Here is a 72,089-nt window from a genome sequence, read left to right as displayed (position 1 = left end):
CTGAAGTCTTAAAAACACGATTATAGGCGAAATGTGTTGACTTCAGAGTAAGGGTTGGGTCTTTGATGATTTTTTTTTTTAAATAGATTTGAGATGACGTAAACTTTTCACCCCAATTTTTTGACACTGAAGTTCCAAAAGGCAGTTACCGACAAACTTTCATGATTACAGGAAAGGGCTCTTTGAATCTCCCCAAGAAACATTCCAAAAGAGAAGTAATAAAAAGCGATGTTTTTAAGCCATTTTCAAGGACTGGGGTGAGGGTTAAAAGGTCTCATCTTAATTTTTTGAAATTATAGTTTTTTCATTTTCAGATTGCATACGGGAGCATCGTCTCAATGTATTAAAAGAGGACTTCGCGCTAAGCACCTCAAACAAAGCGTCGTTTTTAGACGATTTGTATGATATTAAAAGCAGGGTGAAACGAGATTTGAAGAGCACTTTAATGATTTTAACTGAGGGAGGAGGCTTCCGAAGCGTAGAATTTTAAGTATTTTCTTATTTTTTGATCGTCTAGTAAAAGTAAAAAGAAAAAAAAAGGAGAGGTGGGGGTAAAACAAATATGAAGTGTAGTGTGGGGTGTGATTAACTAAGAAATAATCTGTAACTATAGAAAAATTTAATTTTAAGTTTCTTTTGAAAATAAATTAAGACTTTTTCACGACAATCGATATTTTTTCCAATTAAAATTACTTTGTTTCCCTAAGGAGCATTAATTTCTTCTCTTTAATAGCATGGAACATTTTTTTAAAAATGCTCAATCTAGGAAGGGGGTGGGGGAGAGAGAGGAGTCCTGTGCGCGATCCAATTCCGACAACATGCAGAAGTTCAAAAACTGGACCGTCAAATATGTATCATTATTTAAAACGTGGTAAATAATATAAATAAATACCTTTGTGCTGAACAGTAAAGTAACATAAAGTAACAACGTCTAAAAAGCACAAATTCTGCGAATTTGTGCTTTTTAGACGTTGTTACTTTACGTTACTTTAGTGGTATATAATAATTACTTGCTACGCAATTGCAATATCCCACGGCGCCCCTCCCCACGGGAAAAAATAAAAAGGGATAAATTGACAGTAAATACATGCCAATAAACCTTTAATAGATCATGCCAATAAATAAACAGCACAATGAAATGAAATCAAATTTATTAAAGCTGTACATTAAACTAGACAAAAAAAAGGGCACTTCAAAACAAACACCAAATTAACATGTCTTGTATTAAAGACCTCGAAACATAGCTGGATTATCAAATTATTGGAAGAAAAAAACTATTATAGTATTTAATTAATTTAACAATATTTCTTGAGAACAGACAGGATTTTGGAAGTGCTATGCATTACTGACAATTAAAGTGACAGCAAAGCAAAATACTAAAATGGACGAAAAAAATAGAATCGTTATTTTAAAAACATTAACTCATCTTTTTTTTTTAAATAATCATAAAGTAGGAATGCAATTAAAAAATTTTTGTATTGGTGCATATTTTCATGACAGCTTAATGAAAATTACTTTCTCGTGTTGTACAAAAGTTTTAGAAGTCAGATTACTGTTTACCGATGTTTCTCTTCTTGTAGTAACTTATAATAAAAGTTCAGTCTGCATCAAGTCTGTTAAATAACTAAAAATGAAAAAGAATACCAGGACAAAGGTTAGAATTCAATGTGTACCGCCCCCCCCTCCTCTAAATTATTACTACTGCGCACCTTAAATAAACACATTTAAAAGGCTTTTTTTCTTACTTTTAATTCTGCAAACTTAGTGATTATTTTTTTTTTAAATCTATTTGTTCAGCTAACTCATGTTCAATAGCCAATGTAGCTAAACCATTTAACCTATCTTGAAGAGTTGTGGAGCGTAAGAAATTTTTTATTAATTTTAGTTTTGAGAAACTCCTCTCTCCACTTGCCACACTTATTGGCAAAGACAATAAAATTCTCTAACTAATAGCTAAATTTGGTGCGATATCAAGAGTTGAAACTAACGACAAAACTTCAATTGGGCTTTGCCTTTTTCGTAATAAGGCGGAAACTGACACTGTTTCGTATGCTAAGTCCACTGCACTTATGTCTCGTGAATCTCCATCCGTCAACACTAATTCTAAATCTTTGCAGTGTTTAATTAACTCTTCTTTTGGGGTGTCCCTTAAGTCATACACATTGTATAAAACTTTAAAAAAGCTGCTGTGGGTACTCATTAATTCAAACCTACTTTCTAAGGCATTAATTGCCTGATCTATTGTAAAAAAGTAAAACTCTATTTTGAATTTTAATTTCGGATCTTCCACTGGATCATCTCGTGCTTCATACACAAAATGAGTACTTTTTCGTCTTACTCTATGACGAGGTTGTGTCAGCTCAAAATTAGCCGGGATGTCAATCTCTTCAGCCAATTCCGTTGCATCAGAGAGCATTTCCTCGAAAGATGCATCGGACCTCAGATCCTTAAAAAAATCTCCACAGAGTTTTATGAGTTCTATTGCGGATGGAAGGTCATAGTCTATGGTCTGCAATAACTTACTGATTGGATTTATGCCATTTAAAATTTTATACCATATAACTATTGAGCATAGAAATTTAAATTGCTTCAGAGCTTTAAACAATCCTGATGCCTCATCTCTGACAGAGTTGTCGATTTCTATGTTGTCATAGATGCTAAGGCCAAATTTTTCCCAATTTATAAAACACTGGTACGTACTCATTAGTACATCTGATGAAAAAGAACATTTGAGCATTTTTTTTTCGTAATTAGGTTTTCAAATTTGCCAAATTTGAAAGAATTTTCTGAATAAGGAATGGATTAGCGCCCCTGTATTTGATCAAAAAGTATTTATGTTGAAAGGAAATTACTACATCTTTTAAAAGGAATGTTTTCAAGCTGAGAACTTAACATTGCTATTCCTTTTTACATAATTTAACTCGTCAATAACTTTTACCTAAGAATAAAAAATATCCCCGGAAGATTAACAAAATTCAAATCCATACCACGGTAGCATAATGCATCAGTTAATTTGACACGGGATGTTTCTTCAATTTTTGATTTTGTTTCATAAATACAAGTTCAACATGAAAGTAAGATTGTTTTTCAAAGTATAATATTATTCAACTTTAATACAACACAAGAAAGAAAAAACGAAAAATTATTTAAAAACATAAAACTCACTTCAGAAAGATTCCTTTCCTGCATGTGAAATACATATTTATATTCTTTAAATGTTTCCATTGCTCAATGGTGCTGGTTGCAACGATAATTGAGCTAAATTGCAATGAGTAACAAATGATATTCAGTTCTTTAACTACCAAGATACAGAGTAGACTTTCTAGAATCACTTCTTATTTGTTTGAATGTTCCCTGCTTCAAGTGTACGGTAAATTGTCGGGGACACGTGGACTACAATCAACGGAAAGAAAAAATACCATGGAAGATACGGCGCCGCACAATAACTGTTATAAAAGAGAAGTAAAAGTGTGAAGTACCTAACCCTGGTAAAATACAACCCCCGAGTCGGCGAAGCAATTGACAGGAAGAGAGCATGGAATAATCAGGGATGAATAATAGGGCAGTAAAGCACATAGCCTAGGGCCCAGCAGATCCCAGAATCAGGCGAGAGTTCTGGTAATCAGACCCTGACCCCCCACCCATTCAGTCTCGTTTCCCAACCAAAACAGGCAACTGTTGACCATTTGCTGTCGGCGACAGCAATTAAGGTACAATAAACGAAGAGGAAAGAAAACCTTCACGTATTTTTCAGACTCCCAAGCTATTGTGCTCGCAAAATACTCTCATACAAATTTGCTCCTAATGTAAAATGTATTTTAGACATTCGAACCAAAATGCCGCCCCTCAAATTTGCCGCCCCGGACAGGGGTCCGGTTTGTCCGGCGCTAGAGCCGCCCCTGGATATAGACGAAACATTTACAGACTGGGTTAAGTGAAGATCAGAAGAATGGCCTCAGTTTAAGTACTGGAAGATCAGCATGGAGCTAGAATGTATACTTTTAAATCTGGTGCGCACTATTCGTCAAGGAAATTTCTCAGATTTTACTGTCACTCTTGAGAACATATGTCCATGGATGTTTGCTCTTGATAATACAAATTATGTCCGACGGCCTTCAGTATTTCTGTTCAATTTGAAGCAGTTAACCAGAGATGCATCCAGCTATTTTTCAGGAGTTTCATAATTAAAATATATCTGGCTCCAAAACTGAGAGAAAATTTTCCAGGATGGCACACGACCATTTGCATGAGCAAAACAACAAATTAATTTTAAAAATCATCACCTAATCTATCATGTTTAAGTCATGAGGCGTCATTAATACAATGGATGGTTGCTGGACCGGAAGTTGTGCGCAATATTGGGGAGTTTGAAGAAAATCAGAACCTGAAATCTGACGTCATTACTGAAAGCTACATACTAGATACATGAAGATACTAGAAGCTTTTGGATTCGGTATGAAACTCATGTTTCCAGCCTAGTTGAAACATTTGAAGAACACGGGAATCCGGGAATCCTTTCGGAGATGACGATTTAACTACAGTAAACAGCAACAAAGTAATTCTCTCGGAAAAAAAGTGCCATTTCTGTGATGTCAGCGCAAGCCAATTCAATACATTTGTAGAAGATCGCTTAGTGTCAAGAAAATTATCCATACATGATGTTATTAAAAAAAAAACAATCTCCTCTTGATGAGCAGAAATATATTTCTGTTCAGTTTAAAGACAATCAAAACGTTATTGAAGAGGGGCAGCACTCTTCTTGCTAAGCTATATGTTGCCTGCCAAGCAATTCAAATGGATGTAAAATAATTTTTTCTCATGAAAACAGCTCGTGTCCACCTTCTATATCCAACCTTGGCAAATTTAGGAAACCAAGAAAAAAGTCCGACGTAGTTTCTTGTGTCGTCCAATCAACTAGACTGGTTTTGACGGCTATTGCGGAACCAAATTGTTCATTGATGGGGCTGCACTGATTCACATGCTTGTTCCTCAGTCTACTCGAACTGTCCAACAATACTGCGATCAGATTGTGAAGCCGTACATATTAATGAGACTAAAAAGCGTTCATAGGGTAGATTTAGTTTTTGACCGGTATTCAAAAGGAAGTTTGAAAAGCGACACGAGACAATTGAGAGGATCTGGACTAAGAATAAGTATTAAATCCTATGTTTTGATACCGAAGTCATTTACTAAATTTCTTACAAAAGATAAAAATAAAGAGGAGCTTTTCGAATTTTTGGCAGGAAATCTCGTGAAGATGGATCTACCAGATGGGAAGCAGGTTGTATGCTTCTACTAAGACACTGTAATTGCTTCAGTCAAGAACAATTTTGAAACCATGTCTCCCGTATCCCACGAAGAAGTTGATGCGACGCTATTCCTTTATATGCAGCATGCAATAGAATACTCGGGTCATGCAAAGATCACCGTGAAAACAGTTGACAGTGATGATGTAGTGATTGCTATGTTCCGAGTTCCGAAACTGCAAGAGCTATGGGTGGAATAATGAAGTGGAAAATATCTGCGGTATCTTCCCATCCACGTTTTGCACCGTTAAGTTCTACAAGGTGTTCCAGATCTTCTGCCTCTTTCCCATGCCTTTACATGAGCATACGGTGTCTAGTTTTGCCAGCATTGGTAAAACTAGGTACTGTACAGAAAATGTGGATGGCAATTAGAGATGTTGACGAAGTTTTTTGTACTATACTAAAGTATCTGAGAGCATCAATGAAGACGATGAGCATTTCCTACTTATTCAACGTTTCGTAGTTCTGACGTATCATTCATCAAGTTCAGTGGAAACCGTAAATGAGGCTAGGAGAATTTTCTTCACCCAGCAAAACAGACCAGTTGATTGTATTCCACCATCCAGCAACGTTCTTCTTCATCACCTTAAGAGAACAATAATGCAGTGTTTACTATGGATAAAATATCTTCAGAAAATTTTCATCCATATCAGTGGGGTTGGAAAAAAATCGGTGAAGAGTTTGAACCTTTTTTGGTATGCACACCCCGAAATAACAATGGAGAAATTACAGGAACTTATATCATGCAAGTGCAAAGAGATGTCTACATGATGTCGATGCGTCAGATCGGGTCTGAATTGTACACTTTGTAGTTGTGGGGGTCAGTGCAATACGTAAAACGTTCATTAAAAAAACTTATTACAGTTTTTGTTATAACAGGTACTTTTTCTTTGTTATTAAAACATGTAATTTTCGTCTATTTCTCTTATATGTTTAAAATGTAAGCATTTTAACAAAATTGTTTTATTATACGATAGCATTAATAATTAAGTTCTCGATCCATTTTGGGCGGTGACTTTGATTATTTCTGCATTTTAACCTTTCTTTCATTCAATATAAAAGTAAAATACTGACAAAAAGTGTTAAAACATGAAGTACAAATTTAAATTTAATGAAACTGTAAAGGTTTTTTTTATAATGCAGGTATAACAGTAAAAATTTTACTCCAATATTGTAGAATACAGGAAAGTCATTGTTTTACTATCAATTGTCACGTTGATATTGTAATAATTATTGAACTATTTGTCTTCTTTACTAATAATAAAGCTCAAAGTTTGTCTGGATATCTGTCCGGATGTCTCTCTGTGACGAGCATGACACCTAAACCGTTCGGTCTATTTTCCCGAAATTTGGCACAGAATTAATTTGTAGCATGGGGGTGTGCACCTCGAAGCAATTTTTCGAAAATTCGATTTTGTTCTTTTTCTATTTCAATTATAAGAACATTTTCCAGAGCAAATTATCATAACGTGGACGAGTAAATTACAAAATTATCATAACGTAGAACCGTAACATAAAAAAAAAATGTTGAGAAAGCCAGGGCCCATCCAGGGCTGTCGTGCAATTGAGGAAGGAAGAAAGGAACCGTAAAATGGCCGAGCAAATTAACATAGCAAATTGGGGAAAAATTCATCATCCATTGTTTGTAAATATACAAGTGAATGAAATGACTTTTTAATTTTTCTACTACGAGCAAAGCCGTGCGGGTACCGCTAGTAGAAAATAAAACTAAGCACTGTTGAAGAGTTTTTTTAAATGGCTTTCAGATAATGTATTTGAATTTTTCAAAATTATGACCTATTATGTAGTTTTAAGCAGTTAAACCAACGTACTAACCGATACATGGCGGCCATTTTGATGACGTCACCACAGGGGGGTCTCGACCTCCAATCAATTGCCTCCCGACGTTTTTTTTGCTCTCTTATATGAACATAAGTGCTGTACAAAATTTCATACTGGTATCCGGAAGTGAAATGTTTTTGCACAAACTCCACCGACTAGAAAGCAAGTAGAGAAAGGAAAAAGAAGGTTCGTTATTGAAACTAAATTGTTGTTGTCGTAATGCATCGACCGGGGGGGGGGGAGATGGTAAAAACTTGGAATGAGGCGGATTTGATCCAGAGGGCCAACCTTTTTATCTAATTTTGTGTTAGAATGAGCTGGATTTGAGCTATATCCCTTCGTCAGGTTACAAAATATGCAAAAAAGTGGATTTCAGAAAAAGATGGAATGAGCTGGTTTTGAGAGTAAACGCCTCGTCTAATTTGTAGTGAGTTTGTAACTAACTTGCAACTTTGTTTGCAAGTAACAACATAGTTTTTGATGGATAGTTTTTAACAAATCACGTTTTGAAGATAACTGCAAAATGTGTTGTAGTAAATTTGAAGATATTGCTTTTAATCTTATCTAATTAGACCTTGGGGAAAATTACAGGTATGAACTCTTTTCAGTGACTCCTCCCTTCAGTAAGGAGAACAACGCTTTCCTGCCTTATTAGTTGTCACGTGGTCTATTCTTTGCATGGGGTGGGCAGTGGCATTTTAGCGCTGAATCACAAATGGCAGGGACGCGTGTTGTTAATAATGCGTGGGGGAAAAAATAAATAAAAATTAATTTAAATTTTGACATCTGGAATTCATATTATGTTTTTCGCAATCACGTGTGTGTGTGTATGTAGGCGTGTGTGTTTGTGGCTGTGTGCAGGTATGAGTGTTTCTGCTAGGGGGGGGGGGCTGTGTATGTGTGTGTAGGCATATGTGTTTGTGTCTGTGTGCAGGCATGAGTGTATGGGTAGTTGTGTGTTTGTAGGTGCATGTGTAGGTGTCTGTATGTATGCGTGTGTGTGTATGTGTTTCTGTGTAGGTGTATGTATTTGTGTGTGTGTGTACGTGCGTGTATGTATGCATGTAAGTGTAGGATATTGTTTGGTCATAATTCTGAATACGCTTACCCAAGATTTAAAGAAGATTAAATTTATTTTACTTTTATTTTGCTAGTTTATTATGACAGGCATGTAAATATGGGAAATTTAAGATGAATTAAGAAATATAATAAACTCGAAGCATGACATAGTGTTCAAAGCTGTTTTACTAATTTAAAAATAATTATATTCATGCAAGTTCTTAAAAAGATTATCAAAGCTCAAAAATAATTTTAAATAAGAAGTTTAATCTTTTTTATTGATTTTTATACAAAATACCGAGCTGCTCCGCAAAATTTCGAAATGCTCCTCAAAATCACCACAGATACTCCTCAAATTGTTTCTCCTTTGTTGGCAACCCTACTCTTTAATATGAGTAAGATAGCTAATTAGGAAGCATTTTTATGATAGAAGGTATTATTATACTTTCACGATTTAAAGCATGTCTTCGAACCTTGATTATTATAATATAACTGCATTAATTTATGTGTAGTTTTAGAAAACCGTCGGTCGGTGAAGAAAAGTTTCTTTACATATCATGATTAAGAAGATTCAGATTTTTGAAATTAATCAGGACATACCACTAGGGGGGAGAGAAGCAATGCCATTTTCCCGAGAGGTTTTAATATGTGACCGAAAAGTAGATTTTCAGATTTCTTAAAAAAATTAATTTTACATGAGACACCCCCTGTGCCTCCTCCTGAAATATTCTTATCTTATGAATTCATTGCATTTTTTTTTTTAAAGTTTTGAAGTATTATTATTTCTAACAAATGATAAAAAATTCAGACCAATTAAGCAATGTACCAATAAAGCTCTTAGATTGAAAAATAATTTAATGGTGTTTTTTACTTATCAACGACAAATTTTTACAAAACCACAACAAATTTTTGATGTTGTAGAATCTCGTCTTACGTGAGGGATGCGTTCCAAGACCCTTCGCGTAAGTCAAAATTTCGCATTGTGGAAAAGGATGTATATGGACAATGAATTTTTTGATAAACATACCGAATTATTTTAGACCAGGCCCGGATCTACATACCCACAGATCCTGCAATGCAGGAGGAGGGGGGGGGGGGCGCCACTAAAGGGGCCTGGGAGGACCAGGCCATTAAAGGAGCCAAGGGGCGCACGCCACTGAAGGGGCCGGCGTATCTACTGGAGTAGGAATTTAATAGGCAGTTAGGGGCCCTGCTAATTTTTAGTAGGGGGGGGGGACTTTTTCTTTCCATCTTCACAAACATTAGGCCCGTGACACACGAGCGGGAAAACCAGTGGTTCTTCCCACGCTGTATTTTTCCATTATATTTTATCAACTTTTCATATTTGATTGTAACGGATCCGGTGCGGCTTCCAACTTTCTTGAAAGGACGACACAGTTCTTGATTAAAAATACAGGAAATTTATTTACACTATGTACAGGAAAGAGCGTCAACAACTGCTAAATTAATCATCAGCAATTAAACAAGTATCACTCAACGGTTACACACGTATTTACTTCCAAATACGAAAACAACACAGCGAAATGCCTCGCAATAAACAGAGCTAATACACTCTCAGTACAAATTCTCAATCGAAACTGAACTTTTTATCCAGCGTAACGGCTTATATACACACCGAAAAGAGAGCTCTCAAATATTCCACAAGATTCGAAATGCTTCTCGAAAATAGTAGACCGTTATTTTATTTCTTCTTTTTATTCATTCACGAATCTTATCAATGAAAAATAGGGGGACCATATACTTCAACCGAATGTATAGGGGCCGTATATTCATTACGGGAAACTATTTACAGGTTATGTTACTATAATATTACTATTTACAGAATTTGTAACAATATTTATTTTTAGAATGAAAAAAAAAAGAGAGAAAACGGAGTGGGGTAAGTTTCATACACTATCAAAGCGATGTTTTGATCCGGGACGCCCGGAACATAAATTTTTGGGAGGGTGGTAATTCTCAATTTGCTCAATTTTGCCGAGTCTCCAGACAATACTTGCAGAATTTGGAAATTTTTGGAAGGTCACTCAATGACCTCCCATCGGCAAAAGGTTTTGACTATTATGGTGAGGGAACTTCCGCTGTTAGTGATGCTAAAGAGGTGAAAGTCCATTCTCGAAAGCAATATTTACTAGCCAATAACGAGCCTTTATTTACATACCGCTATTCTTTTTTAAATACATTTGTGTTGCAGGCGATGAATTCGCGTTATCTTTAAAACTTGTTACTAGGAAAAAAAAAAAAACGCGTTATAGCCGTTTTGCGAAAGTTGAATTGCATTATAGCGAAACTCCACTATGCTGCCATGCTAAGCGCCAAAGTCGTATCTGCAGCTCAGTTCAAAATGAGAAATTGCCTTTTAAAGTTTCGCGTCTCCAAGTGCTTAATTCAGATGCAACTTTTTTAGATTTTTTTGAAAAATATTTCCTATTGACAAATAAAAATAAAAGATTGCATTTAAGTGAAATATGTGACAAAAAACCACCTAGTGACCGTAACTCAGTTTTGATAAAAAGTGCAGATACGACTTTTGTGCTTAGCACCGGCAGTATACCTTCATAGGTGCTATACTTGCTGTTCGAAACTATGTTCATTAGCTAATTTTAATTGCCTCTTAGTTCCAAAAACTTCGTAAATGAATACAAAATGTTGATCTTGGTTATAATGAGAAGGGACTTTGAAGTTTCTATTTAACATTGTAGTTGTTCCTGGCAACTGAAGACTTATTCTATGTCTTTCTTTTTATGCATTCAGCTTTTTTTTTTTCGTGACAGCGTTACGTTTTTTTACAATGAATGCTGCCCATAAAAGGGTTGAAAACGAGCTGATGTGTGCATCACATGACTTCCTTTTACTCCAATTTAAAGATAATAGTGCCTCGGAGTGCGCAAAGAAACTCTTTAAATATTTTCACCCCAAGTTTGTTGCGAACCGAAGCAAAGAATACGTTTTATACAAATAACTTTTCGCAATATTGGCAGTTTTAATGTGATTCAATTGTTCGCTCTCTAAATATGGCCAAATTGAAACCAGATTAGAAAAAAGAAAGAGCGCCAAATTCGTCGCCAAGTTGGCGACAAAACTTGACGACCAAAACCTTGGCGATATATTGCCAAGTGCTTGCCAAATTATAGCACCGCTTGAGTTTACATTGAAATTAACAATGATTTTTCCCCAAAAAGGTGTAAAAGACCCCCTTTGAAACATCCGAATGCAACCAAAATGGGAGGTGCACAACTAGACCCCACTTGGAGTCTATGTACCAAATTTCAGCTTTCTAGGACATATCGTTCTTGAGTTATGCGAGATACATACGCACATACGGACGTACATACGGACGTCACGAGAAAATTCGTTGTAATTAACTCGGGGATCGTCAAAATGGATTCTTCAGGTGTCTATACGTTTTTAGGCATGTATCCACGCGTGGTCGGGTGTTGTGAAAAAAAAAAACAAAAAAAAAAACAATATTCATTCGGGGGCGAGCAAAATGAAAATTAAGGCCGATTTTTGAGTGAAATTTTTTTCGCGAATACAATGCTTCCTTTTTTGTAAAAGGAAGTAATAATATAGCTCATAAACTTTTACCTGGTGTGGTGAAGTGCCTTGCACCCCAGCAGAATTGGACTCTAGCATTCAAATGCGTTTGTAATGTGGCTTTCTCTGTGTGTGACACTTACGGTACTGTTTCAGTTGTATTTGAAGTAAAGCAAGCATGTAAGTTATCTAACTTTTTTTGACCTAATAAGAATTTGTTAATCGTGACGCATCTACCCTATAAAAAAGGACATTCCCTTACATATTTTTTTCCCCCTTCCAAATACAGCATTGCTTGCAAACAAAATCTTTATATCTTATTGTAACGGATCCGGTGCGACTTCAACTTGCTTGAAATGAAGACACAGTTCTTGAGAACACACAGGAAATTTATTTACACTATGTACAGGAAAGATCGTCTACAACTGCTAAACTAATCATCAGCAATTAAGCAAATATCACACAACACCGTAAACTCAACGGTTACACACGTATTTACTTCCAAATACGAAAAACAACACAGCGAAATGCCTCGCAATAAACAAAGCTAATACACTCTCAGTACAAATTCTCAATCGAAACTAACTCTTTATCATGCGTAACGCTTTTTATACACACCGAAAGAGAACTCTCAAATATTCCACAAGATTCCAAATGCTTCTCGAAAATCGTAGATTGTTATTTTATTTCTTCTTTTTATTCATTCACGAATCTTATCAATGAAAAATAGGGGGTCCATATACTTCAATCGAATGTATAGGGGCTGTATATTCATTACAGGAATCTATTTACAGGTTACGTTACTACAATAATTTTAGATGAAAGATAATTTAATAAACGCCAAATTTATACAAATACAAATACAAATACAAATGTGACGACCAGCAACAGGCTCTGGGCCCAGCTAGGCTGGTCCTAGTCAATTAATTAGTCCCCAATGAAGATCAATGGCCCTCTTAAAGCTATCCACTCCCTTGCTCATTACCGCCTCTTCCGGTAAGCTATTCCAAGTGCCCACGACCCTGCTAAAATAGTAGTTTTTCATTTCCAAGTTAGCCTGAGATTTAAATAGCTTAAAACAATGACCCCTTGTCCTGCTTTCCCTGCAAAAATTTAATCCATTTACATCTTTCATTTTGATAAATTTAAATAACTGAATCATGTCCCCTCTGACTCTCCTTTGCTCCAGGCTATACATGTTAAGCCTATTAAGTCTGGTATCATAATCTAAATCTGAGAGCCCCCTTACTAATTTAGTTACCCTTCTTTGAACCCTTTCCAATACAAAAATATCTTTCTTCAGATAACGCGACCAAAACTGAACAGCATACTCCAAATGAGGTCTTACTAAACTCCTATATAAAGGCAGAAGAACTTTCTTAGATTTGTTTGAAATAGATCTATTGATGAACCCAAGCATTTTGTTGCCTTTGTTACTAGCAATACTGCACTGTTGACTAAACTTGAAGTCCTGATTTATAAAGACACCCAGATCCATAACATTTTTTGCCTGATTTATGACTGAACCCTGTAAACGATATCCCATACGCTTATTTCCATGACCTAAGTGTAGCACTTGACATTTCCCTACATTAACTGCCATACCCCATTTATCTGCCCACTTAGTAATATGATCTAAATCCTCTTGCAGCTGTTTTACTTGCTCTTCATTTTCGACAATCCCCATAACTTTTACATCGTCAGCAAAACAATTCATGCTTCCAGACATATTTTCATTGATGTCATTCATAAATATAATAAACAAAAGAGGCCCTAAAACTGATCCTTGAGGAACCCCACTTAAAACATCACTCCAATTAGAATGATTTCCTCTCACAACTACTCTTTGTTTCCTACCAGTAAGCCAATTTCTAACCCAAAGTAAAGTTTTTCCTCCTATTCCAATGTCAGCTAACTTGCTGAGAATAGCAACATGTGGTACCTTGTCAAAAGCTTTTTGAAAATCAATATAAACAACATCCACACATTTTTTGTTATCTAAAGCTGAGGTAACTTTGTCGTAGAAATGCAATAAATTAGTAGTACAGGATTTACCTTTCCTGAAACCATACTGCAAACTAGTCAACAGACTATTAGTCTCTAAGAACATCATGATCTTAATTTTGATCAAAGTTTCGAAAATCTTACAAATCACCGAAGTCAAACTTACAGGTCTATAATTCCCAGCAATACCTTTAGACCCCTTCTTGAAGAGTGGCGTTATGTTAGCCAGCTTCCAGTCCTCTGGCACCGTCCCCGAGTTATAAGAAGCATTGAAAATATTCAAAATAACATCCACTAATTCCTCTGCACATTCAACTAAAATTTAGCTAGATTACGACAAATTCATCACAAAAATAACTAATATTTACAGAATTTGTAACATTATTATCTGTTTGCTGTGGCTTTACTTTCGAAACATGGCTCTGCTTTCATATTTACATTAGGTAGAGTAGATCAGCTAAAAAATATTAGAAGGTTGAAAAGTTGACTCCACCCTTAAATCTAAGTGAAAAGTGAAGTTGAGTTATATCATTATTTATCTCCAAAGAAAACTAAGTGACTGAATTACTAGTTAACGCTAGCCAAACAACTCATCTTGTTGATGGAGAACAGAAACGCGCCGAATGAATAGACACGTGACTCAAAGAGAGTGAAACAACCCTTTCAGAAATAACTATAATTTACTACCATTTACAAGAGCCAACACAAAAAAGCTCACCAACCCTGTTTCGAAGTTCGCTTTCGGGCCATGTTTTTATTGTTTCAGCTTTTCAGGCCTTATTTTTATTTTTCGTGGGGTCGAAGAGTAAAGTTTAAACGGAGAGAGGCGTCTGGCCGATTTAGCCCTTCTTAACCCACAAGGTGAAAAAAGAAAGAAAGAAAATCAAATGATTTTTCACTTGTAACTCATTCTATAATTGAAGCAATTTGTAAACAAAACCAACGCCTTCGTAATCTAGACAATTCATGAATTCTGCGATTATAGGTTATCCATTCGTTTACGCTTATATTAGTGGTTCTGCCAAAGAGTTCTATAATAGGGTAGAGACTGAATCTGGCAACAGTTCCATGTTCCAGTAAGGGGAAAAATTAGAGTGGCAGAATACAAAACATTGTATTGAGTTCGAGTCGACCAAGATTTTAAATCTGCTTTTCGCCTTTGTCAATGTTTTCAAAATGGTGAAATCTTGTTCATCATATGGTTGCACAAACAGAGCAACTGCACTCAATCAAAGTTTAAAAATTTTTCGATGAGTAATTTAAAAAAAAACTTTATTCATGCTTGTGTTAGTGTTTACAAAAATGAATAATTTTGCATTTGATAAAAATATATTTCAAACTATTATCGAACTCTATGATAACAGATGGCTTGTGAAATATGTGCAATTAACTTTTTATTGGTGATGTGATTTAGTAAATCTGTCCGAAGTTTACGCAAAGGCGACACAGTATTCTTGTTGGATACAACATACAGAAGTAATAAATAGTGCAAATAAATTTGTTTCATGTTATTAAAATTAGAGGATCATCTTACAGACCGTTGTTTTGTTAAAAATAAATGTGACATTGTAAATAAAAAATGATGCATAATAGTTTTTTTTTTTATGAAGCAGAGTTGAGTGATTTAAATCAGTTGATTTAAAAAAAAAATCATTGATTCACAAAAATCGTGATTTTTAAAGATAAAATTTTTAAAAGTTCAAAAGGCTGAGTTTGATGGACATGAAGTTCAGAGTATTTTTTTAAAGAAAAATAATGAACAAACAAGTATTAATTATAAGTAATCTTACTAAAAGAAAAAAAAATCATATTGTTATTAAATAAATTTAATTTAAACCGAAGAAAAATTTAAAAAAATCATAGTAGCGATTAACATTAAAAAAGAAAGAATTTGCGAAGTATATATATGTATGAAACGAGATTACCTTTCAATGAAATTAAAAATGATAAATTAAATTGGATATGTACCTATTAAGAGTTAAGCTTAGAGTGGTTCAAAAAAAAAAAAAACTTTTTTTAGCTAGAGTCCGGGATACACCCCTTTTCTTTGGACTTACTAATAGTATTATGCTGCAAAAGTTTTAGTTTCTTATTCAAGTTTTAAGAGGGTGGTCAATTTAACATTAGTCGTTGCATGGAAAATGTCACAAATTTGGAAACATTTAATTTCCCCAGCTGTGTTTTTGTAAATAAATTTTTTTGCAATGTATATGCATACTACTTTTGTATATTATAATATATAGCATTGTTTTTTTAGCCTACTTTCCCAGTAAAAGTCAGAAAAAGAAGAAAAAAGCATGAAAGAAGGCTTAATGCATCTTAAAAATATCGTGAAAAACAAAAAAAAGTCAAAAATAAATAAAATAATTAAATAAATATTGAAAAATTAAAAATTGGAAAGTAGGGTATTGAGATGGGGAAAAATGTCTGTCGGTCTGTCTGTGTGTCCCACCCTAATAACTTTTGAATGAATGGTCCGATTCGAACAAACTTTTTTTTGTTCGAAAGATCTCGGCGAGTACACCTCATTCCCATATTTCACTTTTTGATTTGAACTATTTTTTGTTCAATTTTGAACAGTTCAAAAAAACTTAACATTAGCGCCTACGGGGAAATTCAAAGCAATTCCGAACTGTGAGGCGAATTTGCTTCAAACAAGCTTTGTAGGAAAAAGTTTTTGATGAAAAACTTGTATATAAAATATCTTTTTGACTTGAACAATTTTCCGTTCAATTTTGAACAGTTCAAATCCCTTAACAATAGTGCCTACGGGGAAACTGAAAGTCAATGAAGATTCCATACTTGAAGGCGGATTTACTTCAAACAAATTTTGTTGGAAATAACTCTTGACGTCAAACTCCAGACTTCGACTCCGAGAATTTAGGGGCACTTGACTCCGACTCCTGTGCCCGACAATTAATCGGACTCCGACTCCCCGACTTTGAGTCTGACTTCGTAGTTTTGGCAAAAAATTATACACGGTGGACAAATGACTGACTCCGATTCTTAAATATTCGACTCCGACTCCTTTATCTCAAAATGAGATTGACTCCGACTCCGCAGCTATGGTTTTAACTGTGAAATAATTATTGTTGATATGACTTGTTTTTATTTTTACGCTAAAGTTTCAATTTAGGTACTCAGTTTTTGGCGAATAACCTCGAAGTCATTTATGTTTCTACATAAAGATATGCGCAGACGATTTTTTTTTTTTGACAAAGAAAATTATTTCTTTAAGTTGACATTTTATTGTTTTTTTTTTTGTTGTTGTTGTTTTGGTAAGTGCATTAATTCATTTAAAAAAATGTTTTTTGGCAACAGGGGAAAAGAAACGATTTTTTTTTATATGATGTATTTATTTTAATGAGCTGATTAATTTTAATTATTATTTTCTCGTTTTGAAAGCTGTTAAAGATTTTTTTTTAATGGAAAAAAGTGTATTAGCTGCTTTGTTTAAAAGTTGCTGCTTGTTTTTTTTTACGCATAAATTTTTTTTAGATGAGTGGGGATTATTTTATTCATAGAAATCAGCTTAAAGTATTTTTAAAATATGTTTGAAAAAAATTGCGATTTTAGCTATTTTTGAGAATATTGATCAGGTACTAGAAAGTAGTATGGGTATACGGGAAAGTAGGCTCATCTAGTTCTAGACAGAACTTCTTATCTGTTCAATGTAATTTTTAACGCCCCTCCCCATACTTACGATGTTTGGGAGAGAGATTTGAGCACCCTCTTTCAGTTGAAATAAGAAGTCAAAATTCTTTCGGTATATTACTATCCACAAGTCTAAAAATATTGAGGAGTGTCCTGTTATCTAGGAGAAATTTTTTTTTACATGTATTTTTGAACCACCCTAGTTAAGCTATTTACTTATTCACTAAAAAATAAACATACAATTTTCCTCAACTTACAGTAAGTCAAAACAGTGAAAAAAAATATGCATGCGTTTTATAAGATAAGAATTCTAAAAAAACAGTCTTCTTTTCAGTCCTTGATGAGTTTTATTAAAATACTAGTTGCGTGCCCGGCGTTGCACGGGCTTCTTATAAAATGAAAGAGATGTCCAAATGATGTTTACTATTACTCTGACATCAGTTTCTAAAGCTCTAATTAGTAAATAAATACGCGTAATGCAAGGTTTGCAAAACACCAGTAGAGCATATTTTTGGCAAAAATCTCTTTAACGTTAATCATAGTTATCAATGATACAAGTTGTGAGTATTTTCAATTAGCACAAAAGATGAAAATACATGCATTATTAACTATAATCTTTGCTCACGTTAAAATGAATTACATCTGATAGACTATATCTGAATATTTATGTACAATTACAATCAGCTTTTTACATAAAATGACACACACTTTTTGGTTGATTACGTGAAACTAAAGCACCAAGACTAAATAAATACCAATAAGCATTAATTTAATACCAAGTCATCAGATTCCAAATTAGCTTCTGTAAAAGTCCTTAAAAACAATCTTTTTTGTTCAACTCGGTTTCACTTAAAGAAATTCAAACAATCTTAATTTAACGTGTTCTTTTAACGATACAAACTGTATCTCAAAAATAGAAAAAGGAAGGGAAAAGAGAATTATTACAATTCGAAAACTCACCCATGTGACGGGAAAAAGTCCAACAAAATAAACATAATTAGTCGCACATCCTAAATGTACCAAAATAGGAGGCCGGTGAATGATAAACGTACACTACAATCAATAAACATAGCTAAAGAAACAACTTTCATATGCTGAAAAGAGTTAAGAATGTTGAATGTAAAAAATAAAAAAAGGACAGACGATAAAATAAAGGCTATCCGAATAGAACAACCAATTTTAAACCAATTCAAAATGAAATTCTAGATGGAAACGTTGTTTTAAGATTTGGAAAGCAGCCAAAAAAATCTCTTTTAAAACAATTATTAGAATTTTACTTGCTCACCCATATGCAAAATGGCAACAGCAAAGGAATAAAAATTCCTGAATAACGTTATGTTAATTAACGTTTTATTTAATATCTCCGCTAATTAAAGTCACACAATTACAAGATTGTTCCTATTGTTTTCTTTGGAAAATTTCGAATTGATCGGTATCTCGTTTGACTCGATTCGCAGCGGTTGTCGAGAAGATCGATCTTCAGACAGACAGACAGACGCGAACAGATTTTAATATTATAGTGGATTTAAAATACAAGAAGCATATGGTTTCCTTTTTTCTTCATGCATTTTATTTCAGCTGTTTTTTTTTTTTTCAAAAAAGGGAAAATAATTCAATGTCCTTTGCTATTTTTATTCTTTCTCAGTTTATGTAATTCCATATTATTTCCTTTTTTTTCTTAGAAAAAGTAAAGGTGTTATTTATTTAGATTGTTAAAAAATGTCGGGAAATACACCGATATGGATATGGGACTTTATATTATAGTAAGATTTTATCAAGCTCTGATGTGTAATTATTTTTTACTGATTTCTGAATTACTCAAATTTAGATTTTATGAATTTTTAACCATATATGGGAAAAGAATAATCTAATTTAACATCTAACTTGGGCATTTTAACTTGTTAATATCAAATACCATATTTAAATAAATTTAAATTTCAAAAATTCTATTTAAATAAAAAAAATTCGATTTAAATAAAAAATCCGAGTTTATATATGTATATGTATATATTTAAAAAAAATTCTGATTTTTATCAACCCTATTATGAAGTAAGATCCAAAAATTTAAACACTATTTTATAATCCGTTTAATAAAATATGCAGATTTTTTGTTGTTCTTGAGTCCTAATTAAAAATTTCCCGATTTATCTGTTGAAAATCATTGTATTCTGTCAGTGCATTATGTTTTAACACATCATTCATTAAAACTTTTTATATAGTTTAACCTCAAATTATTCAACGAAAAAAACCAAAAGATTCCATCGTTATTTCCATTTGAAGTTGCATTTGATTTGAAAAAAAAATCAGTTATTTGACGCAGTAAAAAACATATATCTCGCCGCTTGAATTTCATTACGTTTCATAACGGAACTACCGTTTTTGCCACTCTAATCTCTCTCAAACCGGTCTCCGTGCTTGGTCATGGCGGCCAATGGAAGCAGTATACGAGTCGCTCCTCTACCCGATTATAGAACTCTTTGGGTTCTGCTCTATGATTATCGTCTTTGAAAGAAATACGTCAGAAGAAAATATTTAAATAAGATAGTGATTTAGGGGTATATACAGGCAAACGTTCTGAAATCGTTCTGAAAAGTTAAACTTCCAGCTTATTTCATTATTTGCATGCTTTTAAAAATATATTATTTCAAGAAATACTGTCGATTTGGATTGTTCCTCTCTGTTCGCTATTTACGTATTAATGTAACCTGGGGGGGGGGGAGGCAAAGGTTGCCATAAGTCAAAGCAAGGGTTTCCAGTGAGTGTGATATATTGGACTAGGGCTTAATTTGCATAGAAACTCACGGGAGTTGAGCTCCTGTTCTTCTTTTCAATTTTATGCAAATTTTATCATCGTAGGAGCAGGGTTGGGTTTTGGACTGTCCAAAACTGTCCGTCCGAAAGTGTCTTAAACTGTCCAAAACTATGTTAAAGTTAAAGGGGTGTAATCTAATCAATTCGTATTCACTGCAATATTCGTTATGCATAAATAAAGTTATTAATGAGGTTTAATGAGTATTTGATAATATTTTTCTTCAAAAAAATTAAATTAAAAAAATATTTTACTTAAAAATTTGCCAATAACTATTACATAAAAACTTCTTTATTTAACAGTTGGTAGAGTTATGAAAGGAAATTCACAACATTACCAAGACAACTAATTTCAGTTCCATTCATAACTCAAAGGAATGTTATTAAATGTACAATATTTAGGTGCAAAAATAAAAAAAGGTAATTTTTTAAAATGGTTTTTGCAAATAAGTTTTACATGATGTTTTAACACAAATTATTTTTTAAATCTTATACTAAAAAACAAGAATTTGATTACTAAACACTTATATTTTACACACATGCTTAAATGTCGAAAAATTTTGCTTATGCAAAAAAAACAAAAAAACTCTTGCATACAAATTGAAAATTTTAATGTAATTTCTACTTAACTAGATCAAAATCAGCTGCATAAATAAATTACTTATAATATTTATACCTGAATGTTCACATTGAATAAATATATTTAAGAGCAAAAAAAATAATTTTGACACTTTTTGTTCTGCTTTTGATAATTTCTCACAAAATATAGTTTTTCAAAAAAAAAAAAAAGTTTTGGATATTTTCGGACACAAGGGTTTTGAACAGGATGGTAAAAACCTTGCTAACCCTGCTTTCATTTGCACACATGCATAGACGTATGGAAATTTGGTTACTATTGTCAAAAATAAGTAAACTTATGCATACAAATTGAAATTTTAATCAAGAATTCAACTTTTATGCTACTACATTAAAATTAGCTGCATAAGTAAATTGAATGTTCTCATTGAATAAATGTTCAATATAAAACATTACTTTGATACATTTTATTCTGTTTTTGATGTTTTCTCACAATACAATTTTTCTAAAAATATAGTTTTGATCAGGATGGTAAAAACCAGGGTTTTTACCATGGTTTTTGCCGTAGTTTCCAAAACCTTGTCAACCCTGCTTAGGAAAAATTCAGACTATTTACGTGGAAATATAAGTTGTGGGACTATACTGCCGTGCTAAGCACAAAAGTGGTATCTGCAGCTGAGATCAAAATGATAAATTACTTTTAAAGTTGTGTGCCTCCACCTCCATGTATTTGATTCAGATGAAACTTTTTCAGAATTTTTTAAAAATATTTCCCATCGACAAATGACAATAAAACATTGTACTTGGGTAAAATATGTGGCAAAGAACAACCTGGTGACAATAACTCAATATTGGCAACAAACGCAGATACGACTTTTGTGCTTAGCATGGCAGTATAGGACTCCAGTTCTTCTTTGGATAGAAATTAAGTCCTGTACAGGACTCAAAATGCGTTACCGTTGTTCGGTAATATTTCAAATGTTGGTATCGGAATTAAATTTCCAAAAAAAAAAAAAAAAAGATACAAACAAAAAAAAAAAAAAAAGGTACAAACACGCAGTTGTAAATTAATTGCCTCCAAGAAAGTTCCACGCTAGAATTTAGTTATTTATCGCTTGGCGACCCAATGGCATTTTAGCGTGGCAACGGTAAAATACTTTTATGCGTGTCAAAAAAAAAAAAAAAAAAAAAAAACTTCGAAATTCATGCTGTGTAGAAAATCAAAAAGACCGCAAAAAAATGCGGAGGTCCTATACAAACGTTTGTTTTGTTGCTAGATATAGTTGTAGCATCAGACATTTGAGACATTCAAGTAATTGAGGGTAGTAAAATCCGTACTTGGCAAATAAAACTGGCATTTGTCCAAATTTAAGGGAGGCGACGCGCGCGTGGCAAAAGTATCCAAAATTTCCATCATCAATGTTGAAAATTAATTTCACCTGAGAAATAAAGACAAGTATATATAAAAGGAAGATATCTTTCCATCCAAAAGCTCACTATTTTGCATTGAAAAAAGGGCTCCTTGAAACCCCAAAACACGGGTCTGTCGTAATCTAATTTTGTGTTACAAAAACGTTGATTGTTTGAATGTCCTCTTTTCTTTAGTGAATGATTCCTAGAAAACTCTGAAAAAGGACAGGACATCATCTACTGTCAAGTAAGGACAGTAGGCAATTCTTGATTGCTCAGAAGAAGTAATAAATAAAAATTAAAAAATCAATATTCCCGAATAACGTTTCCATTTTGGATTCCATCCATTTCCATGTGAGGTTCTCTTTTTATCTATTATCCGCGAACCACGAATAGATGTCGAAACGTATAATTAATTACGAGAAAAAAAATCGCTCACCCTGTTCGTAATTGTTTTCTAATCCGCAGCAAATGAGATAAATTTCCCCTTTGCCGTATTTAACCGTTGAATCGTGATTTCATTGCCATCTAATTGCCTCAATTCTTAAAGACGCGTGTTTCCATACTTTTTTTTTTTCCTTTTCTGCGATAATTGTTTATTGCTTACCTGCATTATTTTTCTTTTCTTTCCGCTCAAGATTCTAAGAGCACAGATTACGAATGAGGGCAGTGCAGTTTCATCAGACAGGGAGGTGATTGGAGATTTTATTTATTTAATATTTTATTTCTGCCAAAGAAAATAGAATAACTGAACAGGGAGTTCCAAATTGTTTGAGAATGTTATGCTTTTTGGTCTGTTTTCTAGCAAAACCAAAGAGGAACAAATTTCTTTACTGTCAAAAACAGCCTAATTTTTTTTTTCTTTTTTTTGAGCAATCACGATTGCTTTGACTGTTTTTGGCGTCCTATCATTTTATTTTCCCACCGCCACCCTCCGCACCATCACCGTTGACCGGCTCCTCACGATGCTACTCCTCTAGCGAAACCCGTCTCCAGGTTGCGTCCATGTCCTACACACACACGCATACATACACAACCACACACACACAAACACAAACACACCTACACACACAAACACATACACAAACACACCTACACACACAAACACACCTACACACATACACAAACACACCTACACACACAAACACATACACACACAAACACATACACACACCTACACACACAAACACATACACACACAAACATACACACACCTACACACACAAACATACACACACCTACACACACAAACACATACACACACTTACACACACAAACATACACACACAAACACATACACACAGACACCTACACATACACACACACAAAAACATATACACACAACTACCCACACATTCGTGCCTGCACACAGACACAAAAATATGCCTACACACACATACCCCCTACACCCACACATTCATACACACAACTACTCACACACTTATGCCAGCACACAGACACAAACACACATGCCTACACACACATATACATACCCCTGCACACAAACACACATACCCCCCACACACAAACACACACGCCTACATACACACACTCGTGATTGCGAAAAACGTAATTTGAATTCAAGATGTCAAAATTCAAAAAAAAAATTTTTTTTTGTGACTATGATTTTGTTTGATTAATTAACAACATCATACAATATTTACAGTATCTCTTCGACACTTGGAGTCTATCATTGGAAATTAATCATTAGGAATTACTCCATCAGAACTCCCTTTATATATCTTTTCAACTGGGCAATTCTTTGCGAGGTGGTTAAATGGGCAGCATGTCCTGAACATGTTGTTTAGGGTTTGGGACGGGGGTGGAGCAGACGCATGCACAGAAATGTTGGATGACTTTTTCGGCCCCCCCCCTCCATATTGTTTACCCCTACATTTCTACATATATTTCACACCTCGTTCAGGGCCGGATTAACATCTATTTAAGCCCTAGGCCAACCTTGGAAATTACGCCCCACCTCACATAGCCGAACCCTATCGAAAACGGACCCCCCCCCCCCCCAGCCATTCCCAAAAGCATAGCATCGTCCAGTAGCAAGTGAAGATTTCGCGTTTCCCTCTAGTTTTCAAAATGAGAGATGGGTTTCTTCCTTTGTTTTCCTTCGATGACGTTCAAAAGAGGGTTGATTCGGGGATTCTCTCCCGGGAATATTTTGAAATTGAAGCGTTAGAAATGCAATTTTAGGCCATATAAGGCTTTTTAACGGGAAGCAACCGCATTCGTGTTTCGCCCCGAAAAGTTTTCGAAACTGAAGTCCTATATACGTAATTGTATGTTTTCTTTGATGTTAGAGAAAGGGATGCGTTCGGAGATTCTGTACCCCCTCCCCCCCCCAGGTCGAGATTAGTCTTAAAAATGAAATTTTTGACGACCTTTACTGATGATGCTGGGTAACGGTGGAAGTCGGAACACTCCTGGAATTTTTTTGAAATTGAGATTCGAAAGTGCAATTTAAAACGATCTTTTTTTCCTTTTTACTTTCTTCTATATCTAATATATAGAAGAAAGTATTGGATTCGTGCAAATTTTCGAATTTCGAATTTTGACGGATTCGAACGTTTTGAGGTGTGCTGAGTCCATTTCGACCATTTTTGGAAAATGTCTGTCTGTGTGTGTGTGTGTGTATGTGTGTGTGTATGTATGTATGTATGTGTGTGTGTGTATGTATGTGTGTCACGTCTGTGTGTGACCAGTTTTTTGTGGCCGCTCTACAACAAAAACTACCGCATGAAATCGAACGAAATTTAGTACACATATGTGCCCCTATGTGAACTTGTGCCCATTAGTTTTTGGCGCGAATTCCTCCAAGGGGGGTGAAGCAATGGGACGTTTTTCGAGTTACGCGTGCTTGCTATTCCTCAGGAAGTTACTGGCGGAATCAAACAAAATTTGGTCCATATGTTGGTATTAACAGGAACAGGTGCTGATTCAATTTTGGTGTCAATAACTCAAACGGGGGTTGAGCTGTAGAACGTTTTTTTGTCGTCAATTGTGACTGCTGTATCTCAAGAAATAATGAACGGAATGAAAGAAAAATTTATCGGCAAGTAGCCCTTAGTGGGTATAAGAACTGATTTTATTTTTGTGTCAACAGCTAAAAGGGGGGTAGCGCAATCACCCGTTCTTTTTTTCCATTTTGAGTGCCCTATCTCAAGAAGTAATGCTACGTTCTGGTTGAAATTTGGAATATATGTGAATCCATATGTAAACAGGCTTTGGTTCTATTTTGACGCCGATCGCTCCAAGAGGTGTTGATTTTTTTTTTTTTTGCGAATAAAAATATTTTTATTAATGCAACAATAAGAAAGATAAATCGTAATAGATTGTCGTCTGCGTATTTCTCGTGATTTTAATTGTATGGAAATGATAGGAAATATTATCTCAATGATTTAAAATTTTGAACTGTTGCCATCTTATATTTGTTAACAAATAAAATATTTGTAATTCATTCAAGCAAGGCTTTTAAAATAACTTTCAATTTTCGCTCTTTGCTTTGCTTTTGCAATAATTCAGACATTGGGATAGTCGTCAAGTTTTTGCATGTGTCATTTTGTTTTTGTTGGGAATATTGCTTCCTCGTCAAGCATGGGGAGGGATCAGAAAAAAAAAAAAAAAAAAAAGAAAAATATAGAAGAAAGTTTCGTGATGGCCACAACATACTAGTTTGATGTGGGGTTGATTGGTGACTTGAGCGAGGAAACTTTTCGAAATAAACATTGTAGGACATCTCTTATGACGTCCGGGAATCGGAAGAGGTTTATGCGTTCTTCCCCAGAATGATTTCGACATTGAAGACTTAAATACGCAATTTCAAACCATCTCCGATGACATAACGAGAATGGAAAGGGTTCGGTAACTCTCTTCCGTAGGTGTTTCGAAATGGAAGTCGTAACAAAAATTGTTTGGATGATTTCAATAATGTTGAAGAAGGGCTGAAATCGGGGGCGCTCTCAGGAAAAAATTTCAAAATTGAGGTCCTAAAAACGAAATTTTTGACGATTTTCAATGAGTTGGGAGGAGGGCTGAAATCAGGACCACTCCCCAGGAAACTGTTCGAACTTAAGGTCCTAAAAGCGAAATTTTAGATGATCTGTTATGATGTGAAAGTAAGCTGTTAGAGATATTTCCCCTGAAAAGTATTTGAAATAAAAGCTCTAAATATGCATTGCCTCTAACGCATCATCTGATATTGCTGGGTGACAAGATGAGGTTTGGGGACTCTCCTCCGGAAATTTTTTGAAATTTTAGATCATCTGTTGGGAGGGGGTGGAGTGAGAACGCTCCTGCACAAATGTTTGGAAGTTGAGGTTCTCTAAACGAAATCGTTTGCCATCTTCGATGATGTAAGGTGAGAAAAATAGTTTTTGGGACTCTCCTCAAAATTTTTTCGATATTTAAGTCCTAAATGCGAAATTGAATCGTTGTTCGAAGCGATGTGGTTCGTTGAGTTACACTCGGAAACTTTTTGAAATTGATGTTTCATTAAAAAACAAGTTTAAATAATCTTTGAAGATGATAATGGAAGTGGGTTCATGAAATTTCCTCTGAAGTTTTCTGAAATAAAAGTTATAAAACCGCAATTTTAGGCTACCTTTGTTAACGTAAAAAGATGGGGTTAGGCTCAGAAAACGCCTCTCTCCTCCTATTTTACTTTGTCCGTAATATTATTTTAGTTTAATAAATATATTGTAAAACTTCCTATCCCACTTTTTCTTTTCCAAAAACATTTAACTCTTTTGGTTTTCCTATAAAGGAGTTTTCAAATTTCCCCCTAAAATTTTTTCTCACAGAAAAAAGCTATTGACGTTTTGGGCTCATGTGATATTTAGCAGTGGTATCTTATGTAATTCTTTTCTTTTTTTTTTAAATTTAAAAATCATAGCTCTTGAAATCCTTGATATGCTTTTGTTCTCGATTCATTTTTTACCTTAGGAAGATTTAGAACTGCTGATGTCTCTTCCTTACCATGTTCTAAATCATTCTTTCTCTTTCCGTTTTAATTTTTCTTCTATTTAATACATATTTCGAGACACCCCATGTATTTTTATTCAATGTGTTGTGATCTTCGCGATGAACGTTTGAATAAAAATATTTATAACAGGGTTGCCTACTGCTGCGCAATAATAGCGAAACTCCGCAGCTCCGTAGAGAAGTTATTTTGCTTCGCATTTCCCGTTAGGTCTTAATTCTCACCGGGCTTACCAAGGATTTTAATAAATTTAATTTACTTTACTTATATTTTGCTAGTTTATTATTACGAACGTGTAAATATAGGAAATTAGGGATGCTTGTACTCAATGCATGACACAATGTTTAAAGCAGTTTTATTACTTTATAAACAACTATTTTAAATCTAGTGTCTAAAATGATAAACAAAGCTCAAAAACAATTTGTTTAAGAGGTTTAATTTTTTTTATATTGATTTATACACCAAATACCGAGTTGCTCCGCAAAAATTTAAAATGCTCCTCAAAATCACCACAGATGCTCCTCAAATAGTTTCTCCAATGTTGGCAATCCTGTTATAAAAATAATATGTTAGAAGCAAACCCCAATAATCGATGTAATTACAAACAAAAATATTTAAAATTGTATATAATTTATTATTAATTAGCTGTACCCGACGCGCGTTGCTACGCCAAAAAAAAAAAAGCATCATTATACTGATTTTCATGACAATCGGTTGAACGGGGCAGAAGTTGCTACTCTGCAGTGCCACCTGGTGGCGAGTGGCTTCAATGAGCATATTATGCACCTTCTCCGTGGAAAAATACATATATACAGTGGCTCCCAAAAGTGTTCGTACACCTACGACTTTCAGCGAAATTGGCTCCTATCCATTGGTTAGAATTAATATTTCGGAACAGGTATTTAATTATAAGATCTAAGATCAATTTTTAACAAAACTACGTGAAAAGTTTTCAAAAAATATTAAAACTTAATTTTTTAAAAATAAAAAACCAAAAAGTGCCGGAAATTTTATCTCACAAAAGTCTTCGTACACTTTAAAAAATATCTATATATTATTGAATAATCTAACTTTTTATTAAGTTATTATTTAGTAGAATATCATGCAGTATCAACAACACCTTTTAAACGCCTGGAAATAAATTTCATTCTGTTTTCTTTCTTTTTTTTTTGCGTAATTTCTGAGTAAGTGTTCAACAACACTTTGAGTCTTACTGTTTTTAGCTCTATTTTCGTTCTAAAGCCGTATTTTCGTAATCTAGTCACCAAATATCTCGAAATATGTTGCATTAAGTTCAAATCTGGAGATTGAGGGTTTTTTTTTCCAAACTTTAGGGCAATTTTCGAGATACTAGACACAAACGTTGGATACCGTGTGCTTCTTATCGTTGTCTTGATAAAAAACAAAGTTGTTTCCAATAACCAAATTTTTGGCTAAGATTTCAAAATTGGGTTTTAAAATATTTAAAGGAACATGATGATTCATTATTTCATCAAAAAATTTCAAACTACCAAGTCCTGATGCTGATATGCACCCTCACACTATAACACCTCCACCGTCTTGATTAACTGATCCAACTGAGTTCTTAAGATTAAGTTCCAAATTTTTTCTTCTACTTACAATTATACAACAATTTAACCAAAACTGTTGAATTCCTTTTTATCTGAAAGTAAGACGTAATTGTAAAACGTTTTTAGCTTATTTATCATTGATTTTGCGACGAGAAACGTAAGCTTTCTGTTTTTTTGCTCGACCAAGAAAATTTCAGCGGGAAGAGGTCCCATTTAATCTAGCTAAACAGAGAACTTGGCGAACAATTTTAGGTGAAAATTATATGTAAAATTTTTCATTTAACTCTGCAAAAACAGTTACAGCATTCAAATGTGTATTTTTCATAATTTTTTTAACTTTAAATCTTCGATCACGCTTTGTACACTTTGCCAGTTGACCTTTTCTTACCTTGTTTTCTGTCCGATTCTTTTCTTTAAAGCATTTTATCTAGCACTTTACTATGGAATGGTATAAATTATCTTATTTTGAGACATTTTAAACCAATTTACCGCTACCGTGCGGAAAAAAATCAAATTTCGAATGGTGTTTGTTGTTTTTTACGAATACCAGCCATTTTAAAGTAATAAGCACAATATTAAGGAATAAGTAAACAAAAAATTAAAGCCAAATGACTTTTAAGGGTTAACACAATGCAAAAATATTAAATTAACAGCATATAATACTTTTAATCATGAATTTATTCGAAAATGTTTAAGTGTACGATGACTTTTGTGGCGTAGTATTTCTCTGTCTCTTCGTTTTTTGACCCATTTGAAAAAGAAGATCCGTCAATATTTTTAAAAAACTACTGGGTTGTATTTAGAATGACATAGGAATGATGTGAAAAAATATTGGATTTCAAATTCGAATTCAGTTTTGCGTTATTTTGGTTTTACTAAAAAATATCAAAGTGTACGAACACTTTTGGGAGCCACTGTATATAGCAATTTTCATAATAATCGGTCCAGGTATCAAGTGAAGCCGTGACTATACTCAAATTTTGTACTCACGCAGTTTGCAAAATCAATCAATCGCTAAAAATATCAAACAGAAAAAGTGTTAAATCCCCCCGTTGCATGAAAAGCCATAAAACAATTAAGAAAGAATTTATTTGTTCAAACTCAAGAAAAATGGCAACAGCTCACTTCTTATCAATGAGATCTTTCACGCGAATTAATTTCTGCAGCCGATAATTTTATTCGTATTTATCCAATGGATTATGACTTAAATAGAAATAAAAAAGAAACGATCGATCGGATTTTTTTCAAACTGGTCTATAAACATTCCCAGTACCAAAAATAACAAACTGTGAAAGTTTCAGCCAATTCTGCCGGGTAGTTTTTGAGTTCATGGATGATATACAGACAATCATTCATTTTTATATATATGGATTTGGAATTTGCATGCGATTTATGTGTGTGTAGAGAATTTAAGCAGTTTATGACAAATATTTTGTGCAAAATAGGTGATATGACTGGCAGAGGCGCCGCGATAAAAGATCACGGGAGGTTACTGTGACATCCCCAAACTTTCCTTATTTGACAAAAAAATGTCTGACAGTTGGGGAAAATTCGGAGACAACATTATATTATTATTATTATTTTATGTAAGGATGTCGAACTTCTCTTTTCGTTATATGTTGGTACGTGATGTGAAGTTTTATTCGGTAAATTGACAATTTCTTCCCTCCCAAAAATTTTAACTTTGGGAGCCCCTGATGATTGGCAGTAATTAAATATGAATTAATAAATTATTAATTGAAAAAGCATACTTACTGACGTAATTTAAAGAATCAAGAGAAAAATAGTTTCGGTGACAAGGGTTTTATAACTTAACATTTTCCAGATCATGGTTTTTACTAATTTTTCTGTGTGTGACTTACTTCTAATCAGTTTTTTACTTTGGCAAAGCCAGGGTCGAACTAGCCCCTATCGACCCACAGACCAATGCGCCCTCGAAAGTGCGACTTGGTGGGATTTTATTTCGCCCTCAAACGTGTACGATACGATTTCGTGTTTTTTCCGCCCTCGAACCTGTGCTACTTTTTTTTTCTTTGCGCCCTCGAACATGTGAGCTCTTCAGGAGGACCCAGTCTGCCCCTGAGCAAAGCTACATTTTGAAGAACTTATGGGTCAGATCAAAGATATTGAAAATTATCTGCTTGGACTGGAAATGGACTTCAACTCAAGCATTACGCCCCCCCCCCCCCGCCTCCAATTGCTTTTTTTCTGCCTAAAGGGCTGGCTGCAATCTATTCTAGTTTTATTTTGTTTCTGCACACGAGCACGCCTCATTTTTTTTTTTTTTTTTTTGGCGTGCTAATCATCGAGCTTCGGCCACTGGGGACATTTCATGCGAAAGGTTCCAGAGCTCTTTCCAGAAGTAAAGTTATTAGTTCTGTAGTAGTAAAGTGAAGTATGTAGTAGTTATTAGTAGTAGTAAAGTGAACTCACACAGTTCAGAACTCACTGGAAGAAGATCTTTTAGGAATGACAAAGGAGGCCAAAACCAACGAGGATACCGACTTCGGTGACGCATAACCAAAAACGTTCACATTGAAAATTTTGAGCCATTCCTAGACAATAGAAATGATCTTTCTCATTTGTTAGTGAAGGGAGATTCTGTCATGGAAATGACGCAAGTGATCATGGATGCGTTAATTAATGCTCCGCAAAGAATTACAAATAAAAATTCTTAATGACTGCCAAAAGACTATCATAGCCAGCTCCTCTTTATAAACAGAACACGAAATTAATGTTTTCTTTATGCATGTTGTGCATAAAAGTCGATATAAGTACCCATTAAACTTATACAATTAGTCATTACTAGAATGAAGTATTTCGTTATCTACGGAACCAAACCCCTACTTTAACACTAGTATTAGCTCTCAATTTACGCGGCATTTCCGTGGAACGTAACCTTCGCGTAAAACGAGGGTCTCTGTATTGCAATATGTGGAATGGAGCGTTAATTGCGGTTTTGTAAAATATTTGTCCAATTATTTACGCATATTTGCTGAAACTCGTTCAGCGATCAATCAGTATATCGCGATTGACCCACTATCGATCTGCAAAATTGCAAAGGGGGAAAAAAAAAAAAAAATCCCCGCAATCAGACGTGTTTCTTTTTTTTGGAGAGCAGTATGTGTTTAATCCAGTGTTGCCAGATGGTCAAATCCAGATTTCCCCAATTCCCTTCCAACTTTTCCCCAAAAAACGATGTTTTCTATCAAAATTCCCCAAATTCAAAAATTATTTTTTCACTAATATTTTCATGAAATGAATCGACTTCCTCTGATATTTTTGTCTTTTAAAAAAATGTTTTTCCCCCAAATAACCAAATTTTCTTATAAAATTCTCCAACTTTTTTTTTCTTCCCATTTTTGCTTTTTTTTTTTTGTCTTCTTTATCTTTTTTTTAACTTTTACTAATAATAAAGCTGAAAGTCTCTCTGTCCGGATCTCTCTCTCTCTCTGTCAGGATCTCTGTGACGCGCATAGCACCTAGAACGTTCGACCGATTTTCATGAAGTTTGGCAAAGAATTAGTTTGTAGCATGGGGGTCTGCACCTTTAAGCGATTTTTTGAAAATTCGATTTTGTTCTTTTGCTATTCCAATTGTAAGAACATTTTCCCGAGCAAAATTATCATAAGATGGACAACTAAATTACCAAGTTATCATAATGTTGAACCGTAACGTGGGCAAGCCAATTGGCAAGAAATTCATTATGCATTATTTGTAAATATACAGGTGAACGAAAATACCTTTTAATTTTCTACTACGGGCAAAGCCGTACGGGTGCTGCTAGTCATAATTACAAGCGCCTGACCGAGAGATAAGAAATAACCAAATATTTTTTTTTTCTACTCGCATTTACTACTCTGCTTCTGTATGTACATTTAAACTACGATTTTTGTATATATTTATATATGTATATATATATATATATATATATATATATATATATATATATATCCAAGAACATTCTTTATCACACTTATTTTTGCCTGTTTCACGTATCAATTAGTTACTCACGCAGAACTAGTAATGAGAATTCCGTAGAATGATATTCTACATAATGCGAAATGCGAATTCCATTAAGTTGAGCAAAGCTAAATCAACGCTGTTTGATACAAACAATACTACTAGATGTCAAGACGCAAATTTAAATACGAGAAAAAAAAAAAAAAAATCCCGAGGTTTTTTTCCCCCCAAGTTTTCCACAAGAAAAATTTTTTTCCCCAAAAAATTCCCCTCAAAACCCATTTCCCCAAAATTTCCCCAGAGAGCACCAAATTTCCCCAAAATGGGGAAATTTCCCCTAATCTGGCAACACTGGTTTAACCCTTGGCTACTCGAAGCCTTTTCCTTAAGTGTTTTGGTGTATTTTTTTTTAAAGTAACGGCAGTGGATGTTGATTCTTGTTCTAAGTTACTAGTTAGGCATAAGTCGTGCCGCTTGTTTCTTCAGCGGAGTTTTTGCCACACCACTTCAAAATCAATTAACCCAATCAGCTTTTTTTTTTGTCAAAATGATACTGAATCCGTTCATTATTTCAAGATACCTGTGCGCGTTTCTCATTTATTAACCATTAACCTTTGTTTCTCGTTCGCCGAGGCCACACACGGCTCGGCATTGTGACCTGATGAGCCATTCAATTTTGGCTTTTGTTCTTCGCTGTTTGCTTTTGCGAGAATATTCTGATGTTTTTCATCATTCTGTGCCATTCATTAATTGCATTTATTCTCTTTTGAAGGTTTTCCGTGGCTACAGGTTTCGTTACGTTGGACAAACAACAGTTAAGTTCATTGGCAGGGGAGGGGTGGGAAAGCGAAGATAAGTGGTTAGAAAAGGAAACGGGAACGATCTAAGAATGCATTCGCCAAATTTGCTCAGTTTCTCACGCGTTTGTTGTGACACGTTTAATGTGTTCTTTATGGTGCCCCTGATTTTTTTTCCCGTCAAAGTACAGTCGACCGCCATGTATCGAAACAACACATTGCCGGGAAAAAATTCAAAACATGGAAGTGATCTTAATTTTATGATTTCTGCTTTGGAAACATTGAAATTAAAGCGAATTTTCCTGTACGAAACTTCATTCCTTATTTATATGTGAAGTTATTAATATTAGAGGCCTCCGTCCGAAAAGTAAGCTACAGTCTACATTTTCGTCTTCTGGCGGGAGCTTTTTGTGCCTTTCTTTTTCAAAAATTGCAACCCGTGTTAAGCAAAACATCAGTTCCTCTTGGAGACAGCCCCCTATACATGAATGGTACAAAGCATCCCGCCCTGGTGCTGCTTTTCTTCGGGCAAGTAGTAGAGAATATCAAACCGTCCTAGTCCGACTGAGAAGTGGACACACTCGAGCACAGCGACATGTGGCTGGTATTAAGGTTTTCCCCTTGTGCCCCAAAATGCAATTTGACTCAGGCTGCTCCCACCCATATTTTCTCTTGCATCGGCTGTGACCTGAATCAGCTGTATTCCGATCCTTCTGCTGTTTTGGAGGGACTTTGTTCGCACGGCTTCATGGACTTGGTATGATGTTTCTGTCTGCCAAGTGGGACAAGCAACAACAACAACAACATATGTGAATCACATTATATGAAAGTTGACAATTTTTTTATTAATAAGAACATCATTTATGACTAAAAACTTAAAATAACAATAATAATAATAAATAAAAATTAAAAAAAAAATAATGCAGCCAGTGGTCACATTGATCATAATTGCAAAATTGCATTCTTTTTGAAAATATCTATAAAGTAAAATTTTTCGTGCGGGCGTCTTTGATAAATAAAATTTTACTTTACAAAGTACGTACAGCACAACGGCAACCCTGGTAATGGAAAAATTCCGTTTTCGTTATTTCCTTTCGTGATATTTCCGTTGTTGTAAGGAAAAAATACGTTTTAAAGCCCTTCATTTAAGGAATCCTAGATCCTCAGAATTTGGCTCTCGGAAGTTGGATATTTGCGTATGTTGAGTTCAAAGGCATGTGTCTACAGTTCTATAAAATTTCATCCAAATCGGAGATGGTCGGGTGAGGGAGCACTAGTTTACTTGACATGGAATTGTCAAAGATACGCTATTTTTGCGAGCTTTTGAGCGTCTGGCCGCAACTTCGGCCCAATGCCTGGCAGTATTTTTTTAAATGAATTATCGACGATGTTCTGTAAAACATATATAAAAAACCATTTCTCAGTCATCCTCTGATACCTGTAAATCGACCCTCGGCCCAAGCTAGCAGGCATGCGCATGTTCAAAGTGCATACTAACCCTATTCTCTCGCACACAATTAGTTACTCAGAAAATAAGTAAGGTCTGGCGGTTTTAGGCTCTCCATTATTATGGTGACCATTATTATGGTCACCATATTTTATGTATTTCTGCCTTAGCCCTGGCTTAGGGCGGTAACTTACTACAAAATACCTTGCCTTGCTATCAATCTTTGAGTTGAACCGCACCATTGCTGCTGTTACTCATCTGGTGTGCTAATTCTACATTAGCTGCCAGTTTGGTTGGCTCTCTTGGCTCCCTTAAGAGGATTTTCGCCACCAGCTCATGTGATTCCTATTCCTGGCTGATGAGTGCTAAAAAGCACGAAACTGCAGTCCTCGAATGGAATAACTGAGCTGGTGGTGTATTTTATGTATTTCTGCCTTAGCCCTGGCTTAGGGCGGTAACTTACTACAAAATTATTATGGTGTTACTTATTATGGCTTCTCTTATTGTGGTGACACCCTTTACCTTTAGACATTTCAATTTTCCAAAGCATCCACCGAGTTATCATTATTCCTTTTAAAAGCCGTTTGCGTAGTGTTCATCGAGAGTAGCAATGTGTTTTAAGCTTAGTGATAAATGCTAATGAAATATTCAAACAACTAGCAGTGGCTAAAACTGAGGATCTCCTTTTTCTTTAAATAGCATGTTGTGTTTTTCTCTTACATAAATAATGGTCCAGACTCCAGATACACTATAGACACACCTTCTTGATCCATCGATCCTTTAAGTGATCGGTCTTTGACATTTAAGACGCTTGTAAATGATTATTTTACCTTGAAACTATTACGTATTATTAAGGTCTCGGGTATACGAGTATATTTTGTTTGTCTTTACAAGGCTTGTAGAATTTTTATATTCTTTCTTTTCCGTCTCTACAGCAGATTTTTTCTCGATCGCTCATTCGTTAGGAGGTTATTTTGAGCTATAGTTAAAGCGTCTGAGACATTTTTGCTACGAATTTCTGTCTTGTAGCTCTTTTTTTTTTTTTTTGTGATTTGAATATGTTTTAACTTTTGCATGTCGCATGTTTTCATTTAGAAACGTACCCATTCAATCTTCTGGAACACAATGAGGAAAAATACGCACTGGAGATGTTGTTAAATCAATTGAAGGGCTCGGGGCAGAAATGTGAGAAGCCACAAGGAGTGACTTTTCGATCAAAACTTTTGTTTCTCATAACTAAAAGTGAAATGAACATGACAATGGACTATGTCATTTGGAGAAAAACATATACAGTGAAACCTGTGTAAGTTGACCACTTGCGGTGCAGTACTATGGTGGTCAACTTATAGAGGGTAGTAATGAAAACTTTTTTTTTTGTCATTTCTTGTCCCATGCATTCATTTTTTAACTAATAGGAATACTTTAAACTCACTTTCATTGTTTAACATTACTTTAAAACAAGAAGAAAAAATGTTTTTAAAATATTTTTAGAGATTATTTACCAGAATGACGAGTAAAGTATCACACAAGTTTTAAATTTCTGTGAATCGATCAAAAAAAAAAAAAAAGCCTCATTGCTTATTGTTTAATATCAAGTAGTTTTTACTGCTTTTAAAAACTACTTGATATTAACAATTCCTAAAAATTCATAACAAGTGAAAAATGACTCAAATTCTTCATTTGATTTTTTCTACATTTGTAATCATGGTAATCTACTATTCAACAAAATAACTCCTTATTGAAGTTGGGCGCATTTTCTGGGACTTAACAGTAGCCCAATGTTTTTCGATGGAAACATAAATATTCATAGGTTTTTCTAAAATGTCTGGTTTCTTATTTGAGGCATAACTGATAAAGCTTTTGCTTTTGCCTAGCGGTCAACTTACAGAGGGTTTTTTACAGTACTCCAAACCAAAGCTGGTGTATATTAGTGGTCAAGATAGACAGGTGGTCAAGTTACAGGGGTTTTCCTTCATTATATAAGATAGGACTAATTCCGTTCCTGACAAAAGCGGTTAACTTAGACAGGTGGTCAACTTACAAAGGTGGTCAACTTTACAGGTTTTACTGTAGCTAGTTTTAGTATTGCAGACTATAGAATCTATAATACCTTGGGAAAATTGTACAAATATGTTTTATAAGTTGGAAATTGGCCTACTGAAAATTTCACATCATGTGGCGTATCACATTCTTGCCCCGAGCCCTTCAATTTTTAACTTGTTGCTAGCAACTTAATCCTTCACTGCGCGCTTATTACAAGTGAAGAATTGTAATTATTTTCACATGGCAGGGTTGGTCAAGAAATACAAGAAAAAAATAAAGAAACAATTAGTTACAATTTTTGAGGAGGGAAAAACTATTCTTTGTCCCTTTGTGTGTTCACAATGTTATAAATTCTCCCCTTTCCAATGCACTAAAGCTTTAAACGATTCCCTTAAATAAAATATCGGCGAGGAAAGCAGTTTCGGTAACAAAAAGTATTCCACAAATTGCTCACTCCTTTTAAAAAGTCATGAATCATAAATTTACGATTTTGAGTTACGGCTTTTTTTTTTTTTTTTTTTGAATTTCCATAAGTGAATAGCATATCTCTGCAAGACCTGCATTTCTATCACTTAATATTTCGCAGTTAGAGAGCAAAAGTATTGTATTTGCTTTTTCAAGTATTTTCCGAATTCTTTTCAAGAATGTCACACCTTGGGTTGTGCTTGGTCCATTAGGCATGAAACATTTGTGTCGTTTTGTGAAAGATGATATTATTTATTCCGAAAACAGTATTGCAAAAAAGAGCATTTTCAGTTTTACTTCTTAATCAAAAACGCACTATTTGGATCTATGTCGGTATTGTAAGGAGAAGTTATTAACAACAACGGCATATTTTGAGATGTTTCAAACAGTATCCTTGAAATGTAGTACAAGAACTTCATAAAAACCTAACTCTTTCAAACTTACGCTTTTTACACTACACACTGAAAAAACATGATTCCCTAAAAATAAAAAAAGATCCTATGCGTAAGAAAAAGTTCAATCAGTGTCTTGAAATATAGTTTTACTTAATGATATCTTACTTTAAAACTTTAAAACTGCTCTCCTGAAAAAAATCACGTTTTTTGAGATATGACATTGTTGAAAGGAGTGAACGAAATGTAGGTCACCGCTCAATTTTCACACCAGCGGCTGAACCCTTTAATGCGTACCCATTAAAACACTTCTTATTTAAGGCCGTCGATAGTTTAATATATTTTCATGAAATAAACTGGTTCAACCATAATTGAACTAATTGAAACAAAAGACAACATCCCACCCCCTTACTACAACTCCGGGTGAGAAACACAAAGCTAATTAAACTCAGTATTGTTAGAAATGACTACTACTGAGCTGTTTTGTATTGGTTTTCTTCGCCCTGCATTTGTTTGAAAGAACCTTGAATTAGAGTAATTGCCCAATTTTCGCGTGTGAGTAGTTACATTTATCGTATTCCAATTGATTCAGTTTAATTTAAATCTAGGTTAAAATGCTAAAATTAAGTGCACTTTCGGTAATTGGATATTTTATTATGTGAAAATCTGGAAATGCTTGCATTAGTTACTAAGTGACGGTTTCTTTCTGCGTAGTTGAGAAATTCTTTTAATTTTTGTACCTCAGAGCCAGAAGGACGTAAGTCACGTTATGGTAATTTTGCAGAAGAGAGGAAAAACTTCTTTCTGGCGCATGCAAAGGACAAGGAGGATAGAAGGATCTATCCTCCTTCTTCTATCCTCCTTGGCAAAGGATGGGACGCGCGCTCTTTTAACCCTGCTAAAAAATTGAAAATGATTTAAAAATAATCACGTTCTCATAGCTCGATGCGGAACAGGCTTCCACGTACAATCCGCAAAAAACGGAAAATCACAATCTGGCTCCGAGGTACAGATTTAATCTCTTATTTTTCTTTAAAAAATAAGCTTTAGAAAGATTTTGACACATTCGGTTTGTGAAATGTTAGTCACCAAAATTTGCTAATTTCACGAAAAAGAATTTGAAAATGAAAGATTTCTCTGCTCCAAAGGCAGAAGTGAGTATCTGACGCAATATTGCAATTGTTCTTTTCATCCAAGTGGTATAATTTTAAAACGATAGTTTCGTTAAGTAATTTTTACTACCTTTTAGGAAGTGAAGGAACTATTGTAATCACGAAAAAGTGACTCTAATTTCGGCCTAAATGAACCATTTTACTCACTCCCAAATGAACGTTGAGTAGTTTTTCTTTTTCGTTCGTGTGTGCTACGTACTTAACCTAGGAACGCATGGATTGCCGCTATACTCGTTTTGCAATGGGCCAAGTTAGTGGTCGCCACCGGCCACAAGTTGTCTAAATGAAAGAAATGGTGATTTAGAATCCGTTAATTGTAACTTGTGTACAAATTTTGTAATTGATAAAATCTTTTCCATCAAAATCATAAGGTGGCCTAAATGAAGTAATCTATTAAGAATATATAGGGTGTCAAGATAAAACGTACCGAATTTGGAGAGGTCGCTATATTTAGCAGAGAGTTTAAAAGCCTAAGAAAACTAAAATTAAATAACAATACTCACAAAGATTTTATTTAAAAAAAAATCAGTACACTCACTAAGCTAAGGGAGCTCACGCGCTTCTCTTAGTCTTTCCTGTTTCGAGATAAGTTTTGTGCCCCTTTTAACGCTCGTAATCCAGGGTTTGGTTTTTTTTATAAGCTGTTCGAGAAATTATTTGCAGTAGTTACGGATTTTTGTTCTGCTCACCAGAGAACAATATTTGCTGTATCTATTGGTGACGACATTTTTCTCTAAAAAAAATGTATGTGCGTCAGACGAGAGAAGAGCAATTTGCCGTCATACTCCAAGATTTCAACTGTCAAACTTGGTACATATTGCCCGCGTGATAGCGCTTAAACGTTTTTTTAAATCGACCGTTCAAATTCGGTACTCGGATACCTCGTATTTCTTGCATTATTATTATTAGTTTAGGATTATTAATTTCAAGGATTAAAAACAAAAGTATCCACAATTTAAAAAAAAAAGAAAAGAAAAGAAAAAGACTGCCCATTAAATTGTTAGCACCGGCTGCTGGGGACTAAAGAATTTTTCCACTGTTACCCTCTAAATTTCGACCATCCCTGAGTTAATTTTCATCGGCAGAGCTGTTTGACATGCTTCAAGTGAAGAAAAAAAAAAAAAAAAACCGACTGAGTCGCAAATGTAGAATTGAGGGAAAACTGAAAATCCTTTTAAAAATCTTAGACTATTAAAGATTAATTACGAGTATTTTTTTTTTTTGTTAACAAATAGAAACTGGTAGCTGATAAAAATTTTAAATCCTTGCGTTCAATTTTCTTGTCGGTCAACAATGAATTCGGTTACCAAACCCGTGAATAAAGGCTTAGCTGTATTTAAAATCTGCTTTAAAAAAACGTTATAATTCGAATTCTATATAACATGGGAGTTCCAAAGACATTCTATTTATTTTGGTAATAAATTTTTAAATATTTTTTTCATTGCAAAAATGGCGAAAACTCTTTTAGAGGTTTTCAATTATTGTCTTCATCAATTAATGTCATCCGAAGACGCAAACTAGCTAAGAATACTCTCAATCAACTCTCCTTTCGAACAAAATTTTGTTTTTCAAAATCGGTTCATCCGTTTAGGCGCTAGAGTGCCACAGACAGATACACAGACACGTCAAACTTAAAACCCCCTTCCTTTGTGTGGCGGGGGTTTAAAAAAAGACTTTTACGAATTATCTACTCATATCTTCCACTTAAGTCGCAATTTAGTTTTGAATGACTATATAGTTTGTACTTTTTACCTATTTCACCTGCAAGACAATCTTATTAAAATAGCTGTTACTTCGGCCTTTCGACTGCTTACGCCCAGAAAATGATAGCTCTCAACACAAAGTCTTCGCCCGCATGCCGACAAAATCGCTACAAAAATGCACGCGCGGAAGAATTCTCTATCTCTCGCTCCGCGAAGAGGAGATGGAGACCAACTCTATTATCTGGGTCATCTCTTGGATACCGAAAACATGAGAGTTGAGCTTTTTATTCAAAATATCCACCCACTTAATTCAAAACTTTCATTTCGAATCAGCTTTGCGATATGATTCAACTCGTGATTTTTGCATCTGATAGCTGCGGAGCGTTTGAAATCTGGATAACGAGGTTTCTGCTCCGGGAGTTGTTAACCTGACTGATTCTGGTTTATGAAGACTTATACTGTCACGGCTAGACAGTGCGAATTCTTTATAACGGAGGCATTATCGTGTACGCATCTTAGGGCAACACAGGGCCGACTCCAGTAGTTCTGCCGCCCCAGGCGATATTGTTGAATAAAAATAATAATAGTAATAATAATAATAGTAATAATAATAATAATAATAGTAATAATAATAATAATAATAGTAATAATAATAAACAAAGCAGTTAATACACTTTTTTCCATTAAAAATTTCTTTAACAGCTTTCAAAATGAAAAAATAGTAATTAAAATTAATCAGCTTATTAAAATAAATACATCATATCAAAAAAAATTCGTTTCTTTTTCCCCTGTTGCCAAAAATAATTTTTCAAATGAATTAATGCAATTACCAAAATAAATAAAAACAATAAAATGTCAACTTAAAGAAATAATTTTCATTGTCAAAAAGAAAAAAAATCGTCTGCGTTTATCTGTATGTAGAAACATGAATGACTTCGAGTTTATTCGCCGAAAACTGAATGCCTAAATTAAAACTTTAGCGTGAAAATAAAAACAAGTCATATCAACAATAATTATTTCACAGTTAAAACCATAGCAGCGGAGTCGGAGTCGGAGTCAATCTCATTTTGGATAAAGGAGTCGGAGTCGAATATCCAAAAATCGGAGTCAGTTATTTGTCCTCCGTGTATAAATTTTTGCCAAAGCTACGAAATCAGAGTCGAAGTCGGGGAGTCGGAGTCCGATTAATTGTCGGGCACAGGAGTCGGAGTCGGAGTCAGGTTCCCTAAATTCTTTGAGTTGGAGTCTGGAGCTTGTCGTCAAGAGATATTTCCAACAAAATTTGTTTGAAGTAAATCCGCCTTCAAGTACGGAATTTACATTGACTTTCAGTTTCCCCGTAGGCGCTATTGTTAAGGGATTTGAACTGTTCAAAATTGAACGGAAAATTGTTCAAATCAAAAAGATATTTTACATACAAGTTTATCATCAAAAGTTTTTTCCTACAAAGTTTGTTTGAAGCAAATTCGCCTCACAGTTCGGAATTGCCTTGAATTTCCCCGTAGGCGCTAATGTTAAGTTTTTTTGAACTGTTCAAAATTAAACAAAAAATAGTTCAAAGCAAAAAGTGAAATATGGGAATGAGGTGTCCTCGCCGAGATCTTTCGAACAAAAAAAAGTTTGTTCGAATCAGACTATTCATTCAAAAGTTATTAGGGGGAGGGGACAGACAGACAGACAGACAGACCGACAGACACTTTCCCCCATCTCAATATCCTACTTTCCAATTTTTAATTTTTCGATATTTATTTAATTATTTTATTTATTTTTGACTTTTTTTTGTTTTTCGCGATATTTTTAAGATGCATTAAGCCTTCTTTCATGCTTTTTTCTTCTTTTTCTGACTTTTACTGGGAAAGTAGGCTAAAAATACAATAGAATATTTTTAAAAGATGAAAATGAACACATAAAAAGTAATATTTTACAGTTAAAAAATTAAAACAGGAAAATAACTTGTAGTAAGATTTAAAAAAAAAAATTGAATGTTTGTACAATACTAAGTTAGATATTAAAAGATGCATTAAAAAACATCACAAATTTCCAGAAAATATTTTTATATTCAAATAGAAAATTCATCATTTCATAAAATATACGTTATTTTCTTTGAAAAATAGACTTACTTATCGGCTCGGTTAACAGAAACCTCGGTTAATCGAAGCTCGATTAATCGAGGTTCTACTGTAATAATAATAATAATAATAATAATGGTAATAATAATAATAATAATACTAAAAAAAATATGTAACGTGAGTTTCTAGTTTAATTTCAACCTGGGTTTTGCATATCCAAGCACTGGTACACACTTTATCTTTTTCACATTAAAGTAGTGCACTTTATGGTACTGAAACAGATATTATTGTTTTCAAAAGACTTTTAAATCACACAGTTTGCCGTCTCTAAAATTAAATTGAATTTATAGTTAAATTCCAAACTATGTTTTGCATATCGAAGCACTGGTACACACTCCAAGTTATTTATTTGTTTATTATTTTATTATTGTTATTATTATTTTAGCATTGAAGCAGTGAATCTTATGGCGCTGAAACAGATATTCATACTTTAAATAAAATGTTTCAACTTCGAAACTTGCCGCCCCTAAAATCTACCGCCCTAGACGGCCGCCTACCCCAGGAGCTGGGCCTGGGGCAACAATTAATAATTAGAGAGGGCAAATCCAATCAATGGCTTCGGAAACGCTGATGCAAAGATCCAAGGTCACATGGTTCAACTAGGACGAATGGGAAACACGTTTTACGTGAAGCGAGTGAAAGAAACCTCATTTCTTCCAATGATTTGCTTAAAAATATATCACGTGACTTGAGACTCTTGCTGCAAGATTTAACACCTTCACTCTCTCCCCTTTTTATTCCTGGGTCGCACACAGTAATGTAGAGTCCGTTGGGGTAAATGGCAGCAAATTCTATTGCCAGACTTGTGGAAATTTTTGAAACGAAACTGTTGGTGAGTGAAGACTATACAACTTGAAGTAGACACTTTGAAAAATCCGTGTTTTTTTCAAAGAATAGTGTAGGCCATCTTCATTAATTGTAGGTAGTGATGGACATAACGGTGTTCTCATTATCGAAACACTCGATTTTTCAAACTCATTCGAGAACTCGATTATTACTAGTTCTTGATTATCAGCTCTAGAGTTCTTGATTATCATATCCCAGGATTTCGATTCAAAATAATCGAGAACGATTGTCAATCGCTCAAGTTCACGGTTTCGATAAATCTTGATTGTCAATCACTCGACTATGAGAAGTACTCGCTTCTCGAGATCTCAATCAGCAAAAGTTCTCGATTATGCTCATCACTAGTTGGAGATGACACTGAAAAAAATTGTTGCCCATTCTCTCCAGCAGGTCTACAAATGCGAAGTAACTAGTCGTAACTAGTTGCATTTATTATTTCTCAGGATTCCTGAAAACAGTTTTTAATTTCTTCTTCCCCGCTGTTCCTCTCCCCCCCCCCTTCCCTGCTCATAACCCCCCTTGAGAAATATCTACCTCCGAACCAGACTAACGTAAGTCCAAAAATGGCCATTTTCAGGTTATTACTGCTTTATATGTAGAATATTATTCGAGTCATCGCAACGTAATCTATATATATGTTACGGCCAAAGCCCGAAGTTCGGCCTGTTCGCGAAATGGCTGGCCAATTCGCGAATTGGCCAAGAGGTTTGGCCAAAGCCCGAAAGACTTGCAATTAATATTGTATTTTCTACTTTGGCTGGCCATTTCGCGAAGTGGCCGGGAATCCTTGGCCAAAGCCCGAAATGACTATATTGGATTTAAGATTGACACATAACAACACATCTGTCGCTTCCAATGTGACGTCGCGGCGTGCAGTTGGTAGAAACTAGAAAGGGGGTGCTCCAGGGCCGCCGAGAGCCAAATCGTGCCCCTTGTCAGTTTCGTCAACAAGCCCGCCTCCCCCAATAAAAGCAGTAAAATTTATACTGTACTTTGATTCCGAGTCGAGCCCCTAGTTTTCGACTAGAGTGACATGTTGGCATCTCGTCGGGCTTGGAGGGTGCTACCACGTCCCTGTGAACGTCCTGCCAATAGTTATTCAAAGCTTCGACGTCGTTTTTCTAGGCTTTAGTTCTTCAACTGAGCTATGAGTATGAATATCTCGTATTTTCTCTTCTTTATTTTTAGTTGAAATTATTTGCGATAGCTAATAAGGGGTCATTCAAGTATTGTGTGAGTATTCTTTGGTCATTTTGTACCCTTCCCCCCCATCTTGTGAGAAAAAGTAAGCATACGTTATACCCCTTTCCCCTTTTGCTTACATAAGATTTTATGACATTTTGTACGTCACAAGATGCTCTTTCCCCACGTTTTTTGTTGTTGCACTGCAACTGCTTCGTTGTTTAATGCCTACCTAAGAATTTCTGTGACCGCTCTCCTCTTGTCAGAGAAAAGGGAGACCCTTTGGTCTCCCCTTTCATGTTACATAATACTTGAACAGTCACAGCTGAGGTTAAACCTAAGGCCATGTTTTTCAACCTTTCAGTGTTTGTGACACAAATTTTAAATATAATTTTCATTCCGAAACCAAAACTAATGACAAGTAAGGAATTTAATGCGTGATTCCCTCCCCAGAATTCTATTTAAAACCCCTCTATCACCCAAATTTCCACAAAACCACATCTCAGAGAAAATCTCCAAGTCAAAATCAGCCATGACTAAAAAATTAGCTGAAAAGTAGATATACATATCCAAATACAGCAACTTAATCGTCGGCAACGCAAGTTTTGGAAGTGACTTATTGCACGAATAATATAGACTTGTTTCTATTTAGAAATTAATATGTAGTCATGTCTGATTTTTTCCCTTGAAATATATTTTGTCGGAAGCAGAAGGTTTGAGATTTGAGAAGCTACAAATGTTTTCTTTTTATTTTTCTGCTTTCAGTTGCGAAAAATTGCCAATTTAAAAACGAGATAGCGAAGGGGGGGGGGGGGGGGGATTTAGCATGTTTTGCGTCGAGTCCGTGTGATTAGCCTGTACCCACAGGCTATTCACACCGTTGCTTTGGTGCGATAGCCATTTCGATAATTTTTAGAATATTTTTATTAATTACGAACTATACCCGCATGACAATGCTCGTTCTAAGAGTTTGAAGGAAGTTACTTGAATAAATGAAAATTCTCCCCCCTTCCATCTCTGAAGCAAAATAATAATTTTCTTATACTAAAATGTGTACGTTCTTTAACCCCCCCCCCCCCCGAGAAAAAATCATAATAATAAATAAAAAATCTGCAATTTAAAATATTTTGATAAATAGAAAATACATGAAATTACATAAACAGTTGCTTTAAAATGTAAAATAATGGAAAACATTCTGTAGTTTTTTTATCCTAACTCGCCAAGTAACCACCCTTACCGTAACCCAATCGATTTGAGAGCTAACGAACTCCGATCGATTAGTGATACAACCTTTCTTACGAAAGCGTTTAAACTATAATCCCGCTCTCTCGCCTTCCTCGCAGAAAAAAAAAGATAGTAATTAAAAACACATTGTATCTAGAACAAAAGGAAAATCTCGCTCCTCCATCCCCCGTAGAAAAAAAGAGTTTGGCTGAAATAAGCTATGCAATTTATATAAATGATCATTCCGCATCCTCAAGAAGAAAAAGTTTTGAATTAAAACTCGCATTGCAAATACAGCGAGACGAAAAGAAAATCAATTAAATGCATACAATCAATTTAACCTAAAATAAATGCAGTAAAACATGCGTCAATACGTTTAAGGAAAAAAAGAAAGAATTAAAATAAATACCGTGGCAATAAGAACAACCTTTCCTAAATGTTAAAAAAAAAGTAAATAAAATATGCTAAATTTTCTAGATTCCTTTCTCTTTCGAAATATTGATTCATAAAAATTCGAACTAAGGAAAAAACAACGTTAAAAATAAATTAAAAAATGTATAATGACATTCATGTATAAAATATTAGTAAGGACATGTTGTGGGGGATTTTCGACAAAAAGCGGCATTAAAGAAATGTTTCTTTAAATAATATTAACAACAAAACTTAGTTTCTTAATAGTTTTCTTAATGAGCCCTTAATATTGAGGATTTGCATAATAATTAAAACATTTTTGAAGCGATATTTCTTGGTACAATGTGATCTAGGATCTTTAAAATTAGGTCTATGGAGCGGAAAAAGACTGGTGATCGTCCTTAATTCAATTTGCCTTTGCATTCGTACTTTGGCCGATCGTCCATAGCCACTTCGCGAATTGGCCGGCCAAAGCCCGAAATGCAGAAAATTTCGGGCTTTGGCCGGTAAGCCCTCAGCAATGTTGGCCAGTTCGCGAATTAGCTGGCCAATTCGCGAACTGGCCGATTTCGGGCTTTGGCCGTAACATATATAAAAATGAAAGTTTGTCTGTATGTCATCCATGAAGTCAAAAACTACCCGGCAGATTTGGCTGAAACTTTCACCGTTTGTTATTTTAAGTTCTGGGAATGTTTATAGACCAGTTCGAAAAAAATCCGACCGATAGTTCCTTTTTTATTCCAATTTAAGTCACAATCCATTGGATAAATACGAATACAATTATCGGCTGCAGAAATTAATTCGCGTGAAAGATCTCATTGATAAGAAGTTAGCTGTTGCCATTTTTCTTGAGTTTGAACAAATAAATTCTTTCTTTATTGTTTTATGGCTTTTCATGCAACGGGGGATTTAAAACTTTTTCTATTTGATATTTTTAGCGATTGATTGATCTTGCAAACTGCGTCAGTACAAAATTTGAGTATAGTCACGGCTTCACTTGATACCTGGACCGATTATTATGAAAATTGCTATATATATATGTATTTTTCCACGGAGAAGGTGCATAATATGCTCATTGAAGCCACTCGCCACCAGGTGGCACTGCAGAGTAGCAACTTCTGCCCCGTTCAACCGATTGTCATGAAAATCAGTATAATGATGTATTTTTTTGTTGGCGTAGCAACGCGCGTCGGGTACAGCTAGTTCTATTATATAAAATCCTTAATAATCATTTGCCACCATTATATGAGTGCGAGCCCCTTGTTTTGTATGCACCAGCTAATTTTTTTTTTCGCTGGCCTGCCAAGTAGCGATGAATGTGACTTACATTAGATTGAGGCACAGATATTATGATATAAAATACATCATTTTAATAAAAATAGTACATTTTTGAACCAGAAAAACGAAAGTTCTGAATAATTCAAAACTTTCCATTTTTATTTCATAACGTGGCAAGTGATGTATGACATTGGATGGAGCACTAAAATGTCGGAAGATAGATTACAAAATGTTTCAAAATGATTTTTACGCAGTCACTTCAATCTGTTTAGCAAACTCAACCTTCATCAAAATACATTGTAAAATAGTCCTGAATGATAAATAATATAAGAACAAGTTGCTTACCTGTTAGGCTGGTTTGCTGTTGTTCTTCGCTAAAGAATAACTAAATTCCGTAGGTGTTGGATGGTATGGACGTACAGAAATGCTCCTACTATGGAAGATAGCGCACGCATTTTAATAATCTCACAAAACTATGTACATCTTTCTACAAACATAATGGGGCCGTTTCCAAAATTTTAAAAGTATTTTTTTCTGAAGCAGCATGCTTAAAAACATAGGATCTGACCATTTTTTAAACAATTTGTTTAAGTTTAATATTAAAAAAAAAAAATACTTAAATCGGAGCGCTTTTATTGTTTACGGTTTCTGCCGATGAAATCACAAATGATGAAATGCCATTCAGTGTTGCCATTCACAGTGCAAGATATTTAATTCGCATCTTTCCTCACGTGTATTGGCAATGATATGGTTGATAGCAAGCGTAGAGCGCAATATTTGATTCGCTTCTTAATTATCATAACGTGGAAACGTGGCAGAAAGATGCGCCAAAGTGCATCATTTGTGACGTCATCAAGACCATGCCTTGTTTCAAAAATAAAACTAATTTTATAACCGTGCCAGCAGCGAGCAGAACTGAGTCCTCCTAGTTTTTATTTACAGTCGAGTCCCGACTTACGCGAGGGATGCGTTCCAAGACTCTTCGCGTAAGTTGAAATTTCGCGTTGTGAAAAAGGGTATGTATACAGCTTTTTTTTTAAACATACCAAATTCTTTAAGACATTTATAAACACCCCTCAAACTGCTTTAAAGCATTCCTGAACAAAACATTAAAGTTTCTTATAATTAAGAACTGTACTTTTACTGTACTTAAAAAATGAAAAATTTGCTTCATTCAATATAAAAAACTGTTAAGATGCACAAAATAAATGATCAATGACAGGGAAAGACATAAATAAAACTACATGGCACGTACATCACTTATACTTAATGTCCTGCTACCGCCAACGTAATTTTTAGTTGTTTAAGCAGCTTTAAACTTTAGATGAAACAGTGGACTAAGTGTCATTTTATTTCATCAACTTTAATATTTAGAAAGAAAAAAGAAAAAAAGACGCCGAGTGGTTACTTGATGCACTAATAAAGCGATGCGTGGACCAGTATGGTGCAAGGAACTTCCGCTATAGTGATGCAATATATTCACGAAATCAATATTTAGGACCCAATAACGAAATTAATACTTCCTTCCAAAAAAATTCGTTTTGCAGACGAGGAATTCGCGTTAGCCCTAAAATTCGTTACTCTTGAAAAACTCGCGTTATAGCCATTTCGCGTAAGTCGAATCGCGTTGTAGCGGGAGTTGACTGTATTTATTTTTTACGTGGTTCAAAGTTAACCCAAAAATGTATACACTTTTAAAAACATTACAGTTGATTGTGGCAGGAAATTTTGAAATATTTACTCTCATTGTATGCACAATTAAAAAGTTCAGTTCACATGTCCGTATATAGAATTAGTATATTCCAAAGCAGTTAATAACCGCCTACCAAATGGAATACCTCTGACAATTAAAATGCTGATAGAAAATAAATGAAGTCAGCATATACCCGCATTACATCGTGTTATTTTCAAAGATGTAAATGAATGATTTTTTTTTAAATGTGCTTAATAATTTTCACTAGGATATAATTTGCAAGTAGAAATACACGACCCGTTTGTTTTCTTGTGTTTTCTACGAGGTAGGGAGAAAAGTTCCACCTTGAGGGTTCTCTTAATGAAAACGATTACAGAGTTCTCCGGTGGGTGAATTCTTTAATCATCAGAATTTGCATTTGTAGATTTTTCTTCCATTTCAATGACAGTTTGTTTTCAAATGCACGAATCGATACGCCGGAGGCCATTCGCAAGAATGAAAACTTTGAATCATTAAGTACGTTGGTTTGATTTTTTTTTTCCGTCAAATGTCTTTCATTTGGTTTAAACATAGGGTGCGCAACTTACCGCGAAGCCACATTCACTTTTTTTAATTTTAAAATTCCGACATTTTAATCGTTCGTAATTCCTTAATATTCAATTTATCAAACTCACCATCTCGTGAAGAATTCGAACGCACAAACCTTTTAAACGTATAATTTAAAGTATTTATCTATTTAATCATTCGCAGGTAATTTCAAGTCGTTATCTTTTTAATCATTCTGGTATCATTTGAGTTGTAATTTGGTCTGATTAATCAATCAAATGGTCGAGAAATTTCTCTTCGTCTTTTCATGTAGAGTTTATAAAATGAATAATTTCAAATATGCTAATTCAGATTCCTCAAACGCACAGCAGGAACAATTATTTTGGGTTGAATGTTTCACAATTCATTGAACTTTTCTTCATATCGTACCTGATTTATGATTAATTGTCGAATCTTATATTGCATTTTTAACCCTCGACGCCAAAAGGAAGAGGGGTTATAAGTTTAAAGTTTGTAGGTGTGTATCCAGGTCCGTCATTTGACAGGGTCAGAAGGGAACAACTGCCCCTCCCCCTGATTTTGAAAAATTAATGTATTTCCATCTATGAATCGCTTTTTGTTAAAAGGGCGTCAGTCCAACTGTTCGTACACACACACACACACAAAAAAAAAAAAAAAAAACGCTGCTTTTGGCAGAAGGTATATTCGGATTTTGTTGTAAAAGCAGCAGTTTTTTGAATGCAAGAATAACTAAAATGACAAACAAGTGAAGCAAGTGATGTAATGGACACTAAGACTTTTTTGCACATTAAAATAGAAACGCAAGGATTGCTTACCGATCGCCCCCGCATAAAATGGAACTCTGCGTTCGAAGGGGGGGGGGTGCCTTCACGTGAAAAACGGACAATACTAGAAAATCTCTAGAAAACTGAACTTCAACAAAGTTTTCTTGTAACGGTACAACTTCTTCCCAAGTAACGTTGTCAATTTTACAAAGAAGTTGTGTCTTTACCAAAAAAGTTCATGAAATCAGTGTTTCCTAGAGATTTTCTATTAGTACTGCAATTCTTTTAACCGTGTAGTAACGATCTGTATCGTTACTGTCTCACCACAGATTGTATAGAAAGACAAACATCCGTTTTATAGCCAGAAATGGAAAAAATCTGTTATTTTTCGCGATGTTAGCTTTTGCAGAAGCAGAGTCTCATTCAAATAAGCGGAATACACGCATCAAATTTTGACTTTTCCCCCTCATTCAGATAGATTCGTCTCATCTGGACGTTTGAAAATTCCATACAATCCGTGGTTGGACAGTACTACGAGGGTGAGTCAGAAAATAAGTTCCCCCTTGCGACTCTGGACAGAAGTGTATGAAAATCAATCAATGTAATTCAACAAAAGCTACAGCACTACTTGAAAGTGCCTACTAAGTGCCCTGCATGTTCAAACATTTGTCATACCGCTTGATAAGCTGCATAAAGTCCCCCAGGAAAACATCAGGGCTTTGCATAGAGACCAAACACTGAATTACTATGGGCGAAAGAGTTCGAAACACCTCCCTCTGCAGTTCAAGTGCTCCTCACGGTTTTCTGGGACGTCTGAAGAGTTGTTGTCGAGCCATTGTACGCGGCGAATGGGGTTGGCGAGCAAAATGAGCAGGGGCGGTAAAGGTCAAGACTCAGAAATTTTCGTAGTGACCTCTAGATCCCAAAAACTTAGTGGCAGCCACTGTCACCAGGTTTTGAATTAAGAAAGGGGTGGGGGGGGGGGGGGTGTTTTTGCTACTTTCATAAAAAAATAAATAAATATATTTTTGCTCATTCTAAAAGAGAAATTATTCAATACCTACTTCTTTACATATGAAAAATTTCAATTAAAATAGGTTTTTGAATTTAAAAAACTATAAATAAAACAGAGGATATATATGTGTGTGTAAATATTTATGTATGCATGTATCTGTATGTTCCCTATGCAAATCCACAGTTTACGTCGGATCTCGAACAAATTGGGCAGGGAGGTTCTTGGATCCCCCAGAAGGAACTTAACGGGATTTTCAAAAGCCAAAAAAGTACCGAACCGTTCGAATTTTTATTTTAGCATCCGCATTAAACCAATGGCATTAAATGGCTCTTTCTACCCGAAATAATTATCCGATTTTTTTTATTTCAGTCTCATTCGAAAGCTCGCGAAAAATATCCCTGAAGGAGATGGCTTCTATCAAATTGCAAAAAAAAAAAAAAAAAAAAAAAAAAACAAGGCTGTAAACTTACCAGAAGAGAAGGGGAGGGGGGAGACTTTTTGCAGCACATTTTGTTATTTTTATCAGTTTGTAGTGGAATAAAACATTCATTTATGCTTTGTTTTTGGAAATTTAGGCACTAAAGCATTTTATCTACGTCCATTTTGTGAATGACCAAATAGGACGACCATGTTTCACATTTAGCAGAAATGCTGAAGTGTCGCCCGCCTTTCGGGTCAAAAAAACATCTTCCCCGATCGATCCCTCCTTCTCATTGTTTACCCTCAGGCTTGTGCTTCCAAAGCGATAAATTGTGTCCCCCCTGTAGAGTTAGTGCATAATTCTTGTTCACCCCAGGATTTTTTTTCTTGACAACTGTGTGTGTGTGTGTGTGTGTGTGCGGGGGGGGGGAGGAATGGCGACTTAAGTTTTTTCGATCGCCACTTTTTTATACTAGATCGCCACATGGCAAGTGGCAACTGTGAATCTTGACCTTAGAGGACGGAGCAGCTCAGTCTATACTATTAAAATCTTTTCGCGTTTGTCCGTGCGTGTAACTGTAACCCTATCTCCTCTGGGCTGTCAGTATCTACCAGTTCAATATCGGTACCGTTGGATACAGAACATCCAGAGGAAGCCACTCCCTGTTCTAAACCTTAATAGTAGATGAGCCCATGATGCCAAAGGGAATTGACTCGAGCGTCGTGGGAACCTATTAGATTTTGTTGTTTCAGTTATAAGGAGAAGCAAATGTTGTACACTACCGCCACTAATAAAATCACTGGATTATAAAATTAGCCGCTTTTTAAAATCAAATCTGGAAGAACAGAATCATTGCAGTACCAAAACATGTTAAAACCATCTTTTAATAAAATCACAATCGCCGTTTTACACAATCAAACTTTTGGACATCATATGTAAAAAAATGTAAAAGAAGCACCAAGAAGTTAAGGAATCATTCTCAGAAGGTGAAGAATTCTCAGAGTCAAATTTGCCTCTTCAATAGATGTCAGAAAAGCTCTTGATAATGTACAATGCACTTTAGAGCAAAGGGGAAAATATAAAGTTGAACGTTACAAAATACTTTGTAAACTCTCAAACAATATTGAATCTTTGCTCTCCCAATTATGTTAAGCAAACAACAATACGCCTATATTTTCAGATCCTTGTGGAAATAAAAAAAAAAAGTATACCTCATGTTTAGTTAAAATGATAACTGAATTTTGAAATACTTAAAACAGAAATAAATGAAGTAATTATATTCATTTTTAGAGTATTTAAACTTCCAAACCTTTTTTTTTTAATGTAGAGGTAAACCAGTTAATAAAATCAGCCGCTTTATAAAATCAAATGTCCGCATAACGAATGTGATTTTAATAAGCGGCGGGCACTGTATAGTGTTCCCCTTTAGTGGTGGAGAAAGCTTCCACAGATATTCAAATATGTAAAAAAAAGACTTGGACATACTCGAGCGTGTCAGCCATTGATAATTTTGATACTCCAACGTCATAGAAGTTGCATGCCAAAGTTACCCTGAGAGTGAATTTTTTTTTCAGTTTTCTCTTCTTGATTTCGGTCATTACTTGATGCTTGCGTGCGGGCGAAATCAATTATAAATGAAATCACACCTTCTGCCTTTATATAGTAGTTAAGGGTCTTTGAATATAATCATTTGCACTCTTACTATAAACAACACTAATCGGTTTTTGCGATGTTATCGATATTCATTAATTTGTCGTTAAGTTTTCGGATTTCACATCGTTTGAATCGGATCATTAATCAAAACTGCGAATATTAATACCATCCAATATTTTTTTTTCTGAAAAAGTTTCTGGCCAATGAGATCTCAAACGTGATTAAAGTTTTTGTTGTGTGCTTATCTTGGGGTCATCGGAGAAACGGCGCATTCTTTTGTTTTGCATAGTTTACCATTGACTTTAGTGACCTAGTTTATTTTCTACGTGATTAGTTTTCACGTTCTCTCTTTTGGAGGAGGAATGCTTTTGGCCATCATCGAGAAAGAATAATGCAGTTTCGAGGGGCAGTGTAATTCGCGCTGTCTGTCCTATCTTTTGACAAGGTCGTGATACCTGGGATGAATTCGGTGGCTCGGAATTGGGTTGTTCAGTAAGTTGTGTTCTTTCGACGTTCTCGGAGTCGAAGATTTGATGATGGCAAATCAAGTGTTTCCAAGATAAATGGTTTAGGAGCTAGATATTGCACGCTTTGTAAGTTCAGGAAAACAACGCAGAGTCAGTTGGGGTAAAAGGATGGAACATTTCGATGATTAAACTTTATACTCTTCATTAACAAAATAAAGTATTGCAGAGGCTGGATTGAGGGAGCTGTCAAGGGTAAATCGAGAGCTTTAGTCAAGGGGACATTTGCCGCGGGCGACTGCATCGTTAAAGGACGGCAAAAAGACTAAGATGTTAATTCATTTTCAATTTTAATGATATTAAAATAAAGTTACAAAATGATCAGTTACCAAAGTTCGCCGAAAATAGGGTTTTAAAGATCTTATTGTCGAAAAATTTACCTGAACCGGCCCCCAAACCTGTCACCAAAGGCTCTCCAGCCCCTTCCCCTAACATTAACGAATGTAGCTTAAAATTGCGTTTTTATGACTGCAACTCCCAAACATTTACGGATCATTGCTTCCAAAATCTCTCGCAACCCCAAATCATTCAAAGATATCCTAAAATAAAGTCATTAACCTCCAAAGAAACTTTTTTAACCAATACTTTTTAAGTCTTAGCCACCGCCAGTGACAACAATGACAAATATTTTATTTTGAAAGAAATGCATTGTAACAAAATTTATAAGTTTTTATGTATGTATTTCATCTTTTTAATTTCTTTCTTTTTTTGCAGGTAAGAGGATATTTTCTTTTAATTGGAGATCTTTGAAGGTGACATTGCTTATCTGAATGTGAAGTATTTTCACCTGGAAAAAAAAGGACATCTTGCAGAATTTTCAGAAAAATTGTAAGTTTAAAATGAAGGATAAATGGGGGGGGGGGATGTTTTGCCATTTAATGTATGGTAAGAAATTGAGAATTAAAAAAAAAAAAAATATGGATCTAATCTAAATAAATTGAAGGAATCGTGGGTTACGATTCTTTGTTGCTTCATGAACATACTGATATGTATCCTCACTTATCGGGCGCTATTATTTGGCTTTGATAACTTAAACTCCGATGATTGAAGGGTTAAAACGTTCCATTTGTTTAAATACAGGATGCTGGAAGTCTATTTGTTTTGCTAATAGCGGTTCATGGCGTTGTGCCATTATAAGAAAGTTTTATTTTTCAACCGAAGCAGAAAAGAACTCGTCCAAAATCTAACATTCTGATCAGAGCCGTATAGTGCTCCTAAGCATTGTCGTCGTTCGATAGAAAAGTCAAAAATATCGAACTCGTAGGAATGTTTCATACTTTTTAGTGTGGACCAGCTCGCATAGAAAATCCAAACTGACCTTTTATAGCCAAATAATTATCCATATCAACTTGACACACCCTGTAAAAAAGTGTCCCAAATATTTCTTTTGCAACCACATCACTGCTCAAGACCAAGGATTCCGGTGGACAAGTATTGAGTGTTGATTCTGAATCTCATCCCTCTCTGACGCTTCAAATAGTAGATGCTTTTTTTTTTTTTGAGCAATCACGATTGCTTATTGTTCTCATTTGACTGTCATTGGCGTCCGGTTCCTTTTTCAGCTTGGAACAGGGGTCTCCGCAGCACCACCGGCGGTGGCGCGACTGCTCTGGTCCTGAGCACTATCCCCTAGAATCCGGTGGCGTGCATGCCCTACACACACGCGCGCTACTCACACACATACACACACACATACACGCTGACACACACACACACACCCGCCTTTACACACACATACACGCTGACACACACACACACCCGCCTTTACACACACATACACGCTGACACACACACACCCACCTTTACACACACATACACGCTGGCACACACACACACCCGCCTTTATACACATACACTCACGTCTACGTGCGTATGTACGCATGTTTACGCACCCATATAAGCCTAGCCTACAGATTCACGCACGCCCGCTTACGCACACACACACACACACACACACACAACTATACACACGTAACCGCCTAGGAGGAGGGGCAGGCTTGAGGAGACATAAGTCGTTTCTAGAAACAATAACTCCAATGAGTAGCGCTTTGCCGAAAATCGTGATTGCGAAACACATAATTTGAATTTAAAAGTTCAGAATTCAAATTATATTTTTTTTTCTAAAATTGTACGTTATAGAGCAAGTGCTCATGAGTGCCAGACCTACGTCATAGTATAAAGGCCGAAAAATTTTCTGCGTAAGGACATCACAGCAGGTAAGAAAGATTCGCTGTTATTTAAGCTGAGTCGCGCTGGCTTTGGCAGGAAACAGCTAGCAAAGTTGCGTCAAAAAACTGAGTCATTCCATGTCAAGTGACCTCGTTGTCTCCACCCAATCATCTTCGATTGGAGCGAAATTTTAGAAGAGGTGCAGATACTGTCTAACCACGGATTCTATGGAAAGGCAAACATCCGGTTTACAGGCGGAAACGGAAGTATCTGTTAGTTTTCAGGGATGTCAGCTTTTGCAGATGTATGTTAGCCTCTAAATTAAGCAGAGTTTCATTCAAATGAGCGGAATACGCGCTTAAAATTTTTATTTTTCCCCTCATTCAGATGGAGTCGCCTTAAGTGGATGTTTGCCAATTCCATACAATCTGTGATCAAACAGTATGCCTTTACAAATTTTCAGCTTCCAAGACCCACATCCGGAGGATCTAGGGTCAATAAAAGAAAGGGCTCTAAAATGACGGATCAGTTTTGTGAAATGAATTGCCATGTTTATCGCGGTTCCCCCATTGGAGGTCATTCTGGAGCCCACATTTTTCTTCTTCTTCTTGAACCATCCTTGATCCTCATGATTTGCGTTTTGGAAGCTGAAACTTTGCATAGGTTTGTTTCAAAGCCATGTCTGCAATCTCTAAAACGTCCTCCAAATCGGAGATGGTTGAATCTGGAGTACCAGGTCACGTGACACGGAATGAATCCATGATGTTTAGCTTTTGCAGCAATTTTGCGCACCTTTGCTTCCTGCCAAAGCCAGCGCAACTCAGCTTAAGTAATAGCGAACCTTTCTTACCTGCTGTAATGTCCTTACGCAGAAAACATTTGGGCTTTTATACTATGACGTAGGTCTGGCCCTGGTTGGCTCTTGGACAATTAGTTTTCGGAGGTGGAATCATAGGTCACTGTTATGAACAGGAATTGAAATCTAGGTGTCATGATGACGCCTAGTATAAGTTTCTAGGCGTCAAAATGAAAACCTAGTTGCCGTTTTTATTTAGTCAAACAAATGTATCCGATTTATTCAAAAATATATACATCAAATAGAAATTCTACAATGCCGATACACTATTTTAAAATATCTGTAAAATATTTTGAAAAAAAAAAAAAAAGATTTTTCAAAGACAAACTTGATTGCATTTTAAAATTACTTTTGCAAATTTAGCTTTCGGATCAATCACGGGTCTTAATCACAATGAACCTGCGATCCAAAACGTTAGGCGTCAGATTTGGCGCCTGGGGTTGGGGATTTAGGCGTATAAGCAATATTTTTCGTTGCAAAATGCGACAAACGACCGCGGGCTAACCCTGGTCATGGTACGCTTTTCTTGATGCATCATCCGGCTAGCATATTCACTGCAGAATGCAAATGTGCCTCATGAAAGGTGATTGATGAACGTCGGCTGTCTCCTCCTTGAGAGTATAATGAATGGGTTGTGGTAATAGATTGATCTGATGTGATCACATGGCACTGAGAACTTGGATGCTGCCTGTATGATGTGTTCATTTAGTTGCGCTAGAATGCTCTGATGTTGTCGGAATGGCAGTTCGTTGATTTTGAGCATTTTGCATTTAGTACGCTCTTTCTGTTAGTCAGTCTTTGGGAGAGGTATCTCCGTGTGACAATTTCATTGCTGAATATATTTCAATTGCTGCTTCGCTGGATTGTTTCAATCTCTTCCCTAGAGATGACAGATGCCTGTAAAGTCAGCTGAATCAGGGACAGCCAACTCGTGGCACGCCGTGACAATGAGACGTATTAAAACTATAAAAGATTGAAAAAAAAAAATCTTTTTATAGAACAGACTTTAAGGCCGTGTCACCAACACAAATTTTAATTTTTCGAAATGATTGGCTCTTTTGTTTAATATCTAATATATCAATTATGTTTTATAATCTATCATTTTTGAATTTATCTGTTGCAAGTTTGCCGTTTTTTTAAAAGTTGCTATCGTTTTCAGTACATGCTTTTCCGGTAGCAACAGTTTGTTTTCTCTCTTGATTTTTCTTTCACCACTGAATTGCTACTTGTTTTCTACAGCAGATAGACAATCGATAATTTCACAATTTCATTTTAAAATTTAGTGGAGACTTTTCCTGTTGAATATTACCGGACTCTTAAAAAATTCGCGAGACCTTGCACCATCCGATTTTCACCTATTCATCCCCTTGCAAATATATATATATATATATATATATATATATATATATATATATATATATATATATATATATATATATTTTTTTTTTCCAAAAATGAAGACTATGACATAACAACACTATTGAGCTCTTCGCTAGACTTCAAAATACCTTGTTCTTCAAAAATAGGATTTCGAAATTGCTATCAAGTTCGCAAGATGTCATAAGCAGCGATGAAACATATCGTTACAGGAAATATTGCTTCGCATAAAAAAACTGCATCTTTTTTTCCTCTTCAAAAGCCTACAGAACTTGGCTGTAGATTAAGATCAAGATCGGGTGATTTTTCTGGCTGCCAGTGGCGAGTAAAAGCAAATTTATTAGTCGCCACTTTTTTCTAGTTGTCACATTCCTTGTGACACGAAAAAAAAAATAAGCAAATAAACAACAAATTAGCTTTTAAATTGATGGAATTAGTCAGAACTTACCGGTAGATTTTGTTCATCAATATCGAGCCTGTTAATGATGGATTTCAAATTTATTTGTAAACTAGCTGTACCCGACGCGCGTTGCTACGCCAACAAAAAAATACATCATTATACTGATTTTCATGACAATCGGTTGAACGGGGCAGAAGTTGTTACTCTGCAGTGCCACCTGGTGGCGAGTGGCTTCAATGAGCATATTATGACCTTCTCCGTGGAAAAATACATATATATAGCAATTTTCATAATAATCGGTCCAGGTATCAAGTGAAGCCGTGACTATACTCAAATTTTGTACTCACGCAGTTTGCAAGATCAATCAATCGCTAAAAATATCAAACAGAAAAAGTTTTAAATCCCCCCGTTGCATGAAAAGCCATAAAACAATAAAGAAAGAATTTATTTGTTCAAACTCAAGAAAAATGGCAACAGCTAACTTCTTATGAGATCTTTCACGCGAATTAATTTCTGCAGCCGATAATTTTATTCGTATTTATCCAATGGATTGTGACTTAAATTGGAATAAAAAAGGAACTATCGATCGTATTTTTTTCGAACTGGTCTATAAACATTCCCAGTACCAAAAATAACAAACGGTGAAAGTTTCAGCCAAATCTACCGGGTAGTTTTTGAGTTCATGGATGACATACAGACAAACATTCATTTTTATATATATAGATGTGAGGTTAACACCATTTTACTTTTACACCTGCATCCGCCTAACCATTCGTCACCTGAACCGCATGTCGAAACCTTCTTATATTGGTGGAAAAAGGCTTCGACCGTCGGTTTGGTTGTCTGACTAAGGGTAGAATCCTCTATAGATCGGCCAAACCTAACATGGGAGCATTGTGAAGGCTGCGCAGATCCTAATCGTAGCATTCAGACGCTGCCAGATTAGATTCACTCTAACTAAGGCATTTCCTGCTCTGCATTTACAAAATGATTTGGTTGAATTCGCTCATTTCATTCAAAGTTTGTTGATATTGTCATGGCCACCTTATGGGGGGGGGGGGCACATTTAGTGCAGAAATTAGCAAGTATAGGGAGCAAGTCCAGTATATCGATTAGGGAAAGCTGAGGCAAAGATCCTAAGTCATGCGGTTGAACTACGGCGAATGGTTGACACGTTTTGCATGAAACTAATGAAAGTAATCTTATTTCTTCCAATAATCTTGGGATATTTGCTTTCAGAATATAAATCTTTACTACCGCTTATTTCTTTTCAATGGTGCCACAACTAGTGGCGGCGTTAATTCTTGCGGAACCCTTACAGAGCCGCCGACAGCTCCGCATTTTTAGAATATGCCGGAGGATCTCCCAGGACAAAATAATGTGATTAGAGCTTACTTTAGTATACTTATTGAAAAAAGTGAAAGGGGGCGTAATTAATGTGGTAGCCATGGCGTTAAGAATTCTCGGACGGAGTGGTTAATTTTACTGCCTTGCGGCTTGGACATTCATCATATTCTCTGATGATTGGATGCCCGCAACTCAGTCAAGGCCCTCGCAGCATTTTATTATCGCATTAGGTTAACTCATTTCGTGCGTCCGCACAAGTTAAGTAGTGGGCTAACCGGGCGAGCATTTTTCGAGTTCCTCTTTCGAAAACTCGTGCAGCTGGAATGAGTGCCGTCTATAATGAAAGCTCATCTCCGCTTAGCTACCCTCTGTAATTTTTCCTCTTGTAATCACTGCTACTTGTATTTACTGCTTTCGTATAACATGTTTCATTAATCATATTTTGATCCATCCGAGTCTGAGACACAGGTTGGTGGTTTTACCTCGGTTTCGGTACACATGAAGCGGGAAAATTGTCTTCTTCCAGCTCATTTTTAATGGTGTTTCTTCAAACATGCTTAGGCACGATCGTTTTCTCTATCTGTAAGAAAAGTAACGTCAAAGGGGCATTCCACGGTATTTTTGACATTTATGTAGAGTCCGTTACGTGACCTTTTTTGCCATAACTTTTTAATTTACTGTTTGATTAGCATATTATTTTATTTAGATCTTTTCCTACCAACACACCAGCTCAAATTAAAATAATTTATAAATCAAACGGTAAATTAAAAAGTTATGGCAAAAAAGGTCATGTTACGGACTCTACATAATGTCAAAAATACTGTGAAATGCCCCCAAAGAAATTGTTTGTTGCTGTCCCACGTCCAGGTGACCCAATAGCATTTGCAGCCTTAAAATTTGGTACAAAGTTACTTTGGACCCCGGAAAATTCCAAATCGGAGCTTTTTTTTTTTTTTTTCCAAATTTTCAATTTATTTTGTAATTTATTTTTCACCTGTGGTACCCGCACGTCCTTGCCCGTAATAGAAAATTAAAAGGTCTTTTTGGTTCGCCTGTATATTTACAAATAATGTATGGTGAATTTTCTCGCCAATTGGCTTGTGCCCATGTTAAGGGTCCACGTTACGATAATTTCGTAATTTACTCGTCCATCTTATGATAATTTTGTTCTTAAAATTGGAATAGAAAAAGAACCACATCGAATTTTTGAAAAATCGCTTCGAGGTGCACACCCCCATGCTACAAACTGACTTTGTGCCAAATTTCATGAAAATTGGCCGAACGGTCTAGGCGCTATGCGCGTCACAGAGATCCTGACAGACAGAGATCCGGACAGAGAGACCTTCAGCTTTATTATTAGTAAAGAAGCTACAATCTTACATAAGTGGCCTATTAAGGGGATGAAGCGTTTCATACACTCTTTAACATTCTATGCCATTCAAAAAATGTTTTTTTCTGCACAAGATGAAGTTGTTCCATTTTATTACGTTGATATTTTTATAGTGTATTTCTTATACTTTTAATTTTAAAGATTTATAGTGATACCGATAAGAAACTTAATCCCATAACGCACCTAAGTAATTGCTTATGAATTTAATAGGAAAGTTTGTTCCAAGCTCTAACTCAGAAGAGTGGAACCAAAGATAGCATAAAATAGATCAACAAAAGGTAGCATAAATAATAGCTAGAGAGAAGTTACCAAGGTAGATCCATACCCACCCCCTAATTTTGCCCGAATATTATACACTTATAAACCCTCATTTTCTGATTGTGAGCCCTTATTTTGACTCCTTCCACTGCACCCTTACCCCTCCAAAACTATACGCTCGATCCGTCTTTTATTTCTGCAATCATACCTTACCGTTAATTGCATAGATTTGGTGTTATAATTTGCATTATAATATATATATATATATATATATATATATATATATATATATATATATATATATATATATATATATATTAGCTGTACCCGACGCGCGTTGCTACGCCAACAAAAAAATACATCATTATACTGATTTTCATGACAATCGGTTGAACGGGGCAGAAGTTGCTACTCTGCAGTGCCACCTGGTGGCGAGTGTCTTCAATGAGCATATTATGCACCTTCTCCGTGGAAAAATACATATATGTAGCAATTTTCATAATAATCGGTCCAGGTATCAAGTGAAGCCTTGACTATACTCAAATTTTGTACTCACGCAGTTTGCAAGATCAATCAATCGCTAAAAATATGAAATAAAAAAAGTTTTAAATCCCCCCGTTGCATGAAAAGCCATAAAACAATAAAGAAAGAATTTATTTGTTCAAACTCAAGAAAAATGGCAACAGCTCACTTCTTATCAATGAGATCTTTCACGCGAATTAATTTCTGCAGCCGATAATTTTATTCGTATTTATCCAATGGATTGTGACTTAAATTGGAATAAAAAAGGAACTATCGATCGGATTTTTTTCGAACTGATCTATAAACATTCCCAGTACCAAAAGTAACAAACGGTGAAAGTTTGAGCCAATTCTGCAGGGTAGTTTTGGAGTTCATGGATGATATACAAACATTCATTTATATATATATATATATATATATATATATATATATATATATATAGATAGATAGATAATTTAAAATTTTTTAAATTCTTTATTAAATTAAATGCAAAGTAAATAATAATAATAATAATAATTTAAAATATGGGGAAATTGGGAACTGCACGTCGTCTACCGTAGCTGTTGTTCTAAACAAACCGCATAAGAATATTTAAATAACTTCTCGTATATGGGGGACCTACATAGCAGATTTCTCCGTACAGAGAGTGTTCGTGCCGAGAAACAACATTGACGGTATCGAAGCACGGAGTCGAGAAAATGGTTCGTGCTTCAGCGATACGAGTACTGTAAACTCTCGGTTATCCACGGGTTGCTTATCCGCTGTCTTTCACTCTTTCAAAAAAAAAAAAAAAGTCATTTTTTATTTCGGCGATGATTACTGAATGTAAATAAATGCACCCGTTTTCACTTTACAAGTGAACACTCTGTTTTTAGAAATTCATATTTCTTTCTCCTTCTCTTCTAATAACATCAAACTTCCAATGTCACCGGAACCAGACTAGTTTAAACCTGATTTTTAGATTTACACTGCTTATTGCTTTAGATGTACACTACTTTCTGATATTTATATCTACGCTACTAGTTGAAAACTGATTAGTAGATCTACACTACTTACAAGCAAAACAAGGGCTAGACCGGTTTTGTTTACCCCCCCCCCCTTTACCCATACGTTTTTAGTATGACAGCTTGAGCATGTGTGTGATCCGTTTGCAGTAATGAGCAATCCTTGTTTAGCTTCATAATGTTTTTTTTACATACTTTGTTTAGTTTTTAGCAATAGTTTAAATGTTTGCGAGCGTTATTAATTTTTTTAAGCTGTTGCATACACTAGTATCTTTTTTTTAAAAATCTCTTAGGTACTTTTTTTGAAGTTCGAACTATGTATCGTTTGGCGTAGTATAACCTACCAAGGCTCTCGCGCCATTAAAACCAATCGAACCAATCAAGGCAGTTCTCATCAAAAAGAATCTACAGGGGTGTCTCTCGTATAACACGGTTAATTCGTTCCGTGTAGTATCGAAACCGTGTTGTACGAGACTTTTTTTGAAAATAACATTTTTACTTATTTTTAATACTAATACAGTCGGACCTCATATATCGAAGTAGCAAATTGCCGGAAAAAAATTCGATATATAGAAATTTCGATAAATAGAAACGATCTTATTTTATCCTAAAAATCTCCTAAAACATTAAAATTAAAGCTAATTTTCGTGTATGAAACCTAATTCCTATTTTATACAAGCATCGGATTAATTGAAAGTTAATTAAAAAAATAACAGAAATTACACTTTTGCGCCTTCATACATCTTCATTCTTTGTCAATTCAACTTGATCCGCAACATTAAGGGATTTTCGTTTTGACAAATCGAGAGAAAAGTAAAAAATTGATCTACTTAACTTGAATGATTTTTACTGCAGCTATAAAACGACTAGGAACGATAATCAACAGACAAAAGGGGATGACTTGAAACTGATTTTACAATGTTACTGGTTACAACTAAGATATTTGAAATAAACTTCAGGGAATTTAAGAATTCTAGAACGAAACAACGACCTATCTACACACCCTTCAACCCCAGATTCCTTATGAGTTTCGTAGCAACCTTTAGTGAACATAATTTTTTACCCTAACCTTTCATTTTCATGAGACAAACAGTCTAAAGAGGAACAAAAATCTACGAATGTCTCGAAAAAAATTTGATGTATAGAAATTTTTTCGATTTATAGAAACAATTTTTCTATATAATGAACATAGAAATTTGCTGGGATTTCGATACATAGAAAATTTCGATATGTGGAAGTTCGACATATGGAGGTTCGACTGTAATGTGCAGTGCATGAGAAAAATCAGGTTAAGATGTATCGTGTTTTCGAAACCGTGTTCCGTGTTATATCGAAACCGTGTTATACCAGACTTAGAAATAATGTAAATCAAGGGATGTGTACCGTGTTATATCGAAACCAAGTTTCATAAAAACAAAGTAAAAGCTTATTAGAGTTATCAACCATTAACAGAATGTATTAAACAAAAATGAAATTCCATCTTTTTTAAATATAACATTCGAGTAAGATCAAAACCATGAAGTATTAAATTCAAGTTTCGTTCCGGTGTAATTTCGAAACCGTGTTGGCCAGCCTTTCTCGTAGCTTTTCCCGTCCATAAATCATTTTTCATGCTGCAACCTGGTGATAGATAGGTAACAAGTTAATTTCTAATTTGTTATAGTTGATTTCAAAATTAACGAAAAAAATATTGGCTGAAAATTTTTGCTAGAGGGTGCGAATAGCACTCAACACAACAACATGAAAAGAAGTAATTCAGAATGTAAACTGTAAAAAGGTTAAATGTTAGAGGGCTAAAATGCAAAAATATAAAAATGTAAAATGTGAGAACAACATGGTCTGGAGTTCTTTAAGTTTTTTCCTGGTCTTCCAGTTTCTATTGTATATTTTCAGACGCATCAGGGCATTCTTTGAGATGCTAGGAATCTAAAGCAGTGTCTGATATGATATTGATCTCATTTGCGGATTCAGAAAACTTGGAATAATATTTAAGACCACAATTAATTTCTAACTTTAGCTACTGTAATAGCACTTATTTTTGTGATTCCGTCGAAATTTTAAACCTCGCGAAATAAACTTTTGAGTTTTCGGTTCTGTTAATATGCAATAAATAGTGCTTTTTACAGGCCGTGGTGGCCAGATCGGTAAGGCATCGGACTTGTATGACCGGAGGGTCACGGGTTCGATCCTCGCTGGTCGAAGGTCCACCGTCGTCATTAACGGTGACTGGGCGACGTTAAATATGCTCGTGGTCACAATGTCCTCCAAGTGAAACGATACCTCTGGCGGTGCTATACCAGAAAGTTATTCGTCTTCTGGACTGGTTCTAAATTATCGAACTGTCCTTAGATGGTGCTGCCATCTAGCTTGTCTGAGCCAAATCGGACTTCCACCTAGAAATAGGCGCTCGATTAAAACGGAAGCCGTAACTCCTCTGCCTTATAGCTTCGCTAGTCGGGCTCGGGTTCCCGAGTGGCATAAGTCACAACAGCAGTGCTTTTACAGTACAGTCGAATCCCGACTTACGCGAGGGATGCGTTCCAAGACCCCTCGCGTAAGTCGAAATTTCGCGTTGTGGAACAACGTGTGTTTAGAAAATTTTTTATAAGCATACCCAATTATTTCAGACACGTATCAACACCCTTTCAATTGTTTAAAACCATTTCTTAACTATATACATATTACCGTATCTTTTATAAAGAAGTAATTTTGTACTGCATTTTGGAAAAAGCGTAACAATTTAAAACATAAATTACTGCTATGAAGCACAAAAATCAATGAGAGATATTAATTAAAGCAGTACGGTACTTACATTAAGTACATTACTGCATTATAATAGCACTGAACAGTAGATATCGTAAGCTTAATTATAATTTTTCAAATGATGAAGATGATAGCTTATGCAGATTGGGAACCACCCCTCTTTCTGGCTTCTTTAAGCCACAATGAAAGAGCAGCTTCTATTTTCATGATGTTTGTATTTTGCTCAGACATTACTCTACGAGCTTCATTATTAAAACTTTTACGGATCTCCTTTTCTTGAATTTTATTTGCACGTATCGAAGATTCACTTTATACCTAACTGCCGTGCTACCTTCGATCCACTTTTTAATTGTTCAAGCATATCGAGAATCTTGACCTTTGCTTTAATGGTGAAAAGCTTTCTCATTTTCTTCCCAATTTCGTCGACTTTAGATGATGAAGCGCGTTTGGGAGCCATTCTATTTCATCAACATTCATATGTAGAATGAAAGAAAAAAGAAGAAAACGTTAAGAATCGGAGCGGTTATTTGTAAACTAAAGCAAAGCGTTGCTTAGGTTTAGACTAATAATAGTGTGTGAACTTTCGCTTTCAGTGATGCTAAAGGGATGAAAGTCCATTCACAAAACCAATATTTAGTGTCAACGAAGCCCATTCTAACGCTCCGCCACTCCTTTCCAAACAATTTCATGTTGCAGGCGAGCAATTTGTGTCAGCAATTAAAAAAATTATTACTTAGGAAAAACTCGCGTTATAGCCATTTCGCGTAAGTCGGATCGCGTTGTAGCGGGATCCGACTGTATATGTAATAACCCTTGACCTAGTCTGAAATTCATTTTGTATTTCTCTTTCCTCCGATTTTATTGTCGAGAAGAAATAACATTCATAAAATCCAATTCCTGCTCTAAGGGTTTTACGAAAGTTTAAAAGCGATATTAAGTAGCGTTGATTACCAAAAGAATATTTGGCATTAAATTGTTATTTAGCTGGAATTTTAGGGCTGTTTTGCTCTCCTGAAGATAATAATCCGTTTTATTATGCCCGTTATAAAAATCTCTTTTGTCAAGTTAGCAGTTTCCAATTTTCGTCGGTGGTTTCTCCTCAAGAATTTCTTATAATGAATAGTTTGCGGCACTTTAGAAAGAATGTCGTGGCCTCTGACTCGTCAATTTCCGTGCATTCATAGGGAAAAGTTTTTCAACTTCAAGGATATCGGTGCTGTTTAAGTGTTCTCCGAGTTTAATTAGTTTTCGGTTTCCCACAAATGCTTTAATTTCAAAGAGGAGCTCCACCCAGAAAGTGTTTCAATGAGACTATTTTTCATTTCATAAGTTATTTAGTAAATATATGTGTATAAGTGGCTTTATTTTTGCTGTTTGAGTTATTAGGTAAAAGTTGCATGCGTTGAAAAACTGAATATTTGGATTACGTTTTTAATCGAAGAATTCTTCGTTTTAAGTGATGTTTAAGTTGGTTTTTTTTTATCAGGGCTGCGGAATCGGAAAAAATGACCAAGCTCCGACTCTTGGAATTTTAAGGGGACCGTGGACCTTCCAAATAGCTAAAATCGGTCAAAAATGTGATTTTTTTTATTCCATGGAAGTAACAATATATGAAGTGAGCTGAATCGTATGAAAAAAACCTCTTGTTGATCTGATGTTTTATCGCGAAGTTATATGCGTTTAAAAACAAGTAAACAGAGCGTATTTTCCATTAAAATGGCTGTAAAACATGTAAACAAAGTCAAAAAACTAAGTAAAACTAAGTGTCAAACATGTAAACTAAGTTTCAATAAATTCTTACATTGATATTAATGTCAAGTATTCAATCATCGTGAAAATATCTTTCGGGAGGTATTAAAATACGAAGAACATGAAATGTAGGTGAAATTAGACTTTAACGTCATTTATCTAGGACTGGAAAATTCGATTCGACACATATTGAAAAAAGCTCCATTCGACTTAATTTTTGTTCGATATGCTTCAAATTTCAGAATATGATACTTTGGTAGTAGTTTGATAAAACTGGGTATGCATTAAGGCTTAATAGAATTTTATGTTGCTTAAAACCATTAAAGTTTTGATTTTTATGTAATATTCGCAACAAAAACTATTGCTTTACGCGAAAAAAAGTACTGTGCAGTTAATAATGGACCAATCCTTAAATGGATACCCAAAGTTCTTGGAAATGTTCTGTTCTTTGATAAAATGCAAATTGTTTGAGAAAAGAGCAAAAATTGAGTCGCATGGAGCATTTTAAAATTTTTATTTTAAACTTCAAAATTTTTCATTTTAATTAAATTTTTATATTGTTGCATTTTTTTGGCTTGATATTTTGCATGCTAATAAACTTACTAACTTTTATGCCCAGTTTTATATTTCAAAATTAATAACCAAAAGAAAAAGCTTTCAAGGTCCACGGCCCCCTTAAAACCTCCGACTCCTTTACCTCAAAATCAGTCCGATTCCGTGGTCTTTTTCAGAGTTAGACTCGGAGAGAAATCGGCCGACGCCGACTCCTTTAATTTTTATTCGAAGCTTCTGACTCCGACTCCTTTACCGCAAAATCGGTCCGACTCTATGACTTCGAATCTGAAGCCCTTCTGTTCTGAAGAAAATGTGTGTCTAGTTACATTTTACGATTTTTTTTTTGTCTTCTCTAGTCCTTAACTGGTGAGATGGGATGTCTTTTACACCCCAGAAGAGTTGAACTTATGAGTTCAAATATTTTGTAAATATGACTTTATGTGTAAAGCGTAAGTCACTTTACTGTACTGTTTCAATTATGTTTTCATAGATATTACATCATTGGAAATTTTCTTTATGTTATTTGCTAAATGCCATTCAAGTAAATTTATAATTTTGTGACAACAGATAAGATTTATAGTTTCGCCTTCTAAATTAAATTTAGTGCCTTTGATTTTCATTCTAAATGGAGTACGAAATACTCCTGTGCCTGGCTGATGAGTGCTAATAAGCACGAAACTGCAGTCCTCGGCTGGAATTGACTGAGCTGGCGGTGTATTTCATGCCTGTGTGCTTTTCGAGTTAATTTGCATGAATTCTACCACCTAGTAAATTTAAATAAACAGATCTTTGTGCATTGTCAATAAAATCATGTTTTAGTGCCTTAATTTTTTTCATTTAACATTAATAGACTTTGTAAGGTTAATATCTTCACATGAAACTAATGAATTTTTCTCCAGAATTAGGGGCTCTCCACAAATGATGCCACGTTTCGATAAAGGGGGGGGGGAGGTGTTCATGAAATTGTGACAATTTGTGATAAGGATGAAAAAAGGGGGTGATAAGAAGTACCCCCCAAATCATCATACATTTTGGTTGTAATAAAAATATTCTTAAAATTGAATTTATGTAATATTACAACTTGACAAGGTGAGGGAGGGGGTAAGGTGAGGTGTGACACTTTGTGACAAAAGAGAGGGGGATTAAATTCGTTGAAAAGAGTGTGACATCATTTATGGACAGTTCCTTATGAAAATACAAAGTGTCCCAAAATTAACGCAAGATTTGAATTTGCAGCCATTTTTGCAATAAATTGTGGGCAATCTTGAAAAAAGAAGAATTTGGCAGCTGAGGGTCTAGGGTTATTACAAATGGAGCGTTTTCGATTCTATAATACGTTTTCATTATCGAACAATTATTTGAAAAATAATGAAAGTTTGGGCGGGTCAAGCAGTTTACTGTAATTGATGCTCGATATCGCAATTAGGTAATGCGCAGGTGGTTGTGGGATTGCTGACATAGACGTTTGACTTCAAATAACCCCATTGGGAGAAGTCTAATGATGTAAAATCACACGATCTAGGGTACAATTCATATCACCGAAACGAGAGAGTACACGAACAGGAAATTCCTTATGCAGTGGTTGAATTGTTTCACTGGCTGTATAATAGCATAACACTCCATTTTTACTAACCCTAAACTCCCAGCTGTCAAATTGTTCTTTTTCCGTGGCTGCCAACAGCAAAAATTGTGGCAAATTCAAATCTTGCGTTAATTTTGGGACACCCTTTACAAAGCTCCATTTTGTATAACATAACTATCGCACCAAATTACAGAAATTTAACCGTTTATTTTCCTGCTTGGATTTGATCAAGAAAACTAGGCAGAATACCCGAGGTAATTTTTTATGTCTTCTACTCTTGCTGTAGTCGATTTGGCCAGACAAAAACAATTTCGATCTCTTCGTTTTTTTTTTTTTTTTCGTTAGACCTTCAGTTTCGTACGAGCCTGCGGCGCAACGTACTTACAGGGTGAATCAGAGCTTCAAATTCCTATTTATTTTGCTCTCGCAGTATTCCTCGTTTGTGCTTCAGAATGATAGTATTTTTCATTCATTTGTCAAGGAAAAGCATTATCATTTTCTACGCGCTCGCTTTTTTATATTTTTTTTATTTGCTGCCTTTGATGGTTGCTAGGCGGGGAAAATGGGAGTTGATTGAAATTTGCATATCGAGTTTTTATAATTCTCTCTCTGCAACCTATTTTCGCCTTCAAATGATTCCCACGAAGATACTACATTGGGAGAAACGAAGAAAATAAAGAAAGACCTTGCTGTAGATTTACTTTTTCTTCGTTACCAAATGCCATTTCTGATTTGATTGTTTGTAAGAAAGAGATAGGTGGTAGTTCATTGCCGCTGGAATATAATTGTGTATGAAGTAGAGGCAAATCTCTTATGAGTCTCAATCGCTAGTTTGGCGTAAGGCCCCTATATGTACGAGCCGACGCATCAGCTTAAGATTAGCCTTTTTGAATCGGAGCGCGTGTTTGAGCGAGACTCAGTTTGAGTGGTTGTTTTTTCTGGCAAGTTATCGCGTTTGGTGATTGTTCACTGTGAGTAATTATTAGCGGCACGTGAATTGTTTATTAAATAAAATTTTATTTTCGGCAAATTTGGCGAAATCCGAAACTTTGCTGTGGTAACCCTAGCAGTGCAAGAATGAGAAATCCGATCCAAAATGGCTTAACTTAAGCTGATGCGTCTGCCTGTCTATATAGCTGCTCTAGTCTGGCGGACCGTGAGTGGAAACATTTGATAAATCCTCGGGGATTTTTACTTGTCCGCTCTGCATTAATTCGGATCCTATGAAACCGGACTTCGTATAATGGGGTGGTTTCCAAAATTTTAAAAGTATTTTTTTTCTGCAAGAGCATGCTTAAAAACATAGAATCTGACCATTTTTTTAAATAATTTCTTTAAGTTTACTATTTTTAAAAAATTACTTAAATCGGTGCTCTTTCATCGTTTAACGCTTCTGCTGATGACATCACAAATGATGAAATGCCATTCAACGTTGCCATTCACAGAACAAAATATTTAATTCGCATCTTTACTCACGTGTATTGGCAACGATAGGGTTGATAGCAGGCGTAGAGCGCAATTGGAATTCGCTTCTTGATTATCATAACGTGGAAACGCGATACAAAAATGCGCCATAGTGCATCATTTGTGACGTCATAAAGACCACGCCTTGTTTGAAAAATCGGACATTTAAAAAAATTAGTTAAAAAATAA

The sequence above is a fragment of the Uloborus diversus genome, chromosome 7, assembly GCF_026930045.1.
Source record: "Uloborus diversus isolate 005 chromosome 7, Udiv.v.3.1, whole genome shotgun sequence".
NCBI lineage: Eukaryota > Metazoa > Arthropoda > Arachnida > Araneae > Uloboridae > Uloborus > Uloborus diversus.
Note: the sequence above shows the minus strand (reverse complement) of the source record.